The 72,089-nt window shown below is 45.8% G+C and overlaps 2 protein-coding genes across 2 annotated transcripts; one reads left to right on the top strand and one right to left on the bottom strand.

Moving 5' to 3' along the window:
• Nucleotides 1-17,899: 17,899 nt before the first annotated feature.
• SLC35F6 (solute carrier family 35 member F6) lies at nucleotides 17,900-37,113 on the top strand. Its single transcript, XM_077291800.1, has 6 exons — nucleotides 17,900-18,126; nucleotides 32,204-32,276; nucleotides 33,569-33,740; nucleotides 34,179-34,391; nucleotides 34,892-35,002; nucleotides 35,388-37,113. The coding sequence occupies exons 1-6, from the start codon at nucleotides 18,050-18,052 to the stop codon at nucleotides 35,843-35,845; spliced, it is 1,104 nt and encodes a 367-aa protein (XP_077147915.1). The 5' UTR covers nucleotides 17,900-18,049; the 3' UTR covers nucleotides 35,846-37,113.
• A 4,471-nt stretch (nucleotides 37,114-41,584) lies between these two features.
• Nucleotides 41,585-68,041, bottom strand: CLU (clusterin). Its single transcript, XM_077291799.1, has 9 exons — nucleotides 67,903-68,041; nucleotides 61,453-61,546; nucleotides 53,658-53,806; nucleotides 52,679-52,849; nucleotides 48,671-49,079; nucleotides 48,321-48,428; nucleotides 47,902-48,131; nucleotides 42,093-42,259; nucleotides 41,585-41,833 (listed from the first exon to the last, which is right to left on the bottom strand). The coding sequence occupies exons 1-9, from the start codon at nucleotides 67,960-67,962 to the stop codon at nucleotides 41,821-41,823; spliced, it is 1,401 nt and encodes a 466-aa protein (XP_077147914.1). The 5' UTR covers nucleotides 67,963-68,041; the 3' UTR covers nucleotides 41,585-41,820.
• Between the last annotated feature and the right edge of the window lie 4,048 nt (nucleotides 68,042-72,089).

Raw genomic sequence — 72,089 nt, 5'->3', positions numbered from 1 at the left:
CTCTTCTATTGTTTATATTTTGGTCTTTCCTTCCTAAAGTTACAGAACAGTGGCCGACTGCTCAGAAGCAGAAAAATTCCCCATCGCTTCACTGACCACATAACTGCAGAGTCCAAACCTCCTCAGGTATAATATCACCAGAAACATTGCCCCCCACCAGCCGTATATGTATGTCCCCTGTATATGTACAGTATATATATGTATCTGTGTGTCCTGCTTATGTATGTGTCTGTATCTGTATGTCCCCAGTGTATGTATGTGTCTGTATCTGTATGTCCCCAGTGTATGTATGTGTCTGTATCTGTATGTGCCCAGTGTATGTATGTGTCTGTATCTGTATGTGCCCAGTGTATGTATGTGTCTGTATCTGTATGTGCCCAGTGTATGTATGTGTCTGTATCTGTATGTGCGCAGTGTATGTATGTGTCTGTATCTGTATGTCCCCAGTGTATGTATGTCTCTGTATCTGTATGCCCCCAGTGTATGTATGTGTCTGTATCTGTATGCCCCCAGTGTATGTATGTGTCTGTATCTGTATGCCCCCAGTGTATGTATGTATCTGTATCTGTATGTCCCCAGTGTATGTATGTGTCTGTATCTGTATGTCCCCAGTGTATGTATGTATCTGTATCTGTATGTCCCCAGTGTATGTATGTGTCTGTATCTGTGTGTCCTGTGTATGTATGTGTCTGTATCTGTATGTCCCCAGTGTATGTATGTGTCTGTATCTGTATGTCCCCAGTGTATGTATGTGTCTGTATCTGTATGTGCGCAGTGTATGTATGTATCTGTATCTGTATGCCCCCAGTGTATGTATGTGTCTGTATCTGTATGCGCCCAGTGTATGTATGTGTCTGTATCTGTATGCCCCCAGTGTATGTATGTGTCTGTATCTGTATGTGCCCAGTGTATGTATGTGTCTGTATCTGTATGTCCCCAGTGTATGTATGTCTCTGTATCTGTATGTCCCCAGTGTATGTATGTGTCTGTATCTGTATGTGCCCAGTGTATGTATGTGTCTGTATCTGTATGTGCCCAGTGTATCTATGTGTCTGTATCTGTATGTCCCCAGTGTATGTATGTGTCTGTATCTGTATGTCCCCAGTGTATGTATGTGTCTGTATCTGTATGTCCCCAGTGTATGTATGTGTCTGTATCTGTATGTGCCCAGTGTATGTATGTGTCTGTATCTGTATGTCCCCAGTGTATGTATGTCTCTGTATCTGTATGTCCCCAGTGTATGTATGTGTCTGTATCTGTATGTGCGCAGTGTATGTATGTATCTGTATCTGTATGTTCCCAGTGTATGTATGTCTCTGTATCTGTATGTCCCCAGTGTATGTATGTCTCTGTATCTGTATGTGCCCAGTGTATGTATGTGTCTGTATCTGTATGCCCCCAGTGTATGTATGTGTCTGTATCTGTATGCGCCCAGTGTATGTATGTGTCTGTATCTGTATGCCCCCAGTGTATGTATGTGTCTGTATCTGTATGTGCCCAGTGTATGTATGTGTCTGTATCTGTATGTCCCCAGTGTATGTATGTGTCTGTATCTGTATGTTCCCAGTGTATGTATGTGCAGTACATGGTATGGTCGTTGCAGTACTGTGGCTCCGCCACTATGGGGAGCTATGGTGCGTCTGATGGCACTGAAGGAGTTCATCTGATCTGGTATCACAGACACCAATACATTTCACAGTCGGGCCTCCGGGGGGAGCTAAGGGTTCTATTCACTAGGCCTGTTCTGTCTTCATACACGTTGATACGGTGTGTGATCCAACATACAGCATAAAGCACTTCTGTCTTCCAAAATAAGCAGACTGTTCTCTGTAGTCTAACTTGTTTATTAGTAACAGGTATTGAAATGCGGTAAAACTATAAGAATACAAATGATTTGAGTAAGTATTGGGCACATAACAGCACAACTGATACTTATAACTAGCAGGGAAAACATACAGGATGATGCAACTTCTACATGCAACTACATACAGTAACTCACAGATAATAGATTTCCCGGGTACTAGTTGCTATACAGTAATCACATTCTATAGAACACTATATTACAAGAACAAGGATAGCAATCTTACCGGATAAACTAACCAGGGTGGCAAGCAAGTGAAGTAGTTCAACACAGCTGAATAACACGAGTGAACAGGAAACACAGAGAGAGAAGGCTGTGGAATTCCCCAATCCCATGATGCTTTGCTGAAACCCACAATGCAACACTCTATTATTCATGGAAAACACAGGTTATAAATTTATCCACCACTGGGTGGTGCTATAACACAGCAAAACTAAACTATGACAATAGTTAACCTTTTAATGTTTGAAACGAACCCCTGTCCTGTTAGAAGGACAGAACACTCCCCGCTTGGCATCAACCGATGCCACACACAGCTCTTTTGGCGAAAACGGTAAGACAAGTTCCGCAACTGGTCTGAGGAATTAAACGAACGAGGGCACGAACAAGTGAGTCCCAAGTTGAGAACCTGTTGAAGCGGTGGGATTTGAGGTGATTGTCTTTAGTCACCGTACGTAGAACGGATACCTGAGGACGGATTTCCTCATCTGCCTCTGGATCCACCAATTCAAAGATGTTTGACTCGTCCACATATGGCGTCGAACGGTATAAGAATGTAGGGCCGGTGAACCAGGTTGTGTCCTTAAGTTGTCTTGCTTCAACGGATCTGGTTGCGTGGTCCGCCGGATTGTGGTGCGTGGACACATAGTGCCACTGTTTAGGTTCGGTGGATCTCCTGATCCTTAGCACCCGATTGCTGACATAGACATAGAAGCGACGAGTTTCATTACAAATGTACCCCAGCACTACCTTGCTGTCAGTGTAGAACTCGACTTCTTTGGTTTCCAGGTCCATTTCTGTCGAGATAAGCTCAGCTAACTCTACTGCCAGCACAGCTGCACAGAGTTCCAGTCTGGGTACTGTGTGTTCACGGAGTGGGGCCAATTTTGTCCGGCTCATAACAAGCCTTACGTGGCATTGTTCATTGATGTCAGTTGTTTTCAAATACGCCACTGCTGCAATTGCCTTGGTTGAAGCATCGCAGAAGATACAAAGCTTTTGCACCTTGATTTCTGATGAAGGCACAGAAGCATATGGTCGTGCCACGTAGAGACTCGACAGGGCTTCTAAAGAATTTTTCCATCTTTCCCACAATTCTCTTTTATCGCTGGGAAGCGGATCATCCCAATCGGATGTCTCTTGGGTGAAGTCTCTCAACATCATTTTACCTTGGATAGTTACAGGGGTTACAAATCCCAGAGGATCGTACAAGCTGTTCACAACGGACAGGACGCCTCTACGCGTGAAGGGTTTCTCTTCTTCGCTGATCTGGAAGGTGAATGCATCCTTTTTCAAATCCCAGAGTAGACCCAGGCTCCGCTGCATGGGAAGGGAGTCCGTGCTTAAATCCAAGTCTTTTAAATCGGTTGAGTAATCTTGAGAGGGAAAGGCTGCCATTAGTTTCTGGCTGTTGGAAGCAATTTTGTGCAACCTCAAATTGGATGAAGCGAGCATTTCTTGTGTCCTTTTCAGGAGACTGACTGCCGACTCCTCTGAGGGTGTGGATTTCAGGCAGTCATCTACGTAGAAATCCTTTTCCACAAAAGATCTTACATCCGATCCATACTTCGCTTCACCTTCTCTGGCTGAATGTCTAAGGCCATAGATAGCGACAGCAGGGGAAGGGCTGTTCCCGAAGATGTGAACCTTCATACGATATTCCACGATATCCTTGTAGGGGTCATTATTGCAGTACCAGAAGAACCTCAAGTAGTTTCTGTGTTCTTCTTTAACAAGGAAGCAGTGAAACATCTGTTGTATGTCGGCCATAAATGCTACTGCGTCTTTGCGGAAACGAAGAAGTACTCCCAGAAGTATGTTGTTGAGGTCTGGACAAGACAGGAAGACGTCGTTTAAAGAAACACCTTCGTATCTGGCACTTGAGTCAAATACCACTCTTATCTGACCTGGTTTCTTCGGATGATACACGCCGAAAATAGGTAAGTACCAACATTCCTCGGAATCTTGAAGTACAGGTGCAATTTCCGCGTGGCCACTCTGGAATATTCTCTCCATGAAGGTAAAGAAGTGTTGTTTTGTTTCTGGTGCCTTCTGCATTTTGCGCGTAAGGGAGACAAATCGACTGTAGACAAGTTCTCTGTTGTTGGGTAAGCGTTGCCTCTGTGGTTTGAATGGTAAAGGTGCGACCCAACTCTTTGATTCATCTCTTACTATCTCTCGCTCCATGATGTCCAAGAACAGTCTGTCCTCTATGGACATTGCTACCTGGTTGTCTTCTCTTGTCCTGTGGAAAACTGTGCACCCTATATGATCTTGCTCACCGTCGCATGCATGGTCTTCACAGGAAGGATCAGCTAACGGACAAGGTGGAGGGGTGTGGTGTGGCAATTCTTTTATCAGGAAACTGCTCTCGCATGGCTGGAAGAGAGACGGGCGTCCATTCTCGAGGGTATTGGTGAGCATGCTATTGACTGATGTCGGCCTGTGTGCTCCACCCAAACAGGTCTCCCACAATGACCCATCCTAGGTCAAGTCTCTGAGCATATGGGGCATTTTGTGGGCCGTTGATCTGTCCTCTAGCCTTGTGGACCCGTAGTATGTCTCTTCCGAGAAGTAAGACGATAGGAGCTCCTTGGTCAAGCTCTGGTATCAGGTGAGCTATACATCTCAAGTGGGTATGATGAGCTGCTACCTCTGGTGTAGGTATCTCAGACCTGTTGTCTGGAATCTGGTTGCACTCCAGTATTGATGGCAAGGATAAGCAGGTTTGACCGTCTATAGACTCTACTTTGAATCCAGTTGCTCTCCTCCCCGCCGTCTCGACAGTACCTGCACATGTCTTCAAGGAGTACGGAGAGCCGGGACCAGCAATGATGAAGGTGTCGAAGAGAAAGGACTTAGCTAGAGACCTGTTGCTCTGATCATCCAAGATTGTATATACCTTGATCGCCTTATCCCGTTGGCTCGCTGGGAATACTCTGACAAGACAGATCTTTGAGCAGGATCTTCCTGCTACGAGTTCCTTGCAGATCTCTGTGCACTGAGAGGTGACCACTGGGGTGTCCATGTCAGTGTCCATCTGTTTTTCGGCAGACTCTTCTACTCGCGATGGTACCCCTGAAGGTGGTCCAGGATGCAAGGCCGTGTTGTGCTCCACACTACTACATTCTGTGCATTTCACACTGGTTTCACAGTTCTTGGCGAAGTGTGAGGTTGTCGCGCAGCATCTGAAGCATATCTTGTTTTCCTTTAGGAAACTCTTACGGTCTTCTAGAGACTTCTCCCTGAAGGCTCTACATTTTAGTAGAGGATGAGGTTTCTTGTGTAGGGGGCAGTATTTGCTGAGATCCTGCGGTTTGTCCCCTTCTGGAGAGGACTTGCTTGCCCTGTAAGGAAAACCTGTTGAGGTAACATTAGTTTTGTGGACTGCCACTGGTGTTTTACTGGGTTTTACACCAGAGGCAGTGGTACATGACATAGTGAAATCGAAACTAGGGTCATTTCTAACTTTAGCCTGCTGAGCGACAAAGTCTACAAACACCCCAAAGGGAGGAAATGGTACCTTATGAGCCTGTTTGTAACGGGACCCGTGACTGACCCACTTTTCTTGTAAGTTGTAAGGGAGCTTTTGGACAATCGGGTTGACACCTCTGGCAGTGTCCAGGAATGCCAACCCTGGTAGGTCACCTTCTGCCTGAGCAGCATGTACCTCCATTAACAAGTCGCTCAGTTCCCTGAGCTTTTGATAACCCTTATTTGCTATCTTGGGGAAATCATCAATTCTTTTATACAAAGCATTTTCTATAGCTTCTATTGACCCATAACATTCTTCGAGTCTCTCCCACACCATACGAAGTCCTGTGTGTGGGTACTTTATGTTAATGTTCCTGATTCTTTTGGCGTGTTCAGCTGACTCGCTCCCAAGCCACTTAACCAGTAGATCTAACTCTTCACTACTGGAAAGATGCAAGTCTCTGGTGACATTCTGGAAAGAGGCTCGCCATGCTCTGTAGCTTTCAGCTCGATCAGTGAACTTTACAAGTCCCTTGGTCACCAGCTCCCAGCGGGTAAAGAACCTTGCAAAGTTCATAGTGGCTGAGTCAGTGCCAACGTGAGCTGGTGTGCTGTTGTCATGCGGTGTGTGTGGTGCATCCTCATACCTGGTAGGAGCTTCTGGCTTAGGAAAGTCTGTATAAACCCGTTCAGTGGCGAAGGACGTACCTGTCAGTCTGGGCGGAGGCCGTACCTTCTGTTCCGTAAGACGGTAGTGGTGATCAATGTCGTTTCGCAATATACCTTCCTGCTTCCAGTACGGTGTTTGGAGGAAGGATCTCTGGGAATCTGTATAGGCTGGTTGGTGTAACGGATCGGAGTTTTCTTCTATTTTGGGATGTTGGCGGACATATTCTGAGACGCGTTGAGCAGGGTCCTGATGATCAAGGTCTGGTCCGCGTATGTCGCTGCCTCGCTCGGATTCAGGAAACTCCACGGCTTCTAAAAACTCAGCTTTGGCTATTGCGGCTGCTGCTTCTTTTTCAGCGGAAAGCCTTTCTAAGGTCGCTTGCAGGCGGGCTCTTTCTGCTTCTTGCTCTGCTCGCAGGCGGGCTCTTTCTGCTTCTTGGCGGGCTCTTTCTGCTTCTTGCTCTGCTTGCAGGCGGGCTCTTTCTGCTTCTTGCTCTGCTTGCAGGCGGGCTCTTTCTGCTTTTTGGTCTGCTTGTCTTAACTTTAACTGCATCTCTTGTGCAGCGAAGGAGGATCTTACTTTCGCCGCCTCAGCTTCTGCTCGGGCGAGGGTGGCAGACCTTTTCGAGGAAGACTTGCTAGAGCGGCTTGTTTGGGATCTCGTCTTGAGTGAAGATGTTTGACTTGCAGACATTTTATGTCCGTTTGCAGGCTGTAGGACGTCTCAGAGCGGGTAGGGGTGACTTCGGCGTGGACTGAGACGTGTGGTGCTTGGTGGGCTGCACTCTCGGTACTTGAGACTGTATGGCGGCCGCTGCGGTATCTGCAGGTAGTGCGGTGTGGTACAAGCGGCTGCGTAGGTGGTATTTGCTATCGCTGGCGTCTAGCCTCCCTTTACTGTAATCCCGGCGCCTAGCTTCCGTTTTACTGTTCTGTCTTCATACACGTTGATACGGTGTGTGATCCAACATACAGCATAAACCACTTCTGTCTTCCAAAGTAAGCAGACTGTTCTCTGTAGTCTAACTTGTTTATTGGTAACAGGTATTGAAATGCGGTAAAACTATAAGAATACAAATGATTTGAGTAAGTATTGGGCACATAACAGCACAACTGATACTATAACTAGCAGGGAAAACATGCAGGATGACGCAACTTCTACATGCAACTACATACAGTAACTGACAGATAATAGATTTCCCGGGTACTAGTTGCTATACAGTAATCACATTCTATAGAACACTATATTACAAGAACAAGGATAGCATTCTTACCGGATAAACTAACCAGGGTGGCAGGTAAATGAAGTAGTTCCAACACAGCTGAATAACACGAGTGAACAGGAAATACACAGAGGGAAGACTGGGGAATTCCCCAATCCCATGATGCTTTGCTGAAACCCACAATGCAACACTCTATTATTCATGGAAAACACAGGTTATAAATTTATCCACCACTGGGTGGTGCTATAACACAGCAAAACTAAACTATGACAATAGTTAACCTTTTAATGTTTGAAACGAACCCCTGTCCTGTTAGAAGGACAGAACAAGGCCACTCCCCACCATAGTGGGTAAACTGGGGGTCAGGCAGGAAGTTAGATCAGAAAGCTGACTGGGTTGGAACCAGGCAACACCTTGTGGCAGAGGTTGTTGTAGGGGAAGATACAGTAGGGTCTCTGTCAGGGGTGGGATCCTGACAGAGGCTTGGCAACTTGAACGAACGTAACGGGACCGTGCCTGCTCCGGGTAGCAGCGGTGCCCAAGGAAGGACTAGAAGCGAGATAGATTGTGCTGAGTGAGAAACGAGATCACGCAAAAGGAGAAATACCAGTAGGAGTCGTGCTGTAAGACCGAAGCAACATCCTACTGAGGCGCACTACCGGTGGCCGGAACGCCGAGGGAGTATCATAACATTCAGCTTCAAGCAATACTCCACACAGCGGCAGGACAGTCAGTTTAAGGCGGGCTGTCTAACTTAAATCACCTATGCAGTCTTGGGGGGCAACTTGTGGAGAGGGGCGACTCTAGGGTCCCGGAAGAGCTCCGAGCCTACCCATCAAATGGGTGCCGTCCCAACCAGAACAACAGGGAGGGACGGAGGATTAGCAGAACATCATCTAATCGAGTTGTGAGGGAACTTAAGAAACAGACACAACAGTTGTGGGGACTTTCCGTAAGCACAGCAGGGAAGGACCGCAACACATAGCGCTAGAAGGAAGGCACAGATTTCCACCTGTGAAGAGAACTCTGGAGGTGCCATTGGACCGGCCGGACTTGCGCAGCCTGGTGAACCGTGTTCTGGACTGAGGACCCAGAGATCTTCAGTAAAGAGGTAAAGAGACTGCAACCTGGTGTTCTCGTTATTTGCTGCACTGCACCACTACAGCCTCACCACCACCATCTACACCCGTCACATCATTCACTGTGCGCCCCTCGGCAGGGTCACGGATCGGGCCTAACCACCGTGACAACCCCAGAGCAGAGACTCAGAGGCCCGGTACCGGGTACCCCTCGGCCCTGCGGCAGTGGGGGCGCCGCAACTTGGCGTCACGAACAGGATCTACTTAAGCCTGAAGAATCAGGTCATGTGTGCCTTGGAACTGAGATTTATTGTGCTAGGACTGTACTTTATTACAAAGACTGTGCCGTGCCATTTACCGCCAAAATCCGCCGCCATTATAGTGCTGGGGAGAGTGCCGGAGAAGAAAAGGGGTGTGGAGTGGGCATAGGCAAGCTGGAGAGCGCGAACAACAATGGCCGCCCAGTCTAAATATTTCTGTGTCCTGAGGACGTGTCCGTCAACAGCTGAGGTCCGCCTCCTGATCCTGTTTGGAAGGTGGAGACCATGGAGACGGGGCCGCCCACGAAAGAGACCGCGGGAAGAGGACACTGGAGAAGGAGAAAAGATGGCGACACCAAGAACACCGCGTGGGACTGACCCGATCCAGCCTGAGGCTGTGCCACTCGACATAGCCCCAGACGCGCCAACGTTGCGGGGACTGACCCTCACGGAGCCACCGATGGGCCGACCCCCCTTGCCACCGTCTGAGGAGTGTGTAGCTGCGGCCGAGGCCCGCCGGATAGCACGCCGCTTGGAGGCTGATGCCCGCGTGCTCGCTCGGCTGGGCCAGCCCACGGAGGTCCACTTGTCTCCAGTGTCCCCTGTTCCTCCCAACCCGGCCGCGGCTGAAAGTGCGCTGCAGACGCAGGGCCTGAAAATCATGCCGGAGGCCGAACACCTGCGGCGCTTGGTGGCTGCATGGCGAGACCGACCACAACCGGCAACCCAGGTGGATCTGACCACCGTTACAGAGGTCCCCTCGTCCCGCTGGGGTGTAGTGGTCTCCTTCAACCCCCGACATGGACGCGGGGTTATACAGGAGATCGGAGAGCCGCTACAAGTCCACGTGGACCGGGAGGAGGTAGAGCCCTGCGGAGGAAGATTCCCTCGCGACCTGGAGCCAGGTGATGCTGTGACCTACACCAGGTGGAGGAGAGCAACAGGCGAAGCTGGCTGGATGGCGCGGGGTGTCCAGCGGTGCGTCGCGCTTCAGGCCACCGCTGCAACATCTGCAGATGGGCCTCCCGCCGAAAAGGCAACGGGACCTGACCCTGCGGAGCAGCGGGGAACCCGGACCCACCATGTACCTTGGGGGCGTGCAGGATCCTCGATGAAAAGAACATCCCGGCGAGGGATCCTGTCGTTGTTGGGGCGGGACCCGCTCCTTGAGCCAGCGGGACGACCCGTTGGTCTGGTGGGGCCCGGGGGGAGACCACCTTCTTCCCCGAAGAACGAGTAAGCATGATTGATTTAAATATGTAAATAGTTCTTTGACTGTTTGTTCGTTTCCTGTTTTGCTGCTAGACCCGTCCAGGGTTAACTCTTAAGGGGATCCTTCTGTTGACCCGGGATCCCTATTGTTTTGTTTTTGTTTGTTTTTCCAAAGTTTTTGCACAAGTTTTTAGTTGAAAAGAACTGCTGAAATCATGAACAGTGCATGATACGAACTTTTTGTACATAGTTTGCACCTTATTAAAGGTGCTCCCTACTGGTTTTACTTAAAGAAGGACTCTTTGTGAAGATACCACACTGGAACCTTTGCTGAGTATGGACTGGTAGCTTGAGAAGACGCGCTACCTCATAGAGACTTGGTCCCCTCTTAAAGGGGATGTTCATTTGCCGCACTTAAACGATGATATTGCTTTAAGACAGGTAGCAATAATGTTTTGACGAAAGAAAGTGATGATAATGTTTACATGAGTAAGTTATATGTATTCAACTAGTTAATTGTGAAGAAATGCTGATGATGTTCTCTGAAAAGAAAAAGTGAAGAATAGCAGAAGGATGCAGTGGGCCCGTAGGGGTAGACGTGGTGTCCAGCATGCATGTTAGTGAGAAGGATAATGAGAAGGTTTGATGTTATATAAAGAAAATGGTTGATAACGTTGATAGATAATTAGGATAGAAGGTAAACCCTGAGTCCTCATAGGAGTCATGTAGAGATGGCTCAGTGCTCTTAAACTGAAAGTAATGTTATGTTCTATACTGTGTATAGTAGTTGAAAAGGCAGTAGGCCCGGGCTGAACGGGGCGGTCCTGCATAGAAAGGAGAGGCAGTAGGTCTGGTGCCGTTAGGACAGGCGGTCCTGCAGATTTAAAGAAGGAGAATGGAAAAGTTAAATTACCTTATAATGTGATTATAGGAAGGTCTTTAGTGGATTCAGAGTGTATGTCCTTAAAGGCAATGTTAAATTATTGTTCAACAATTTTGCACTTAGTAGAATACCCGGTTGGGTAAGAAAAGTTATTTATAGCATGTTGCTATGATATTTAACCATGTTTGTAACGTTCAAGTGTCCTTACCTCCCATAAAGGGAAGCCTGTTCAAGTATACTTATTGTTATTGCACTCAACAAAACTGTATGTCTTTTTGCTAACTTGTATTGTTGTTTTCTTCCCAGTCCCGGAGTACTGTGTTTAACCAGGGGGGAGTGCAGCGCCCCAGAGTCCTGGTCGTTGCAGTACTGTGGCTCCGCCACTATGGGGAGCTATGGTGCGTCTGATGGCACTGAAGGAGTTCATCTGATCAGGTATCACAGACACCAATACATTTCACAGTCGGGCCTCCGGGGGGAGCTAAGGGTTCTATTCACTAGGCCACTCCCCACCATACTGGGTAAACTGGGGGTCAGGCAGGAAGTTAGATCAGAAAGCTGACTGGGTTGGAACCAGGCAACACCTTGTGGCAGAGGGTGTTGTAGGGGAAGATACAGTAGGGTCTCTGTCAGGGGTGGGATCCTGACAGAGGCTTGGCAACTTGAACGAACGTAACGGGACCGTGCCTGCTCCGGGTAGCGGCGGTGCCCAAGGAAGGACTAGAAGCGAGATAGATTGTGCTGAGTGAGAAACGAGATCACGCAAAAGGAGAAATACCAGTAGGAGTCGTGCTGTAAGACCGAAGCAACATCCTACTGAGGCGCACTACCGGTGGCCGGAACACCGAGGGAGTATCATAACATTCAGCTTCAAGCAATACTCCAAACAGCGGCAGGACAGTCAGTTTAAGGCGGGCTGTCTAACTCAAATCACCTATGAAGTCTTGGGGGGCAACTTGTGGAGAGGGGCGACTCTAGGGTCCCGGAAGAGCTCCGAGCCTACCCGTCAAACGGGTGCTGTCCCAACCAGAACAACAGGGAGGGACGGAGGATTAGCAGAACATCATCTAATCGAGTTGTGAGGGAACTTAAGAAACAGACACAACAGTTGTGGGGACTTTCCGTAAGCACAGCAGGGAAGGACCGCAACACATAGCGCTAGAAGGAAGGCACAGATTTCCACCTGTGAAGAGAACTCTGGAGGTGCCATTGGACCGGCCGGACTTGCGCAGCCTGGTGAACCGTATTCTGGACTGAGGACCCAGAGATCTTCAGTAAAGAGGTAAAGAGACTGCAACCTGGTGTCCTCGTTATTTGCTGCACTGCACCACTACAGCCTCACCACCACCATCTACACCCGTCACATCATTCACTGTGCGCCCCTCAGCAGGGTCACGGATCGGGCCTAACCACCGTGACAACCCCAGAGCAGAGACTCAGAGGCCCGGTACCGGGTACCCCTCGGCCCTGCGGCAGTGGGGGCGTCGCAACTGTGTCTGTATCTGTATGTGCGCAGTGTATGTATGTGTCTGTATCTGTATGTGCGCAGTGTATGTATGTGTCTGTATCTGTCCAGTGTATGTATGTGTCTGTATCTGTATGTGTCCAGTGTATGTATGTGTCTGTATCTGTATGTGCGCAGTGTATGTATGTGTCTGTATCTGTCCAGTGTATGTATGTGTCTGTATCTGTATGTGCCCAGTGTATGTATGTGTCTGTATCTGTATGTGCGCAGTGTATGTATGTGTCTGTATCTGTATGTGCCCAGTGTATGTATGTGTCTGTATCTGTATGTCCCCAGTATATGTACAGTGGGGCAAAAAAGTATTTAGTCAGTCAGCAATAGTGCAAGTTCCACCACTTAAAAAGATGAGAGGCGTCTGTAATTTACATCATAGGTAGACCTCAACTATGGGAGACAAACTGAGAAAAAAAAATCCAGAAAATCACATTGTCTGTTTTTTTATCATTTTATTTGCATATTATGGTGGAAAATAAGTATTTGGTCAGAAACAAACAATCCAGATTTCTGGCTCTCACAGACCTGTAACTTCTTCTTTAAGAGTCTCCTCTTTCCTCCACTCATTACCTGTAGTAATGGCACCTGTTTAAACTTGTTATCAGTATAAAAAGACACCTGTGCACACCCTCAAACAGTCTGACTCCAAACTCCACTATGGTGAAGACCAAAGAGCTGTCAAAGGACACCAGAAACAAAATTGTAGCCCTGCACCAGGCTGGGAAGACTGAATCTGCAATAGCCAACCAGCTTGGAGTGAAGAAATCAACAGTGGGAGCAATAATTAGAAAATGGAAGACATTCAAGACCACTGATAATCTCCCTCGATCTGGGGCTCCACGCAAAATCCCACCCCGTGGGGTCAGAATGATCACAAGAACGGTGAGTAAAAATCCCAGAACCACGCGGGGGGACCTAGTGAATGAACTGCAGAGAGCTGGGACCAATGTAACAAGGCCTACCATAAGTAACACACTACGCCACCATGGACTCAGATCCTGCAGTGCCAGACGTGTCCCACTGCTTAAGCCAGTACATGTCCGGGCCCGTCTGAAGTTTGCTAGAAAGCATTTGGATGATCCAGAGGAGTTTTGGGAGAATGTCCTATGGTCTGATGAAACCAAACTGGAACTGTTTGGTAAAAACACAACTTGTCGTGTTTGGAGGAAAAAGAATACTGAGTTGCATCCATCAAACACCATACCTACTGTAAAGCATGGTGGTGGAAACATCATGCTTTGGGGCTGTTTCTCTGCAAAGGGGCCAGGACGACTGATCCGGGTACATGAAAGAATAAATGGGGCCATGTATCGTGAGATTTTGAGTGCAAACCTCCTTCCATCAGCAAGGGCATTGAAGATGAAACGTGGCTGGGTCTTTCAACATGACAATGATCCAAAGCACACCGCCAGGGCAACGAAGGAGTGGCTTCGTAAGAAGCATTTCAAGGTCCTGGAGTGGCCTAGCCAGTCTCCAGATCTGAACCCTATAGAAAACCTTTGGAGGGAGTTGAAAGTCCGTGTTGCCAAGCGAAAAGCCAAAAACATCACTGCTCTAGAGGAGATCTGCATGGAGGAATGGGCCAACATACCAACAACAGTGTGTGGCAACCTTGTGAAGACTTACAGAAAACGTTTGACCTCTGTCATTGCCAACAAAGGATATATTACAAAGTATTGAGATGAAATTTTGTTTCTGACCAAATACTTATTTTCCACCATAATATGCAAATAAAATGATAAAAAAACAGACAATGTGATTTTCTGGATTTTTTTTTCTCAGTTTGTCTCCCATAGTTGAGGTCTACCTATGATGTAAATTACAGACGCCTCTCATCTTTTTAAGTGGTGGAACTTGCACTATTGCTGAATGACTAAATACTTTTTTGCCCCACTGTATGTGTCTGTATCTGTATGTCCCCAGTGTATGTATGTGTCTGTATCTGTATGTCCCCAGTGTATGTATGTGTCTGTATCTGTATGTGCGCAGTGTATGTATGTGTCTGTATCTGTATGTGTCCTGTGTATGTTTGTGTCTGTATCTGTATGTGTCCTGTGTATGTATGTGTCTGTATCTGTATGTGTCCAGTGTATGTATGTGTCTGTATCTGTAAGTGTCCAGTGTATGTATGTGTCTTTATCTGTATGTGCGCAGTGTATGTATGTGTCTGTATCTGTATGTCCTCAGTGTATGTATGTGTCTGTATCTGTATGTCCCCAGTGTATGTATGTGTCTGTATCTGTATGTCCCCAGTGTATGTATGTGTCTGTATCTGTATGTGCGCAGTGTATGTATGTGTCTGTATCTGTATGTCCCCAGTGTATGTATGTGTCTGTATCTGTATGTCCCCAGTGTATGTATGTGTCTGTATCTGTATGTGCGCAGTGTATGTATGTATCTGTATCTGTATGTCCCCAGTGTATGTATGTGTCTGTATCTGTATGTGCCCAGTGTATGTATGTGTCTGTATCTGTATGTGCGCAGTGTATGTATGTGTCTGTATCTGTATGTGCCCAGTGTATGTATGTGTCTGTATCTGTATGTCCCCAGTATATGTATGTGTCTGTATCTGTGTGTGTCCAGTGTATGTATGTGTCTGTATCTGTATGTCCCCAGTGTATGTATGTGTCTGTATCTGTATGTCCCCAGTGTATGTATGTGTCTGTATCTGTATGTGCGCAGTGTATGTATGTGTCTGTATCTGTATGTGTCCTGTGTATGTATGTGTCTGTATCTGTATGTGTCCAGTGTATGTATGTATCTTTATCTGTATGTCCCCAGTGTATGTATGTGTCTGTATCTGTATGTCCCCAGTGTGTGTATGTGTCTGTATCTGTATGTCCCCAGTGTATGTATGTGTCTGTATCTGTATGTGTCCAGTGTATGTATGTGTCTGTATCTGTATGTGTCCTGTGTATGTATGTGTCTGTATCTGTATGTGCGCAGTGTATGTATGTGTCTGTATCTGTATGTCCCCAGTGTATGTATGTGTCTGTATCTGTATGTCCCCAGTGTATGTATGTGTCTTTATCTGTATGTCCCCAGTGTATGTATGTGTCTGTATCTGTATGTCCCCAGTGTATGTATGTCTCTGTATCTGTATGTGCCCAGTGTATGTATGTGTCTGTATCTGTATGTCCCCAGTGTATGTATGTGTCTGTATCTGTATGTGTCCAGTGTATGCATGTGTCTGTATCTGTATGTCCCCAGTGTATGTATGTGTCTGTATCTGTATGTGCGCAGTGTATGTATGTGTCTGTATCTGTATGTCCCCAGTGTATGTATGTGTCTGTGTCTGTATGTGCGCAGTGTATGTATGTGTCTGTATCTGTATGTGTCCAGTGTATGTATGTGTCTGTGTCTGTATGTGCGCAGTGTATGTATGTGTCTGTATCTGTATGTGTCCAGTGTATGTATGTGTCTGTATCTGTATGTCCCCAGTGTATGTATGTGTCTGTATCTGTATGTGCGCAGTGTATGTATGTGTCTGTATCTGTATGTGTCCAGTGTATGTATGTGTCTGTATCTGTATGTCCCCAGTGTATGTGTGTATCTGTATCTGTATGTCCCCAGTGTATGTATGTGTCTGTATCTGTATGTGTCCTGTGTATGTATGTGTCTGTATCTGTATGTTCCCAGTGTATGTATGTGTCTGTATCTGTATGTCCCCAGTGTATGTATGTGTCTGTATCTGTATGTCCCCAGTGTATGTATGTGTCTGTATCTGTGTGTTCCCAGTGTATGTATGTGTCTGTATCTGTGTGTGTCCTGTGTATGTATGTGTCTGTATCTGTATGTTCCCAGTGTATGTATGTGTCTGTATCTGTATGTTCCCAGTGTATGTATGTGTCTGTATGTTCCCAGTGTATGTATGTGTCTGTATCTGTATGTGTCCAGTGTATGTATGTGTCTTTATCTGTATGTCCCCAGTGTATGTATGTGTCTGTATCTGTATGTCCCCAGTGTGTGTATGTGTCTGTATCTGTATGTCCCCAGTGTATGTATGTGTCTGTATCTGTATGTGTCCAGTGTATGTATGTGTCTGTATCTGTATGTGTCCTGTGTATGTATGTGTCTGTATCTGTATGTGCGCAGTGTATGTATGTGTCTGTATCTGTATGTCCCCAGTGTATGTATGTGTCTGTATCTGTATGTCCCCAGTGTATGTATGTGTCTTTATCTGTATGTCCCCAGTGTATGTATGTGTCTGTATCTGTATGTCCCCAGTGTATGTATGTCTCTGTATCTGTATGTGCCCAGTGTATGTATGTGTCTGTATCTGTATGTCCCCAGTGTATGTATGTGTCTGTATCTGTATGTGTCCAGTGTATGCATGTGTCTGTATCTGTATGTCCCCAGTGTATGTATGTGTCTGTATCTGTATGTGCGCAGTGTATGTATGTGTCTGTATCTGTATGTCCCCAGTGTATGTATGTGTCTGTGTCTGTATGTGCGCAGTGTATGTATGTGTCTGTATCTGTATGTGTCCAGTGTATGTATGTGTCTGTGTCTGTATGTGCGCAGTGTATGTATGTGTCTGTATCTGTATGTGTCCAGTGTATGTATGTGTCTGTATCTGTATGTCCCCAGTGTATGTATGTGTCTGTATCTGTATGTGCGCAGTGTATGTATGTGTCTGTATCTGTATGTGTCCAGTGTATGTATGTGTCTGTATCTGTATGTCCCCAGTGTATGTGTGTATCTGTATCTGTATGTCCCCAGTGTATGTATGTGTCTGTATCTGTATGTGTCCTGTGTATGTATGTGTCTGTATCTGTATGTTCCCAGTGTATGTATGTGTCTGTATCTGTATGTGCGCAGTGTATGTATGTGTCTGTATCTGTATGTGCGCAGTGTATGTACGTATCTGTATCTGTATGTCCCCAGTGTATGTATGTGTCTGTATCTGTATGTCCCCAGTGTATGTATGTGTCTGTATCTGTGTGTTCCCAGTGTATGTATGTGTCTGTATCTGTGTGTGTCCTGTGTATGTATGTGTCTGTATCTGTATGTTCCCAGTGTATGTATGTGTCTGTATCTGTATGTCCCCAGTGTATGTATGTGTTTGTATCTGTATGTCCCCAGTGTATGTATGTGTCTGTATCTGTATGTCCCCAGTGTGTGTATGTGTCTGTATCTGTATGTCCCCAGTGTATGTATGTGTCTGTATCTGTATGTCCCCAGTGTATGTATGTGTCTGTATCTGTATGTTCCCAGTGTATATATGTGTCTGTATCTGTGTGTGCCCAGTGTATGTATGTGTCTGTATGTGTCCTGTGTATGTGTCTGTATCTGTATGTTCCCTGTGTATGTATGTGTCTGTATGTGTCCTGTGTATGTATGTGTCTGTATGTGTCCTGTGTATGTGTCTGTATCTGTGTTCGCCCCTGTGCTGTATACAGTGACCTGTGTGTGTTCGCCCCTGCGTGCTCCGGTCTCGGTGGTGGCATGTGACGGCCTGATGTGTGCACTGGGCCCCGTCCCTCGGTGACGTCTCCTCACGCCCTCTATGGGCTGCCTCACAGCTGACTCTCGGGTCACATGATTTCATATTCTCTGCTTACAGGAAGCCGACACTGTATATACAGTATATACCTCATCACAGCGAGCCGGTACATGAGGGAGCGGGGCCCGGGCACAGTGCGCAGACATGGCGTGGACCTCGTACCAGCTGATCTTGGCCGGGATGATGCTTGTCACAGGCTCCATAAATACGCTGTCAGCCAAGTAAGTCTATAGCAGGTGTAGCAGAGCTGAGATTGTCACATCTGTAAATCTGCGCTGAATTGTAAAGTGCTGCGGAATATGTTGGCGATATAGAAATAATAAATGATTCTTATCCTCATGATGTAGGGGTAATAACACGCTGGCCTCTGCTACATCAGAGCGATCATTTATAGCTGAGGAGGATGTCACCGCGTGTGACGTTACTGGTTATACTGGTTATTGGGGTGATCGCCATACAGCGTGGGAATATTCGGGGATTTCCAGACTCGGGATGTAGTGCGGGCTGTAGGATACGTGACGGCACATTGTGTCGGCCTCGTCCTTGGTCACCCGCAGATAAGCGGCCATGTGCAGAGCGGCAGCCGCTTATCTCCTCGGTATAAATAGCGCAGAACTTAGGGAACAAACTTCATCACTGAAAACTTCTGCCGCTTCCTCGTCGGTTTGTGTTTCTGTTCCTCGTCAGGATCTCGGCTTCATGTCAGCAGCATTCGTACCAGTGTGTTAGCGCAGGAAATCCTCTGTGCCGGCTCCAGGCCCAGATCTGCACTGATACATTGTAACAAAAGATAAGAACAATGGGGCACAGCTGTCTCAGATCCTGCAGCAGAGGGTTTGTTACAGTTGCATCCACGCTGCAGGCTCCACACTGTCCTGATGCCGGGGTGCGGGGATGGGCGCAGCTCCTGCGCAGCTTTCGATCATGTCCCCGTTATACTGGATTCGGGTGTCATTGTTTCCCTCCTCAGTCTTTCCGCTCGGTACGGCTCTGTGCACACGTCGCCTTTTTGCTTTTTTTTTAAGTGCGGATTTGTCATGAAATCTGAAGGGTTTCCTCATAGTGAATGGGATTCCTGACGTCTCACGTTGCTTATTTCTGTCTTATAGATTTGGAGCAGATTTCATACCGTGATAGTGGGCAAAAATCTGCCCCAAAAATGCAAAAAAGAGGGGACCTAAATTACAGCAAAAACGTGGCGAAAATGCTCCAGAACATTGCAAAATGCAACAAAAATACTACAAACATGTGGGTTCTTGGTGCTAATTATGGGGTCACACCGCTGGCACTAATAATGGGGGCATATTGGTGGCATTAATAACAGGGGCACACTGGTGGCATTAATAATGAGGGTACACAGCTGGCACTAACAATGAGGGTACACAGCTGGCACCAATAATGGGGCACACTGGCGGCATTAAAAATGGGGGTACACTGGTGGCTCTAATTATGGGGGCACACTGCTGGCATTAATAATGAGGGTTCACTGGTGGCATTAATAATGGGGGCACATGGCTGGCACTAATAATGGGGGCACACAGCTGGCACTAATAATGAGGGCACACTGCTGGCACTAATAATGGGGGCACACAGCTGGCACTAATAATGGGGTCACACTAGTGGCACTAATAATGAGGGCACACAGCTGGCACTAATAATGGGGTCACACTAGTGGCACTAATAATGGGGGCACACAGCTGGCACTAATAATGGGGACACACTAGTGGTACTAATAATGAGGGCACATGGCTGGCACTATTAATGGGGGCACACTGGTGGCACTAATAATGAGGGCACACTGCTGCCACTAATAATGAGGGCACACAGCTGGCACTAATAATGAGGGCACACAGCTGGCACTAATAATGGGGGCACACAGCTGGCACTAATAATGGGGGCACACAGCTGAAATTAATAATGGGGCACACTGCTGCTACTAATAATGGGGGCACACAGCTGGCACTAATAATGAGGGCACACTGCTGGCACTAATAATGGGGGCACACAGCTGGCACTAATAATGAGGGCACACTGCTGGCACTAATAATGGGGGCACACTGCTGGCACTAATAATGAGGGCACACTGCTGGCACTAATAATGGGGGCACACAGCTGGCACTAATAATGAGGGCACACAGCTGGCACTAATAATGGGGGCACACAGCTGGCACTAATAATGGGGGCACACAGCTGATATTAATAATGCGGGCACACTGCTGGCATTAATAATGAGGGCACGCTGCTGCCACTAATAATGGGGGTACACTGCTGCCACTAATAATGGGGGCACGCTGCTGGCAATAATAATAGCAGCACACAGCTGGCACTAATAATGAGGGCACACTGCTGGCACTGTTGATGGGGTCACACTGCTGGCACTAATAATGGGGGCACACAGCTGGCACCAATAATGGGGACACACTGCTGGCACTGTTGATGGGGTCACACTGATGGCACTAATAATGGGGGCACACTGCTGGCACTAATAATGGGGGCAACCTGCTGGCACTGATAATGGGGTAACACTACTCGCACTAAACATGAGCTGGTGCTTCGTTAAAAGGGAGATTCGTTAACGCAGCTCTGGATGTGACTTGAGATAATAATAGGAAGTATTGCAAATTGGTTAAAACTAAGGAGTAAAGTAAAGAGTTTGAGAATGACTGAACAGTCCTGGAGGAGAAAGAAGCAGATTTAGGCTACTTTCACATTAGCGTCGTGCACTGCATGTTGCAATGCGACGTTGCAGCGCACCGATTCTAGCTGTGGAAGTGCCGCACAACGGGGGCAGCGGATGCTGTTTTTCAACGCATCCGCTGCCCCATTGTGAGGTGCGGGGAGGAGGGGGCGGAGTTCCGTCGGAAAAGACGCTCACGACGCACAAAAAAAGTTACATGTAACGCTTTTTTGTGCCGACGGTCCGACGCAACACGATGCAACCGTCGCACTTCGTCTCTAATTCAAGTCTATGGTGAAAAAACGCATCCTACAAGCAATTTTGCAGGATGCGTTTTTTCAACAGAACGACGCATAGCGACCTGCAGTGCACGACGCTAGAGTGAAAGTAGCCTTAGGCGTCTCTTTAAAAACCCACAAGTAATCTTCTCTTAACTAATTATGGAGAACAAAAAGATTTGAGAACTGCAGTGAATTGTGTAATCTGAGGCCGGATATTCTGCGCTTCGTTTCGCCTTTGACTTATTTGTGATCTGAGGTTCTTCCATGTTTGCACTTTTGGAATCACCATTCGTGCCAATTCGTGGTCACATGACGATCCGGGTCGGGGGTCGACGTCTCACGTGAGGAGTCAGACGTCACCGCGGCTCAGTCACAGGAAATCTGCTCCTTAGTCAGCAGTCATGTCTCCGCTGCGCACAGGACGCCGAGGACCTGTGGTCGGAGCAGTCACCATAATTATCCGCAGCTAAAGAATATCAGTAATGTCAGAAAAAGAGAAAAAACTGCAAAAATGGAGGAAACAGGTGACAAAATGGCCAGAAATCGAGTCACTGCTCATATGCACACAATACGGCTCAGTCTGAACAGTCACCTCATAGACCAATAACTAGGGCTGATATAACCGTGCGCACAATGCCAGGAGGCAGCACTAAAGCCCCATTAATATATAGTGCAGAGACAACACGTCACCAAGAGGGAAACCTCATTCTGGAAAGGTCCATCTTTCCCACTGGGAGAGACCAGTACAGATATTACAGGGGTTAATGCACCTATAATTACACCATCTCTTAATCTGCTGTCCTGTCACCTGCAGTCCTATGTAACTCGTGATCTCAGAGTCTCTGCTCTGCTATCTCTGTATGGTTTTGCTTGGCGTTATCTTCTGCTATCAGTTCTATATGATGAGGGGTAAGGTCCGTTCTCTGTTGTTAATCTTCCGCACCCGCCAGTGACACTTTCTCTTGGATTGTGGCTATAATCCTTCAGCTCCGGAGGAATCTGTAACTGATTTATGGCCCGTTCTCTAGTCACATCCAGAGCTGCATCCACAAAGCTGCTGTTTTCCTAGTTCCGTAGCAGCAGGTGATTGCTGTGGGTGCTGAGGTGACGATTTTTCTCTTTTCTGTTTTGACTTTCCTCGGTGATTGGTCAGTGTCAGTTTTTTCCCTCTGAGTTTTATTCATCGTTTCTTTTTTGCATATGAGCATGGTTCTCTCGCATTTTCTATCAAACAAACATGAAAATCAGACAAGTCTCTGTGACAGACAGAGGTCTGAATGGGGCTGTCAAGAGGTCGGTCTCTGGTATCCCACAATCAACAGAGCAAGAGATGAGTGAACAGTCCCAAGAACCTTTATTACATGCAAACCAAAAGGTCAATAAAGGAGTCCACCACACAGAGGATAAAATAGTCCAGGAACATGGATACAGTCCAGGAGCATGATACAGTACAGGAACACGGACACAGTCCAGGAGCATGATACAGTACAGGAACACGGATACAGTCCAGGAACATGATACAGTACAGGAACACGGATACAGTCCAGGAACATGATACAGTCCAGGAACACGGACACAGTCCAGGAGCATGATACAGTACAGGAACACGGACACAGTCCAGGAGCATGATACAGTACAGGAACACGGACACAGTCCAGGAGCATGATACAGTACAGGAACACGGATACAGTTCAGGAACATGATACAGTACAGGAACACGGATACAGTCCAGGAACATGATACAGTCCAGGAACACGGACACAGTCCAGGAGCATGATACAGTACAGGAACACGGACACAGTCCAGGAGCATGATACAGTACAGGAACACGGACACAGTCCAGGAGCATGATACAGTACAGGAACACGGATACAGTTCAGGTAAATGATACAGTACAGGAACACGGACACAGTCCAGGAGCATGATACAGTACAGGAACACGGACACAGTCCAGGAGCATGATACAGTACAGGAACACGGATACAGTTCAGGTAAATGATACAGTACAGGAACACGGATACAGTCCAGTAACTGGAAAAATGCCCAGGACATGAGTCACAATCCTCCGCTTAGAGATCGATATGGAGTTGCGGCTCCAGATACTTCTCTGTGTAGGCTCCTCCAGTATTTTCAGGGTAATCAGGGTTTCTCCAAGTCTCCCTGGTGTGCTAGCCTTAGCATCAACATCCAGCAAAGGATCTATCTTACTGGTCTCTCTGTCCTCCTCAGGACCCTCCTTATATCCGGGGGTTGGTAGCCAGGTTAGATGTTTTTTAGGTCCCTCAGACCTGGAAGCCGTGGAGCAAAGATCAAGGCAATACAGGAGGTGAATTGCGGATTTTGGAGAGAAGAAGGGTCATGGTCATGGATGGACAGTCAGGAAATATTAGCAAGGTTTCCTCAAGAGGCATGGGCACATTCAGTCTGCAGATGGTAACTGGCCTAATTCAATTATCGGACCTTTTGTAAGGCAAAGACGGGAATACACAGAATGATACAGAGTGACAAGGCAACCATCCTACAATCAGTACAAATATGAACATAGACAGAATGATACCTCACACACCATATCACAATATCATAGGGACCTTACACCGAGCCGCTGCTGAGCTCCTAACTGACCATGGGAGAAGCTTCAGGATATCAATGATGTTTTCAAGGGGAAACTTTCTAAAGCATCTCTGGAGGATTTATCATGGGGGGACACAGGCACCAAATTCTATGTGGGTGCAAACTTTGGAGTCACCACTTCCGAAAAAACTGTCAATGGACCCAAGAATAGAAATGCTGCAGAATCTCAGCTGCATGGAGCTTCACAGGCTTCTACGTGAAGCGGTCCACATCCAGCTGCAAACAGCTGCTTTGTTATCGCGGTCTTTGCTGTCTTTTCCTTTGCAGGTTGTTGCCTTCAAAGAGAGTGACCAAAACGACCAAGCTCTCGGTATAGTAAGGTGATTTTTGTAATCTTGATTGCTGCCTATGCAGAGCGCTGCAGGTGATATCAAGTTAGTCTTGACTACTAAGCTCTGTATAAGCAGTGAATGAGATGACAGGAGCTGAGCAGTTATTGGATGATGACAGCAGGGATCCTGTGCACTGCTCTTCTGCCGCCCCGTGCTCTCCACAGCTCTCTTCCATACCACTCCACAATGTGTTATTTTGTCAGAGGAAGTACAGAGAACTGCAGCAAGAGCTGTCCGAAATTTAAAAAGTGTCTCCTGGAAAAAAAAACGCTAACAGTAAAATACACTTTTTCTACACTTAACTAGGGTTAGGGCTAGGACTAAGTTTATGGTTTGCTCTAGATTTATGGCTAGGGCTAGGGATAGGACTAGAGTTAGGACTAGGACTAAGTTTATAGTTCGCCCTAGATTTATGGCTAGGACTAGGGATAGGACTAGGGTTAGGGCTAGGTTTAGAGGTAGCGATAAGGGTTCATTTAGGGCTAGAGTTAAATCTAGGGTTAATTATAAGGCTAGGAATAAGTCCAGGGCTAGGGTTATGGTTAGGGCTAGAGTTAAGGTTCTGGTTAGGCTTATGTCTAGGGCTGAGGTTAGGTTTAGGGCTAGGGTTATAGCTAGGATAAAGCTTTAATTAGGGTTAGTGCTATTGGAGCGCCCCCACTGCCGCAGGGCCGAGGGGTACCCGGTACCGGGCCTCTGAGTCTCTGTTCTGGGGTTGTCACGGTGGCTAGACCCGGTCCGCGACCCTGCCGAGAGGCGTACAGCGATAGAAGTAGATAGTGGTGGTGGTGCGGTGCAGTAAATAATGAGGACACAGGGGTGCAGTCTCTTTACCTCTTTACTGAAGATCTCTGGGTCCTCAGTCCGGAATCCGGTTAACCAGGCTGCGCAAGTCCGGCCGGTCCAATGGCACCTCCAGAGTTCTCTTTGCAGGTGGAAATCTGTGCCTTCCTGCTAGCGCTATGTGTTGTAGTCCTTCCCTGCAGTGCTTACGGAAAGTCCCCACAACTGTTGTGTCTGTTTCTGATGTTCCCTCACAACTCGATTAGATGATGTTCTGCTAATCTCTCGTCCCTCCCGATGTTCTGGTTGGGACGGCACCCGTATGACGGGTAGGCTCGGAGCTCTTCCGGGACCCTAGAGTCGCCCCTCTCCACAGGTTGCCCCCTATGTCTTCTTAGGTGATTTGGTGTGAGACAGCCCGCCTATGACTGACTGTCCTGCCGTTGTTTTGAAGTATTGCTTGAAGCTAGATATATAAATACTTCCTTGGCGTTCCGGCCACCGGTTGTGCGCCTCAGTAGGATGTTGCCTCGGTCTTACAGCACGACTCCTACTGGTATTCTCCTATTTGCTTCGATCTCGTTTCTCACTCAGCACAATCTATCTCGCTTCTTATAATTTCTTTGGGCACTGCCGCTATTCTGTGCAGGCACGGTCCCGTGACATTCTTCCTTGGAGCCAGGTCTCCATCAGGGTCCCAAACCTGACAGAGGCCCTACCGAATCTTTCCCTGCAACACCCTCTGCCACAAGGTGTTGCCTGGTTCCAACCCAGTCAGCTTTCTTTTTCTAACTTCCTGCCTGACCCCCAGTTTTACCAGTATGTGAGGAGTGGCCTAATGAATAGAACCCTTAGCTCCCCCTGGAGGCCTGACTGTGAAATGTATTGGTGTCTGTGATACCTGGTCAGATGAACTCCTTCAGTGCCATCAGACGTACCATGGCTCCCCTTAGTGGCGGAGCCCCAGTACTGCAACGACCAGGACTCTGGGGCGCTGCACTCCCCCCCGGTTAAATCCAGTACTCCGGGACTTGGAAGAAAACGACAATACAGGTTAGCAAAAAGACATACAATATTTGTGAGTGCAAAACAATAAGCATATTTGAACAAAGCTTCCCTTTATGGGAGGTGAGGACACTTGAACGTTACAAAACATGGTTAAATATCACAGCAACAGGCTATAAATAACTTTTCTTACCCAACCGGGTATTCTACTCAATGCAAATTCTTGAACAATAATTTAACATTGCCTTTAAGGACGTACACTCTGCATCCACAAAAGACCTTCTTATAATCACATTATAAGGCAATTAACTTTTCTCTTTCATTCCCCTTCTTTAAGTCTGCAGGACCGCCTGTCCTAACGGCACCAGACCTTCTGCCTCTCCTTGCTATGCAGGACCGCCCCGGTCAGCCCGGGCCTACTGCCCTTCCACAACTATACACAGTATAGAACATAACATTACTTTCAGTTTAAGAGCACTGAGCCATCTCTATATGGCTCTTAGGAGGACTCACTGACTAACCCCTACGGGTTCACTTTCTGTCCTCGTTCTGTAACACATTATTAAACACTTTCTTTACAATAAACTAGTTTTCTACATTTAACTTTTCTATGCCAACATTATTACTCTCTTTCAAGTAAGCATCAACATCACTTTCTCTTGCTATGACATTATTGCTTTCTATCTGTCTTAAAGCAATACCGATCTTAAGTGCAACACGTGAATGTCCCCTTTAAGAAAGGACCAAGTCTTTATGAGGTAGCACATCTTCTCAAGCTACCAGTCCGTACTCAGCAAAGGCTCCGGTGCGGTATCTTCGCAAAGAGTCTCTCTTTAAGTAAAACCCGTAGGAAGCACCTTTAAGAAGGTGCAAACTATTTACAAAGAGTTTGTATCATGCACTGTTCATGATTGCGGCAGTTCTGGAAACTTGTGCAAAACTTAGAAAAAACAAACAAAACAATAGGGATCCCGGGTCAACAAAGGGATCCCTTTAAGAGTTAACCCTAAACGGGTTTAGCAGCAAAATCAGAAAACAAACAGTTTGAAGAACTATTTACATGTAATGCAGAGCTTTGAGACCTTACTCTTGTGGTGCAGGGGATGGCTTCCTATCCCCTGCAGATGCAGTGTTAGTGCCGGCGGTTGATCCTTCAGGTACAATCAGATCACCCGGCGTCTGGATTTGAAGGCTAACCCTGCTTGCAAGTTCAGCAGCTGCTACCAGGCGGACGGTGGTGATAGTAACAAGATCTGGCAAATCTGGATCAGTCATGATCGGGGCAACAGGTGGCACTCCCTCAGGCTCGCATCGTCGGACATTCCGAGCGCACCATCCCTGCGCATTACGATGACGGGTGTAAGTCACCTGATCCCCTCTTTGCAATGGGTCCCCATTTCGGCTGCAACAGGGAGTTTTCACGTTGTAACTAGTAACAAAGACATCAGTTGGTAGTCCCGGTTCCTGTATGGAGCCCCATCCCCTCTTCGGATGGTAGGCCAGCACAGTTCCCCGCTTTACCATGTCCTTCCTGCTATATGCAGACTTCCTTCGTTGGGTATCTTGTTGTTCGGTCTCGTCCCGATTTTTCCAGTGTTGGATCGAACACTGCTTATACTGCTCCCAGGTAAGTACCGCAAGGGTGAGGCCGTCCCCCAGAGTCCCATCCGGCTCAACCCCGGGGGTGTCCCACCGGAGGATCACCCCATCTGGGCCCACATCTATTGGTTCTCCCATCTTGGTCGGCAGTGGCGGTACCAGCTTCCCCATTAAGGCGGGGGTGAGGACTACCCGCTCAACCGTGAAGAAGCGGTTACTATTGGGGTGAGAATCGGTCGCGGGAGCGGGATCGGGTGAGGGAGCAGGGGCGCCTTCCATACCTGCGCCTGATGTGATTCCACCGATGTTGATCCGGTCCGTTGACGAGAACGCTGGAGTCAGCTGCAGCCCGAACCACGGCTCTCCCTCTGTGGCCTCCGGATCCGGCTCCGAGGTCGGGATAGGTAGGCTCAGCTCCTCCGCTGGCGGTTCCAAGGAGTTCAGATTCTCCCGCTGCAGCGGACGCGGGTCCGCCTCCGGTTGGGGAGGGCAAGCCGGGATCACCTCGTCGTCCCTCGGGCACTTGCTGGTCATCATTGCTGTCCGACATCCGACGGCAATGCATGCACCGGGCTCCACCATTTCTCCAGGGTCGAGCTCCTCCTTCACCTCGTTCCCGTGGTTGCAAATCAGGGGGCAGTTCTCCTCCACTGCTGGGCAGGTCGTCATCTCGCAGCAGGAGTCGGAGGGGGCGGGCGCTGCTTTTGGCGCCACTTTGGTAGTCTCCTCCCATGGCACGCCCTCCTTCTTCCTCTGCGCTCCTCTTAGCGCTGTAATGGCGGCGGTTTTGGTGGGAACTTCTGGCGGCAAGTAGCAATACACAGTCCTTGTAATAAAGCACAGTCCAAGCACGATAAATCACAGTTCCAAGGCACACATGACCTGATTCTTCAGGCTTAAGTAGATCCTGTTCGTGACGCCAAATTGGAGCGCCCCCACTGCCGCAGGGCCGAGGGGTACCCGGTACCGGGCCTCTTTGAGTCTCTGTTCTGGGGTTGTCACGGTGGCTAGACCTGGTCCGCGACCCTGCCGAGGGGCGTACAGCGATAGAAGTAGATAGTGGTGGTGGTGCGGTGCAGTAAATAATGAGGACACAGGGGTGCAGTCTCTTTACCTCTTTACTGAAGATCTCTGGGTCCTCAGTCTGGAATCCGGATAACCAGGCTGCGCAAGTCCGGCCGGTCCAATGGCACCTCCAGAGTTCTCTTTGCAGGTGGAAATCTGTGCCTTCCTGCTAGCGCTATGTGTTGTGGTCCTTCCCTGCTGTGCTTACGGAAAGTACCCCACAACTGTTGTGTCTGTTTCTGATGTTCCCTCACAACTCGATTAGATGATGTTCTGCTAATCTCTCGTCCCTCCCGATGTTCTGGTTGGGACGGCACCTGTATGACGGGTAGGCTTGGAGCTCTTCCGGGACCCTAGAGTCACCCCTCTCCACAGGTTGCCCCCTATGTCTTCTTAGGTGATTTGGTGTGAGACAGCCCGCCTATGACTGACTGTCCTGCCGTTGGTTTGAAGTATTGCTTGAAGCTAGATATATAAATACTTCCTCGGCGTTCCGGCCACCGGTTGTGCGCCTCAGTAGGATGTTGCCTCGGTCTTACAGCACGACTCCTACTGGTATTCTCCTATTTGCTTCGATCTCGTTTCTCACTCAGCACAATCTATCTCGCTTCTTATCCTTTCTTTGGGCACCGCCGCTATTCTGTGCAGGCACAGTCCCGTGACGTTCTTCCTTGGAGCCAGGTCTCCATCAGGGTCCCAAACCTGACAGAGACCCTACCGAATCCTCCCCTGCAACACCCTCTGCCACAAGGTGTTGCCTGGTTCCAACCCAGTCAGCTTTATTTTTCTAACTTCCTGCCTGATCCCCAGTTTTACCAGTATGTGAGGAGTGGCCTAATGAATAGAACCCTTAGCTCCCCCTGGAGGCCCGACTGTGAAATGTATTGGTGTCTGTGATACCTGGTCAGATGAACTCCTTCAGTGCCATCAGACGTACCATGGCTCCCCTTAGTGGCGGAGCCACAGTACTGCAACGACCAGGACTCTGGGGCGCTGCACTATGATTAGTGGAAGGGTTAGGGATATGGATAAATCCAGGGCTAGAGTTAAGGTTATGGATAGGCTTATGTCTAGGGCTGAGGTTAGGTTTAGGGCTAGGGTTATAGCTAGGATAAAGCTTTAATTAGAGTTAGTGCTAGGATTAGAGGCAGGGTTAGGAATATGGATAAATCAAGGGCTAGTGTTATGGTTAGGGCTAGAGTTAAGGTTATGGATAGGCTTATGTCTAGGGCTAATGGATCACCCCCACGTCAGGGTAATGGGGTACTCGGCACCGGGTCCTTCTCAGTTCTGGGGTTGTCACGGTGGCCCGACCCGGTCCGTGGCCCTTTGAGGGGCGTCCAATTAAAGGGGAAGTTATTTGTTGTATGGTGTTCGTGACGCCACCTGTGGTATTCGGTCAGGGTGACCGACGCTGCTTAGGGGTCCGCTGGGGTGATGTTATAGCAGCTAGATGGTATACCTTCCCACAGGTGAAGTGTATCCCCAGGGCTTCCCAGTAAGGTAGATGATGATGGTGTAGGGCGCGGTAAATAACGAGGACACAAGGTTACAGTCTCTTTACCTTTTACTGAAGACTTCAGTGTCCACAGTCCAGAGCACTGCTAACAGGGCAGGTGGAATCCGGCCGGTCCGAAGGCAAATCCAGAGTTCCCTTATCCATGTGGAAATCAGTAGCCTTCCTACTAGCGCCTGGGTGTTGTAGTACCTCCCTGCTGAGCACCACGGGATAGTCCTCACAACTGTCGTGGATGTTCCTGATGTTATTTCTTCCTCTCTGTCCCCCAGATGGTATGGATAGGACAACCTGTATGACGGGGTAGACCTGGAGCTTATTTATAGGGACCCTAGAGACGCCCCTCTCCCACAATTTGCCACTGTGTCTTCTTAGGTGTTAAGGTCGGGCAACCAACTTGGAATTGACTGTCCTGCCGGTCTCTGAAGTAATGCGTAGAGCCAATTACTCCCTCGGTGTTCCGGCCACCGGCTACGCGCCTCAGAAGGATGTTGCCGATCTTGGGGCAGAACTCTTCCCGGTGTTATCTCCTTGTGCTGTGACTTCGTTTCTCACTCTCCACAATACAATTCCTTTCCTGTCCTTTCTTAGGATGCTGCCGCACGTGGGGCAGGCGCAGCTCCGTAACTTTCTATCTCGTGCTAGGCCTCTGCCAGGATCCCACCCCTGACAGGGACCCTCTGTCTGCAGCTCAGATGTTCCTCCTTTCCCCCTGTCTGCCTGACAGGTCCTCTCTGGGTCAAACCCAGGCAGCTTCTCACTAACTTCCTATCCAACCCACCAGTTTTACCCGTGTGTGAGGAGTGCCCTAGTAGATAGAAGCTTTGCTCCCCCTGGTGGACTGGAGTGTGAAGTGTAGTGTGTGACTTGTGATACCTGGAAAGATGAACTCCTCTAGTGCCATCAGACGTAATATCACTCCCCCTGGTGGAAGAGTGACATTACTGCAACGACCAGGACTCTGGTCTGCACTAAGGTTAGAACTAGAGTTAGAGCTAGTAATAAGGCTTTAGCTAGGCTTAGGGTTAGTGCTAGGATTAGAGGTACAGTTAGGGTTTGTGTTAAGGCCAAGGTTAGGGTTAAGGCTAGGGTTAAGGTAAGCGCTAGATTTAGGGTTAGGTATAGGGCAACGGCTATTATTACGGTCAGTGCTAGAGTTAAGGTTAGCGATAGGGATAGGATTAGCCTTAGGGTAAGGGTTAGATTTAGGGTCGAATAATAAAATAGTTACAAAAAAAGGAAAACAATTTAGTTCAATATTCAGCAAAAACTTAAAAAAATAGAGGGTCAAAGGGCAAACTATGAGTGCATCAGTATTTATTTAATACTTGTGCTTGTGCGATAAGGGGTGTAATATTGGACTGGTGGAGGGGGCTCAGGGAGAGATAGCAGTCCATGAGTTAGGGGGGCCTGCGTGCTGGCCGCATTGCTGTCTGTACGCCCCGAAGTCCTGGGTGGCTTTCCGGCTGTCGCCCTGTTCACCTGGATCATCTGTGGGATCAGCAGGTTCTCACCTGTCACTGGCTCCTTGTCCTGACACGTTCCCCGGCCTCAGCGGACACCCGCATTCCTGAGACGCGGGGACAAAACCAGTGTAACCAGTGCAGGGGGGCAGCGTCATATGTACAGAACTGGGGGGCAAAACAGACAATTGCACGATCCAGAAAAAATGTATACTTTAGGATCCAGTTTAAACCATCCGGTACATATTAGTGCTGTATGGCGGTATTATAGAAGAAACAAATTCAGTGTGCATTATGGAAAGATCATGTTAGATTTATATGGGGTTTTTTAAAATCTAGGACCTTTATTGCAGTTTTATACATGATCTATAGGACAGTATTATGTGGGATTTAGAGTATATGGCAGTAATATATTTATTGTATGAGGCGGTATGAAGCTGACCCTATATGGGAAGCATATAGCGGTATTACCTGGAAACACTAGAGCAATATTATGTGGGCGCTCTATGGCAATATCAGGTCCATAGGCAGTATGATCCCTGCGCTCCCCGATCCCTGCGCTCCCCCATCCCCCCCATGGCTTTATTACACCATCGTTGCCATCCGGTGGTGGGTCGGCAGACCTTCTCTTCTGCGTTTTTACTATTTGACATATGACATTGTCATATTTAGATATAACTCTACAACATTACTTTATTCACCCTATCAGAAAACCGGTGGATTTGCATCTTTTTTTTTTTTTTAAACAAAATCCTGAAAAAACATCATATGAATCGAAAACCCACAGAAGTGTAAGGTATTCCTCAAGAAGCTCGTTGTCAAGAGAAAAGAGGCTCGAAGCAGCTGTGTCATTTTATCAGACTATATAATGTTATGTGACATTATCAGTCCTCACAATCGGGGGCTGTGAGCCCCTCGCTCATTATCTCCATCTGCTTGCTTGTAGGTGGGCTGACAATTTTGAAGCTAAAGGATGTAAAGGATCCCCGTCTCATCAGTTTCAGCATCCGTTCCTGCAGGTGAGAGACATCCGTGTAATGTTCAGTCCTATGGAGGACGCAAATTTTAGGTTTTCCTGCACTCGGGTCAAAAATTCATTTTGGCGCCTATACACAGTTTAAATGGTCAGTCAAAGTGTCAGGACATGCCCACAGCCTTTGCTGACTGTGTACTGAGCCGCTGCCACACTGACCGCCCCTATTAATTATGACCACCACACTGTTGACCCTTATTAGGTATAACTGCCACATTGTCTGCCTTTATTATCTAATACAGTCACACTGTCCTCCTTATTTGCTATATCCAACACATTGTCCCTATCTGCATTGTCCTCTCCCCCCATGCTGACCCCTTTGCATACTGGACCCCTCTTCACACTGTCCCCTCATACTGTATGTCCCATACTGTCCAGTCTCTACATTGCGCACCCTCATAATTTTCCCTCCATTCTACCCCCTCTTATTCGCTCCTCGCCCATAAAACTCCACTGTTTCTTCAGCTCTATTGGAGTGCTTAACTTCCCACCATCTTATCTCCTCATAGGAGTGATGTGGCCTCATCATGTTGTCATATGTCACCTTCAACCTGAAAGTGCCCGCAGTTGGACATTCAGTTGTTTGTAGGACAAGATCAAGCCCAACTTTAGGGCAAGCCTTAGTCCCGCTGTAGGTCAAACCTGAGTCCCGCTGTGGGCCAAGCCTGAGTCCAGCTGTAGAGCGAACCTGAGTCCAGCTGTAGGGTGAACCTGAGTCCTGCTGTAGGGCGAAAATGAGTCCCTCTGTGGGCCGAGCATGAGTTCCCCTGTAGGGCGAACTTGAGTCCCGCTGTGGGCCAAGCCTGAGTCCAATGCCTGGCAAGCCTGAGTCCTCCTGTAGGGGTTTGCTATATGAGAGTTCCCCTGTAGGGCGAGCCTGTGTCCCGTTGTGAGGCAACAAATTCTGATGAGTTGTGATACGTATCAACATAAGGTTATTGCATTATAGTTTGTTCAAATTGTGTGAGCCCATCAGTCAACGACAAGGTGGTCTCATTGGGTGGGAAAATGTAGTAAACAGACTTACTTTCCTGGTGGCCTGGGGAACAAAAATGAGCTCAGGGCAGGTGGGATCACAGCTAACCCTGGATAAAGAGAATAATACCAAGATATGTAGTAAGTGATCTCTGAAATCAACAGAAATTCTAAAAACAAGGCGCACCCCACCCCAATATGTGACCAAGGGGGTCTCCTGTAACTGGTGTTACTGAGGAGGTTCGGCTGTGGCCAGATGTCGGAGTTTTGTGCCAGGCTGCCGAGCTTGTGTCCCTCTTCCAGGCGGTGGGCATGTTCCTGGGAGAACTCTCCTGTCTGGCAGTCTTCTACATCCTGGTGTTCAAGGACCGCCGATCCGCAGAGCCGACCCTGGCAACTTCTCAGCCCTTCAACTCCCTTCTCTTTCTTCCGCCTGCGATCTGTGACATGACTGGTACCAGTATCATGTATGTGGGTGAGTACAGAACAGAGCCGCGTCTGTCACATGTCGTAACCAATCCTACAATTAGGGGGCTTCTGGGGGTCTATAGAAATCAAGCTTATTCTTTTGAATTAATCATCATTTCCAAAATCTTTGCTTGAATGATAACCTGTAGTTCCCATGCTGTGGCAGTGATCCTGCACATATCCTGGCCTGCTCTCAGTAGTGGATCTTGTTGTGCGGACAATGCTCTGTGTCTACATTGTAGAAAATTACCAGAGAGATCAGTGTAACATCTAGTGATGAGGATGTGTTTAGCTCACAGAGCATTGTCTGCACTGGATACTCAGCTGAGATCAGGATTGGATATTTACAGAGTTCCTGTCCCCGAGCAGTCGGTGCACCGGCGCACGCCTTCCTGACTTTCTTGCAGTATATTCTTCCTTATTTGCTGTATTTTTCACGTTCCAGCTCTGAACATGACCAGCGCTTCCAGCTTCCAGATGTTACGAGGAGCCGTCATCATATTCACTGGTCTTCTCTCCGTTGCCTTCTTGGGCAGGAAGCTGGAGTGCAGCCAGTGGGTGGGAATCCTGGTGACCATTGCCGGCCTGATCATCGTGGGATTGGCCGACTTAATCAGCGGTCAGAGCAGTGGGAAGAACCTGAGCGAAGTCATTACAGGTCAGGTATTGTGTTTAACATCACTCACATGGTTCTGCGAAAACTGAATCAGAGCTTCTAGGGAAGGGGGCAGCCAGAACAAGTCTATGGTGTCACCTGCACACGTTCACACCTCTGGGTCCAATCCTTTGTGTCTTGCCAGTTTCAGTGCATGGCTCGATCAAGGTTGATGGAGGTTCCTGGGCAAAACACTGATCCTTAAGGTGCCTAAGCAGTAGAGAAAAAATAATAGTTCCATACAGTGCCCAAATATCAATGTCCAAATAGCAGTGCCAAACCGTGCGCAAATCATCTGCTACACTACTTGTACCAGCTGTCATTCCCGATCCGCCACAGAAAATGCAAGTCAGGTCATATGGACTTACAGGCGAAAGCCGCTGTGTTAGGACTTGTAAGAATCCCAATGGCGCACACATTATCCTATGGCCCCTAAGCCCACATGGTACCAAACATGCTGGATATTAGGTACCACTCATCTTCTCATCTCCTCCACTCTACAGGGGACCTGCTCATCATCATGGCCCAAATTATTGTAGCCATCCAAATGGTGTTGGAAGAGAAATTCGTCTACAAGCATAATGTGCATCCGCTCCGAGCTGTGGGCACAGAGGGTGAGTGCAAACTACGCGTCATGACTTACGCAATCAGCAAACCAAAGGTGTCCATAACATTTCACCAGTAAAGATGGTCAAAGTCTGCAATCACATGTTATTCACGGTTTTTCTGTTAACTCTCAGGGAGGGAACAATTTGCATTTTGGATTCTGATGGTTTTCTGGTAGCTCTCAGGTTGAGCAACTTTTAACACTTTGACTAATTCCAATATTGCAGAGTGATAAAAGTAAAACTTTAAAACTTCACCCATTGTTGGATTTCAATGGATCAGTCCTGGCATAATCTTGAGAACATTGTCGAAAGTGGTCATCCCCTTGAAGAAAGTCTTGGGTGGGAGCCATGATGCGAAAAGATTTAACAGTGACTTGTTTGTCTCCCACAGGTCTGTTTGGATTTTGCATCCTCACTTTACTTCTGATCCCGTTCTACTACATTCCTGCCGGCGATTTCAGCAGCAGTGAACGCGGCGTTCTGGAAGACTCCTTAGACGCTTTTTGCCAAATGGGCAACCAACCTCTCATTATCTTGGCTCTACTGGGCAACATCAGCAGCATCGCCTTCTTCAACTTCGCTGGTATCAGCGTCACAAAGGAAATCAGTGCCACCACTCGCATGGTGCTGGACAGTCTCCGGACCGTGGTCATCTGGGTGGTTAGCCTCGCGGTGGGTTGGGAGAAGTTCCATGCTCTGCAGATCCTGGGCTTCATCATTCTCCTGCTAGGAACCGGACTGTACAATGGGCTGCACAAACCTCTGATGTGTGGACGTTGCAGACAGGAGAGTGAGGAGACGCGAAGTCTTCTTCAAGATGAACGGACGTCCGTTAATTCCGATTCCTAATGACCATTAATGGAAGTTTGTGGACTTCAGATCTAGAATTCAATTCGAACTAACGTTTCCATTGGGACAGAGTATACATAGAGCACAAGTACCGCCATCTGATGGACATGCGACCTGCCAACTTTACGTTGCTGGATTATTCCCCCGCTCACAAAAAAATTTAAGAAAGTTACAAAGTAGCTGGAATTCATAAATTTGGCAAACTTTGGAAAAATTTAGAAAAATTTGGAGAATTTGCTGCAGTTTGTGAAAAGCGTGCCTTTTTAAGCGAAATAGTTTCAAAACAGAAAAAAGATGAAAAATATAGACCATTTTTGACTTTGCACAAAATTCATGAAGAATTTGGAGCAAAAATTTGACAACAAATATCTCAAGGAAAGTTAATAAAAAAAACACAAATCGTGACTCTTTTAGTTAGTCCTCCAATAGTATTTTTGGTAAAACTAGAATGAAAGGGAAATGGGGAAATTTCCTCAAATTTTTTTTCTACATGTATCCTGCTCCTGACCTTTGCGGAGTTCCTATCAATCTTGGGGTTAATACAGGGTGTTGAGTGGTGCCTTCAGCTTCTTGTGCACTTTCTTCTACGCTTCTGTCCTTTTTCCTCTTTTCTTGATGTAAACCTTCCAGCAGATTAATACTGCTTGAGCCATAGGACGAGACCTGGATTGGGGTGGGGAGAAGCCTCCGGGGAACACATTTAACACATACAGTAGACCCACAGTCAGTGTCTGATGGTGTGGGTAGCATGAATCTGCTGACAGGTTCCCTTTAAAGTATGTGTTGATCCTAAATGTATCTATACTACATTGTGAAAAATTTGAAAATCTCCTCAGGGGCAGGACTTCAACTGGGATTGGACTATACATTCCCTTTGCACACCTATGAGGGGAATAAACATATATGAACATTCTAAATGACATCCATGAAGGTTATTTACTAGGTCCTGGGTTTGGTGGAGGCCCGCACTGCACAATGGAATTACTCTTCGCAATTCTAACACAAACTTTTTGCTTATTTTATGAGACTTTACTATATATTATTATAACAAGCGTTATATTACCGTTCTCCTGCTGCCTTAGCCGCTCTTCCACAAATATAGGTCTCCTAAGAATTGATTGAGGGGCTACTAATCCTTTGTATCACCTACCAAGGTGGCTGATGTTTGGGACTTTTGAGATGGAAGGGGGAGAGGACATGTACTGAATAAATTTTCATTTTAAATGCACAAAATTAATGCAAATACAATAAAAAAAATTATTTTATGAGTTGACTTTTGTTATTTAAGTGATTGTCCAGTTTGAGCTGATTGTCGGTGGTGCCGATAGGAGATTGAAACATTACATGCCCTCCACTTAGGGTTGTAAATCAAAACTCCCTGTCAAATTCAAGAGATTCTTCCGGTTTTCAGCAGATTCGATCATACACAATACTCCTCTAAAATTTGGACATTTTACAAGGAGGATTTAGAAAACAACCCATGCTTGAGAAGAAAAACTTCACCCAGTTTGGCCCTCGAGGGCATTTACCCAACATGGAAATTTCTATAAAGGGGAAATGCACCATGAAAGGGCCCTCTGCCATGTAACGGATATATAAGTCTCTGGTAATTCTTCTCACAGAATATATCTTCCTCTCAGTTTACTCTGGGCTGATGGACATTACCAATAAGTAGTTAAAAGATCTCTGTCACTCATTAACGCCAGAGGTGCCCAGGAGGCCATCATTTGAGTACCAGCCGAGGACCCTGGTGCAGATGTACAGATGTGGATGTCAGACCAGGGTCCCGTAAAGGTGGGTATTGTTACAAGATCACTTCTTGGTGGATTCCCGTTAGAAGTGATCCCGATATCCTCTAACTCTTATTTGTAACATTTCAACAGTTCCAATATACTGATGGATCCTTTTCAGTTATCTAACTGACAGGGAAAAAACATGGATCCTTAGACTCTATCAGTGGTCTCCAACTTATGGATTCCCAGCAGTGGCCCTGAATGATCACTTCTCTTGGATTATGTGATAATATGTCACAGGGTTAAAGGAATCTAACGTAAAAAAGAACGTAACGTCACTATTAATCTTCATTCTATAAATGAATTGAATATACAGCTCCTTGACAGAGCTATGTGACTCCATGAGTACAGGTAAGGGTTATAGACACGTGTGGTTAGATCCTGCAGTGGATATAGTGGAGGTGGCCGTACATCTATCTACATAAGGACATAAGGTCCACACACACATTAGAGAGCTGTCAAATGATGGATGGTTCTCCTGGCAGCTGTCTCTCCCGACTCTGCCTAACACAGGAACTCTCAGCAGAGTGATCCTGTGATGTCTATGAGATCATCTGTCTCCTCCAGACTATTCTGTCCCCCAGATTTCTCTTTCTCCTCCAGACTCCTCTGTCCTCAAGACCAATGTGTCCTCCAGACTCCTTTTTCTCCTCAAAACTCCTCTGTCCTCCAGACTCCTTTGTCCTACTGATGACTCTGTCCTCCAGACTCCTCTGTTCTCTATGCCCCTCTCTCCTCCTCCAGACTCTTCTGTCTTCTAGACTCTTCTGTACTCCAGACTCCTTTGTCCTCCAAACTCTCCTGTCCTTTAAACGTCTTTGTCCTCCCGTGGACTCATCTGTCCTCTAGACTTTTCTGTCCTTCAGACTCTTCTGTACTTCAGACTCCTCTGTTTTCCAGACTCCTCTGCCATCACCAGACTCCTTTGTCCTCCCGACTCCTCTGTCATCAAGACTATTCTGTCCTCCAGACTGCTCTGTCTTCTCCAGACTCCTTTGTCTTCCTGAATCCTCTGTCCTTAAGACTACTTTGTCTTCCAGACTCTTCTGTTCTCCAGACTGCTTTGTCTTCCTGACTCCTCTGTCTTTAAGACTACTTTGTCTTCCAGACTCTTCTGTTCTCCAGACTGCCTTGTCTTCTAGACTCTTCTACACTCCAGACTTCTCTGTTTTCCAGACTCTGTCCTCCAGATTCTTTTGGCCTATAGGCACCTCTGCAAACAGCTTATGTCCCAAAAAATAGAAAGATCAGCCTTCGGCAATGGCGTAGCATTGAGCCCCAATGCAAAATTTACAACATGGCTTCCAACTATTATAGTTTTTTGTTCTTCTGATATGGGCCAAAAATACCACGGTTCCCATACCAATTTTCATCTGTAACCCTTGCACCCTTTATAGTCAGAAGTCTAACGGGGGGAGAGTCTGGAGACCGTCAAAAGTATTAGACTGTTGGACAATTTTAGAGAAGGACTCAGGAGGCTCCATAGCAAAATTATGCTGGATGGAGACTAAATAATTGTAATGCAGCTCTCTGTCGTATGAGGTCTAGGACTCTGAGGCTCAGCTTCTGGGACGGTGACCGCTGCATACAGGGAATACCGGGAGGGAAAAATAAGTCTCATGTGCAGTGATATACCGACTGTACAGAAGACATAAGGGTCCTGAACTTCTCTCTGGAGCATCCCCCATATTGGATCATGGAGGACGGAGTAACAAATACTACGGCCATGATTACAGCCCCGGCGGCCACTAAGTCCCATATTATCATTGTTTGGGGGATTATTTTGAAATGTACATTAGTCTTATTTGCAGCTACAGTATAGGGCAGCACTATATAAGATCATATGGCGGCATTATGTAGGTTCTTACAGGCAGTGTCATTAGCATACGGCACATTATTTGGGCGTTCCTTAGTGGTATGATTTAGGATGCGTATGGCAATATTCTCTTGGAGCTTTATGTCAGAATTGTACAGGCTCTAGTAGGCGATATTACTTTCATTGTGAATTTTTGGGGGGATGTATATGGTAAGATTTTCTTGGCACTATGTGACGATATAATGCGGAACTATAGGACAGTATTATCTAGGCACATGTAGGAAGTATTATTTGCCTTCTCAATAATATTTGGATCTATATGGCATATTTTGTTGGCTCTATATGGTGGTATTATGTGGAGCTATATGGCAGTATTACGTTGCTCTTGAAGGCAGTATTATCTGTTTTGTCAATGGTGGAATTATTTAGGATGTATATCTCAGTTATTTATTGGCACTATTTGGTGGCATTGTCTGGAAGCTTATCATGGTATTATGTTGGGTCTTGTAGGCAATATTCACATACTGTATAACATTTGGGCACCATATGGTGCTATTATTTGAGATGTATATGGCAGTCGTTTCTTGGACAATATGGTGGTACTTTGTGGATCTCTATGACGATTTAATGTAGGTTCTGTAGGCAGCATCATTTGTATACTATATATTATTAGGGCAGTATGTGATGGTGTTACTTGGGATATATATGGCAGTATTTTCTTGGGACTATATGGTGTTATTGTATGCACTGTATGGCAGTATTACATAGGCAGCATTACTTGCATATTACTTAGTATCTACATGGTTGTATTATTTTGGCTGTACAGCATATGGCAGTAATTTATTGGCTTTATATGGCGGTATTATGTGCAGAATTTTTGAAAACTGTATAAAATTGCAGGCAGGGCTCCAGCTTTCGCTCATGTTTCTTTTTTCAGATTCTTCTGTATTTCGCAGACATCTTTGATACTTGTGTCTTCGTCCTTATTCATCTTACAAAGACTTGAAAAGCTGATGGCCTTTTCATAAATTCTGCAACAAAACCTCTGCTTTGCCAAACCCGTCCTCAGGTTCCCTGCGCTCCAGCGTAGTGTGAAATCAGGAAGGAGCCGCGGGGAGTTCAGTTACCTCCTCACGGACTCTCTGGCCGGAACGTGGAAATAGGATCTTAGAAATTTCTAAGTGGCCTTTGTCACAATAAAGAGATTTTCTTGCACCTTGAATCTCTGCAGCCGCAGCCTCTGTCTCCAGTTTCCTCCAGACCTGATTTTATCTTCACGCCCCAATTCCAAATATTTTTTCATCTCTTAACTCCAAAAACAACTGGAAAATACAAGTCTGACTCCTCCGGAATATTCTCTCCGGCCATTTCTCAGTCTGTTGCACAGACTGCTGACACCCAGTGGGACGCCTGCACCCATGGATGTATTATTTAGGCACTATATAGCAGCATTATTTATTCACTAATTTAATAGCTAAAATATGACAGCATTACGTTTTCACTGTATGATAGTATTACGTAGTGGATACATAGTAAAGTAAGTGAGAGAATTGTACGGTTGTATTGCTTAAGCACTATATGGCAGCACTACGTATTCACTACGGTACAATTTAATAGTTAAAATATGGCAGTATTATATTTTCACGGTATGGTGAACTGCTATATGGTGCACAAAATGTGTGAATTATATGGTTGTATTATTTAGGCACGTTGTGGCAGCATTATAGGTTCACGTCTGTACAATTTGATAGGTACTATATGGCAGTATTATATATTCACAGTATTATGTAGCTGTTATATAGTACAAAAAGTGTGGGAATTGTACGGTTTTATTATTTCGGCACTATAGGGCAGCATTATGTATTCACATACAGCACATTTTAGCAGCTGGTGTATGGCATAAACATGTGGGCACTATATGTTAGTATTATAGCCATTGTCATTGGGGATTAGCGGTATAGCACTTTTCATTTTCACAGGAACACAAGGCCCATCTGATTTATGTGTTTTTCTTAAATGGACCTTAGCATTTTATGATGCTGAAAAAGTTACGTGGGGCCAATAAAATAATACTTATATACACTGTGTGCACAGTATTAATGACGACGATGGATGATACAGGACACCCCCAATGTTAAAGGTCTTTTATTTTATTTTATTTTTCTTTTACATTTTTGGTCACTACAAAAAAAAGCAGCAAACGACAGAACCAGTAGTAGTATAACAGTAGTAATACGGTAATATTGCTGTACGGGGAGAGTGTGAGATGAGCGTCCAGGATCTGGAGCAGAAGTGGTAAAGGCTGAGATCTATCGGAACGTGGGGGGTGGAGGCTTCAGGAGCCGCTATGGTCCCACTGCGTCCGATCAGGCGGCCTCGCTGCGGGAGAAACAAAGGAACAATCAGATGTCAGCACATTATAAAAAGGTCAAATCTACTCCCATATTAATCCCAACAAAAGAGTCTGTCACTCAAATACCAATAGAAAGCTGAATGACGACCGATCTGGGATGATTTAAAAAATAAAAATAGTCACTGGATTATAAGACACCCTCATTATAATACAAAGTGGACGATATTCTATAAACTAGGAAGATTATGACATATTACATATCCGACATCATGGAATAAACCTTACATGATTTCTTTCTTAAATCTCTTTAAAGCCTCTTCAGCAACAAGCTCTGCAAAATTTGAATCCTCTATACGGATAAGGCCGGGAACAGTGAAGGTAAAAGGCTCCGAATCAAAAAGATTCACCGTTACTGTGGTCTCAGATGGCTCCCCCGCACTGCTGGAGTGTGCCTGAAAGCGGGAGAAAACACAAAATTATATAGATGTGACCCTAAATATAGGAATATAACTACTATAATACTGTCCCTATGTACAGGTATATAACTACTATAATACTGCCCCTATGTACAAGAATATATCTACTATAATACTGCTCCCTATGTACAAGAATATAACTACTATAATACTGCCCCTATGTACAGGTATATAACTACTATAATACTGCTCCTATGTACAAGAATATAACTACTATAATACTGCCCCTATGTACAAGAATATAACTACTATAATACTGCCCCTATGTACAAGAATATAACTACTATAATACTGACCCTATGTACAAGAATATAACTACTATAATACTGCCCCCTATGTACAAGAATATAACTACTATAATACTGCCCCTATGTACAGGTATATAACTACTATAATACTGCCGCTATGTACAAGAATATAACTACTATAATACTGCCCCTATGTACAAGAATATAACTACTATAATACTGCCCCTATGTGCAAGAATATAACTACTATAATACTGCTCCTATGTACAAGAATATATCTACTATAATACTGCTCCCTATGTGCAAGAATATAACTACTATAATACTGCTCCTATGTACAAGAATATAACTACTATAATACTGCCCCTATGTACAAGAATATAACTACTATAATACTGCCCCTATGTACAAGAATATAACTACTATAATACTGCCACTATGTGCAAGAATATAACTATTATAATACTGCCCCTATGTACAAGAATATAACTACTATAATACTGCTCCTATGTACATGAATATAACTACTATAATACTGCCCCTATGTACAAGAATATAACTACTATAATACTGCTCCTATGTACAAGAATATAACTACTATAATACTGCCCCTATGTACAAGAATATAACTACTATAATACTGCTCCTATGTACAAAAATATAACTACTATAATACTGCTCCCTATGTACAAGAATATAACTACTATAATACTGCCCTCTATATACAAGAATATAACTACTATAATACTGCCGCTATGTACAAGAATATAACTACTATAATACTGTTCTTATGTACAAGAATATAACTACTATAATACTGCCCCCTATGTACAAGAATATAACTACTATAATACTGCTCCTATGTACAAGAATATAACTACTATAATACTGCTCCTATGTATAAGAATATGACTACTATAATACTGCTCCCTATGTACAAGAATATAACTACTATAATACTGCCCTCTATATACAAGAATATAACTACTATAATACTGCCCCTATGTACAAGAATATAACTACTATAATACTGTTCTTATGTACAAGAATATAACTACTATAATACTGCCCCCTATGTACAAGAATATAACTACTATAATACTGCTCCTATGTACAAGAATATAACTACTATAATACTGCCCCTATGTACAAGAATATAACTACTATAATACTGCTCCCGATGTACAAGAATATAACTACTATAATACTGCTCCTATGTACAAGAATATAACTACTATAATACTGCCCCCTATGTACAAGAATATAACTACTATAATACTGCCCCTATGTACAAGAATGTATCTACTATAATACTGCCCCTATGTACAAGAATATAACTACTATAATACTGCCCCTATGTACAAGAATATAATTACTATAATACTGCCCCCTATGTACAAGAATATAAATACTATAACACTGGTCCTATATACAAGAATATAACTACTATAATACTGCCCCCTATGTACAAGAATATAACTACTATAATACTGCCCCTATGTACAAGAATATAACTACTATAATACTGTTCTTATGTACAAGAATATAACTACTATAATACTGCCCCTATGTACAAGAATATAACTACTATAATACTGCTCCTATGTACAAGAATATAACTACTATAATACTGCTCCTATGTATAAGAATATAACTACTATAATACTGCTCCCTATGTACAAGAATATAACTACTATAATACTGCTCCCTATGTACAAGAATATAACTACTATAATACTGCCCCTATGTACAAGAATATAACTACTATAATACTGTTCTTATGTACAAGAATATAACTACTATAATACTGCCCCCTATGTACAAGAATATAACTACTATAATTCTGCTCCTATGTACAAGAATATAACTACTATAATTCTGCTCCTATGTACAAGAATATAACTACTATAATACTGCCCCTATGTACAAGAATATAACTACTATAATACTGCTCCTATGTACAAGAATATAACTACTATAATACTGCTCCCTATGTACAAGAATATAACTACTATAATACTGCTCCCTATGTACAAGAATATAACTACTATAATACTGCCCTCTATATACAAGAATATAACTACTATAATACTGCCCCTATGTACAAGAATATAGCTACTATAATACTGTTCTTATGTACAAGAATATAACTACTATAATACTGCCCCCTATGTACAAGAATATAACTACTATAATACTGCTCCTATGTACAAGAATATAACTACTATAATACTGCCCCTATGTACAAGAATATAACTACTATAATACTGCTCCTATGTACAAGAATATAACTACTATAATACTGCCCCCTATGTACAAGAATATAACTACTATAATACTGCCCCTATGTACAAGAATATATCTACTATAATACTGCCCCTATGTACAAGAATATAATTACTATAATACTGCCCCCTATGTACAAGAATATAAATACTATAACACTGCCCCTATATACAAGAATATAACTACTATAATACTGCCCACTATGTACAAGAATATATCTACTATAATACTGCCCCTATGTACAAGAATATAACTACTATAATACTGCCCCTATGTACAAGAATATAACTACTATAATACTGCCCCCTATATACAAGAATATAACTACTATAATACTGCCCCTATGTAGAAGAATATAACTACTATAATACTGCCCCTATGTACAAGAATATAACTACTATAATACTGCTCCTATGTACAAGAATATAACTACTATAATACTGCTCCTATGTATAAGAATATAACTACTATAATACTGCTCCCTATGTACAAGAATATAACTACTATAATACAGCTCCCTATGTACAAGAATATAACTACTATAATACTGCCCTCTATATACAAGAATATAACTACTATAATACTGCCCCTATGTACAAGAATATAACTACTATAATACTGTTCTTATGTACAAGAATATAACTACTATAATACTGCCCCCTATGTACAAGAATATAACTACTATAATTCTGCTCCTATGTACAAGAATATAACTACTATAATACTGCTCCCTATGTACAAGAATATAACTACTATAATACTGCTCCTATGTACAAGAATATAACTACTATAATACTGCCCCTATGTACAAGAATATAACTACTATAATACTGCCCCCTATGTACAAGAATATAACTACTATAATACTGCCCCTATGTACAAGAATATATCTACTATAATACTGCCCCTATGTACAAGAATATAATTACTATAATACTGCCCCCTATGTACAAGAATATAAATACTATAACACTGCCCCTATATACAAGAATATAACTACTATAATACTGCCCACTATGTACAAGAATATATCTACTATAATACTGCCCCTATGTACAAGAATATAACTACTATAATACTGCCCCTATGTACAAGAATATAACTACTATAATACTGCTCCTATGTACAAGAATATAACTACTATAATACTGCCCCTATATACAAGAATATAACTACTATAATACTGCTCCTATGTACAAGAATATAACTACTATAATACTGCCCCTATGTACAAGAATATAACTACTATAATACTGCCCCTATATACAAGAATATAACTACTATAATACTGCTCCTATGTACAAGAATATAACTACTATAATACTGCCCCTATATACAAGAATATAACTACTATAATACTGCCCCTATGTACAAGAATATAACTACTATAATACTGCTCCTATGTACAAGAATATAACTACTATAATACTGCCCCTATGTACAAGAATATAACTACTATAATACTGCCCCTATATACAAGAATATAACTACTATAATACTGCTCCTATGTACAAGAATATAACTACTATAATACTGCCCCTATATACAAGAATATAACTACTATAATACTGCCCCTATGTACAAGAATATAACTACTATAATACTGCCCCTATATACAAGAATATAACTACTATAATACTGCTCCTATATACAAGAATATAACTACTATAATACTGCTCCTATGTACAAGAATGTAACTACTATAATACTGCTCCTATGTACAAGAATATAACTACTATAATACTGCCCCCTATGTACAAAAATATAACTACTATAATACTGCCCCTATGTACAAGAATATAACTACTATAATACTGCCCCCTATGTACAAGAATATAACTACTATTATTATTATTATTTATTATTATAGCGCCATTTATTCCATGGCGCTTTACATGTGAGGAGGGTGTACATTATAAAAACCAAGTACAATAATATTAATCAATACAAGTCATAACTGGTACAGGAGGAGAGAGGACCCTGCCCACGAAGGCTCACAATCTACAAGGGATGGGTGAGGATACAGTAGGTGAGGATAGAGCTGGTCATGCAGCAGTTTGGTCGATCGGTGGTTACTGCAGGTTGTAGGCTTGTCGGAAGAGGTGGGTCTTCAGGCTCTTTTTGAAGGTTTCAATGGTAGGCGAGAGTCTGATGTGTTGTGGTAGAGGGTTCCAGAGTAGGGGTGATACGCGAGAGTCTTGGATGCGATTGTGGGAAGAGGAGATAAGAGGGGAGTAGAGAAGGAGATCTTGTGAGGATCGGAGGTTGTGTGCAGGAAAGAACCGGGAGACGAGGTCACAGATGTATGGAGGAGACAGGTTGTGGATGGCTTTGTATGTCATGGTTAGGGTTTTGAACTGGAGTCTTTGGGTAATGGGGAGCCAGTGCATGGAATGACAGAGGGGAGAAGCCGGGGAATAGCGGGGGGATAGGTGGATTAGTCGGGCAGCAGAGTTTAGAATAGATTGGAGGGGTGCGAGAGTGTTCGAGGGGAGGCCACAGAGCAGGTGAGAGATGATGAGGGCATGGACTAGGGTTTTTGCAGATTCTAGGTTGACAAATGTTCGCATCCGGAAGATGTTTTTGAGTTGAAGTCAGCAGGAAGTGGAAAGGGCTTGGATATGTGGTGTGATGGAGAGATCAGCGTCAAGGATTACCCCGAGGCAGCGAGCTTGTGGGACTGGGGACAGTGGGCAGCCGTTTACTGTAATGGATAGGTCCGTTGAGGGGTCGCGTGAGATGGGGGAAAGATGATGAATTCTGTATTGTCCATATTAAGTTTTAGAAATCTAGCGGAGAAGAAGGATGAAATAGTGGACAGACATTGAGGGATTCTGGTTAGTAGGGAGGTGATATCTGGTCCAGAGATGTAGATCTGTGTGTCATCAGCATAGAGGTGATACTGAAAGCCATGAGATTCTATGAGCTGTCCCAGGCCAAAGGTGTAAATGGAGAAGAGCAGGGGTCCTAGAACTGAACCTTGTGGGACATCGACAGATAGGGGGCGAGATGAGGAGGTGGTGTTTCTTCCTCTATATATATGTACTCGCTCTCCATTTTGATTATATCAGGCTTTGTACTCACTGTGGATACTTGGAATACCCCATTCATGTCTCTGTCGGTGAGATTGGCGAGCTTGGACACCCATCCGAACTGCCCACTTAGGTCTTCTAAAACATTTGTGGCGTTGAGCATCTTCTCGTGCACCTTCTGCAGTAACTCCTCGTACTGGTTGGTGAACCTCTCAGCCTGACGAATGGATTCCTCAAACTTTTCATTTAGTTTTCCATACATTTCATCTTTCCTGGTACAGTCTGCATGAGGGAGAAGACATTCCACCATCATTATCTACATCATCTGCATCTATGTCAACATTACTTCCAATTTACTTTGTATATCATCATCATTTACACATATTTTACTTTATCATCATCATCATCATCATCATCATTTACCCGCCTAGCCATGAACACATTCTTGATGGTTACCCCCTGGGTCATTACCTATGGCCAGGATCTCCTTGCACTTTTCACACTTGTCCATCATCTTCAGGCAGCCGGCAGAGTTCCTCCTCAGCTCCCGGCAGACCATTTTATCATCTGTGGAATTTCCTGATCATAAATAGATTAGAAACCTTTCACAAATCAGATCAGTGGAAATAATTGTTCTCAGCTAGTGGATACATTGTATCCAGTGTGGACAATGCTTTGTGGACTGATAAATTGTAAGAAATCTCAAGTGAGATTTCTGCAGCTGCTGCTGGTCTCTGCCCATTACCAGCAGAGGCAGAGCACACAGCACTAACACAAATGGTTAGTTAGGGTGTAAAGGACTCTATGGCGTGACATCTTACCTCTTCCCTCACTGAGTTGACGGGCGAGCTGGTTGTGTCTCTCCATTATCTTCTTTGCAGCCTCAAAAAGAGACTCAAAGTTGCCTGGAAAAAATGGTTCGAAGCGCGTGGACCTCTCCCTGCGGCTCTGTTTATTGAAGGGAAACTGCAGTCTCTCGAAAGGAAAGGGATTCCAGCCTGGAGAACTAAACGAGCCCTGGAAGGGATTGGAGATGAAGGGCTTCATGTGGGTGAAGGCTTTAATACTGTCCTGGAAGAGTTCGTCCATGCTGTCCTCCACAATGCTGTACCCATCCTCCAGGTCCTCCAGCGTCATGTGCTGCTGCTCGTCCTGCCGGGTCAATGCGTCCACCTTATCTCCATTATGGAAAATGGAAAATGGAGACGATCTGTTCAGGAAGTCTTCAAACTGTGGAGAGAAGAAAACACTGGACACATGGACTATGTCTGAGGCCGATGAACACCCAAAGATGCTCTGCTCTCCAGCTTCATATATGAAGGAAAGATGTGTCTAACCAACATGATGTGTCTCTCCGAGGAAAGAAGTGCACATCCGGATGTTGGCCGTGAAGATGATGGGAAATGTCAGGACTCTGACACGGTACCAACAGCAGCCTTGTACTGAAGCTGCAGAAGTCTGGACTAGGGGACACTGTATGCAGATGGGTAAAAAACTGGTTAAGGGGACAAAGACAATAGTGGAGACTACAAGGATTAGTGCTGGGAGCTGTGGAGACCACAAGGATCTGTACCGGAAGCAGTGGAGACCACAAGGATCTGTAACGGAAGCAGTGGAGACCACAAGGATCTGTAACGGAAGCAGTGGAGACCACAAGACTAATACCAGGAACAGTGGAGACAACAAGGATCTGTACTATGAGCAGTGGGGACCACAAGGATCAGTACTGGGAGCAGTGGGGACCACAAGAATCAGTTCTGGGAGCAGTGGGGACCACAAGGATCAGTACTGGGAGCAGTGGGGACCACAAGGATCAGTACTATGAGCAGTGGGGAGCACAAGGATCAGTACTGGGAGCAGTGGGGACCACAAGGATCTATAATGGGAGCAATCAAGACCACAAGGATCAGTACTGGGAGCAGTGTGGACCACAAGGAGCATTACTATGAGCAGTGGGGACCACAAGAATCTGTACTGGGAGCAATGGAGACCACAAGGATCTATAATTGGAGCAGTGGGGACCACAACGATCAGGACTGTGAACAGCAGGGACCTCAAGGATCTGTACTGGGAGCAGTGGGGACCACAAGGATCATTTCTGGCAGCTAAATAGGAAAGGGTTCTTTACAGTTAGAGCAGTCAGACTGTGGAATGCGGCCACAGGAGGTAGTAATGACCGACACTATAACAGCTTTTATAACAGGGCCGGATGCTCATCTCTCTAATTCTATTGTGGGTTATAATTAAACTAGCGGTGGAGAATCTGGTGGAGAAAGGTTGATCTTGATGAACTGTGTCTTTTTTAATCTGTTTAGCTATACAACTATGACTTTGTTCTGGAAATGTATATAGGCGCAGTACATTTTATGACCACTAGCTGGCACTACAGAGAATTGCATTGTGTTTTAGGTGCTAGATCCTTCCAATAGCGCACCTTGTGGTCTGGTGTGGTATTGCACTGCTGTATCACCAGCATCCAAAGGGGGCGCTGTGCAATATTACATGTAATGTAACACTGTTTTCCAGCTTTATCTTTTTCAGTGTAGTTATCTACAGTGGCTTGCAAAAGTATTCACACCCATTTTTCAAGTTGTGCTACCTTACAACTTAGAATTTCAATTTTTTTTTGAGGGTTGGCATCAGGTCATGTAAAGAACATGCCGACAACGGTGAACATTTGGTTTTCTTTTTATTGTGAAGCAAACAACAAGTAGGACAAAATAACTGAGAACTTCAGTGTCCATAACCATTCACCCCCCTAAAGTCAGTACTTTGTAGAGCCTCCTTTGCAGCAATTACAGCTGCAGTCGCTTTGGATAAGTCTCTGAGATTTCCACTTCTGGCCACTGGGATTTTTGCCGATTCCGCAAGGCAAAAATGCTCCGGCTCCTTCACTTTAGATGTTTCCTCTGGTGAACAGCGATCTTCACGTCTGACCACAGATTCTCCATTGGACTAAGGTCTAGGCTGTGACTCGGCCGCTCCAAAATATTTACATGTTTCCCCTTACACCATTCGAGTGTTCCTTTAGCAGTATTCTTTGGGTCATTGTCTTGATGGAAGGTGAACCTCCATCACAATCTCAAATCACTGATAGACTGAAACAGGTTTTGCTCAATAATATCCCTATATTTTGCACCATCCATCTTCCCCTTGATTCGGACCATGTTACCTGACCCTGCTACTGAAAAACATCCCACAGCATGATGCTGCCACCATCATGTTTCACTGTGCGGATGGTGTTCTTGGGGTGATGAGCTGTGTTGGTTTGGTGCCATACATAGCGTTTGCCTTGGTGGTCAAAAATTTCAATTTTGGTCTAATCTGACCACAGCACCTTTATCCATACATTCGGGGAGTCTTTTGGCAAACTCAAAACAAGCCTTACAATTTTTGTGTGTAAGTAAAGGCTTTTTTCTGCCCACTCTTCCATAAAGACCACCTCTGTGGTGTGTATGGTTTATTGTGGTTGTATGGACAGATACTCCACTCTGCCTGGGAACTCTGCAGCTCCTTCAGGGTTACCTTTTGGTCTCTGTTCTGCTTCTGTGATTAATGCCCTCTTTGCCTGAGCTAAGAGTTTTGGTGGGCGGCCCTCTCTTGGCAGGGTTATTGTGGTACCATGTTCTTTCCATTTGATGATAATGGATTTGATGGTGGACTGGGGATCATCAGAGATTTTATTATTTTTTATAACCCAACCCTGACTTGTACTTCTGTACAACTTAGTCCTTGACTTGTTTGGAGATCTCCTAGATCTTCATGGTGTTGTTTGGAGATCTCCTTGGTTTTCATGGTGTTGTTTGGAGATCTCCTTGGTCTTCATGGTGTTGTTTGGAGATCTCCTAGGTCTTCATGGTGTTGTTTAGAGATCTCCTATGTCTTCATGGTGTTGTTTGGAGCTTTCCTTTGTCTTCATGGTGTTGTTTGGACATCTCCTTAGTCTTCATGGTGTTGTTTGGACATCTCCTTGGTCTTCGTGGTGTTCTTTGGAGATCTCCTTGGTCTTCATGGTGCTGTAGGGAGATCACCTTGGTCTGCATGGTGTTGTTTGGACATCTCCTTGGTCTTCATGGCGTTGTGTGGACATCTCCTCAGTGTTCATGGTGTTTGGAGATGTCCTTGGTCTTCATGGTGTTGTTTGGAGATCCTCTTGGTCTTCATGGTGGTGTTTTGTTAATGGCGTCTCTTGTTAATGGTGTTGCAGCCTCTGTGGCCTTTCAGATAAGGTAAAGTGTATATACTAATGGACATGTGACACCTAGATTGCACACAGGGGGATGCCCTGTCACTAAGCATGGGACTTATGAAGGGAATTGCTTGCACCAGAACTTTTTAGGGGTTTATAACAAAAGGGGTGAATACATATGCACATGCCAATTTTTAGTTATTTGATCCTATGAATTTAATTTATGCCGATATTTCTCTCACTTTACCAACTTAGACTATTTAGTGCTGATGTATCACACACACATATTGGATTACAAAAATATTTACACTCAGGTTGTAATGTAACAAAATAGGTAAAAAGCCAATGGGGGTGAATACTTTCACAAGTCACTGCATTTCAAGTCACATTCACTATTCATTGCCATTTAAAAGATTGGGGGATCTGGTTGACGACTTCTACATAACTGCCAAAATCTATCTCCAGGATCGCAACTTATCACATATCACATCCCCCACCTCAGTATTTGGCCCCTTCAAAAATGAAAAGTAAAATTTTATACTAAAACAGATGTAGCAGAGCTGAGTCAGTGTTATAGGAGCAGTGTGACGTCAGCAGCTCTGCTGCGTCTGTACGTCATGGTTTCATGTTATATTCCAACCTGGCGTCCGACCAGTCCGGAGCCGCTGTGGCAGGTCTTGGAGTAGAAGCGGACGCACGAGTGCTTTAAGCAGGGCTTACACTCCTCCCACAGCGCCAGCACTGTCTCATTGCAGAGCTCCTGATTGTTCGAAAGTTGCTGCTCAGATTCAAGGGCGTCTTTGAGGGCGTCCTACAAACAAAGCGATAGGAGCACTGACATCAGATAGGTGGGGTCACAGTTACCTCCTGAAATACTCTGTGCAGCTGGAGACCCTCACCTCTCCAGTATGTAACGGTCAGACAATGACCTCCCACATGATCAGCACACTCCCCTCCTGAAATACTCTATGCAGCTGCAGACCCTCACCTCTCCAGTATGTAACTCTGACTGTGACCTCCCCACATGATCAGTGCACTCCCCTCCTGAAATACTCTGTGCAGCTGCAGACCCTCACCTTTCCAGTATGTACCTCTCAGACTGTGCCCCTCCCACATGATCAGCACATTCCCCTCCTGAAATGCTCTGCGCTGCTGGAGACCCTCACCTTTCCAGTATGTATCTCTCAGACTGACCTCCCTACATGATCAGCACATTCCCCTCCTGAAATACTCTGCGCTGCTGGAGACCCTCACCTTTCCAGTATGTACCTCTCAGACTGACCCTCCCACATGATCAGCACATTCCCCTCCTGAAATGCTCTGTGCAGCTGGAGACCCTCACCTTTCCAGTATGTACCTCTCAGACTGACCCTCCTACATGATCAGCACATTCCCCTCCTGAAATTCTCTGCTCTGCTGGAGACCCTCACATTGCCAGTATGTAACTCTCAGACAGTGACCTCCCACATGATCAGTGTACTCCCTTCCTGTAAAACTCTGTTGCTCTGAGCCCTTTTCTTTCCACTATGTCACTCTCAGAATGTGACCGCGAACTGGTCTCCTGAAACACTCTTGCTGCTTGATCATCATGAACCTGGTTCCCATGGGTCGGCACTGACCTCCTTATTCCTCTTGGTTTCCTCCAGGGAGCGCAGCATCTCCTGGTGCTCCTGTCCAGACTGGTCCATGAGCAGCTTCATCTGTCTCACTCCGTTCATGGCACTCTCAAACTGGGTGGTGATGTACTTACTGCCCTCCTCTGAGATGTCTGCATTGGAGAGATGTAGCAGAGCTTAGCGTGTCACCAGCACTTGCATCACCTACTATTTTGGGGCTATGTGGAATAATTCAGTAGGTGGCAGCTACATTGTTACTTCTTAATCGAGTTAAGATAATAATTGTATTTTTATGGCGTTTTCTGTTAGGACTTTTTATATTCTGACAATGTTGGGGGAAATGTAAAAAATGATTTTCTTTCTTTTATTTTTATCTTAAAAGCTGAAAGAGTCACTGAAATATACATTATACTGCAATATTGCCACTGAATTCATTATTGTCATTTTCATATAGTAAATATACACATTTGGATCCTCGGGGGCGGTGCTACAGGTAGAGTTTGGACACAAGCAGATAATCCTTGCTTTGCTTTCATTATGTTTTTGATTAGTTTTTCCTTTTGCCTTTGATGTGCTGTACCTCTAGTTTACTGAACCTGTGGTGTATTGTGCCTGCAGCAGGCTGTGCCTCTGGTGTTGTGTACCTGTGATGTGCTGCACCTGTGGTCTACTGTATCTGTCATGTGCTGAGCCTGCGATTTACTGTACTTGTTTACTGTACCTGTGGTGGGCTGTATCTATGGTGCACTGTACCTGTGGTGTGCTGTGCCTGTGGCGTGTTGTGCCTGCTATTTACTGTACCTGTGGTGCACTGTGCCTGTGGTGTGCTGTGCCTGTGGTGTGCTGTGCCTGTGGTGTGCTGTGCCTGTGGTGTGCTGTGCCTGCTGTTTACTGTACCTGTGGTGTGCTGTGCCTGTGGTGTGCTGTGCCTGCTGTTTACTGTACCTGTGGTGTGCTGTGCCTGTGGTGTGCTGTGCCTGCTGTTTACTGTACCTGTGGTGTACTGTACCTGTGGTGTGCTGTGCCTGCTGTTTACTGTACCTGTGGTGTACTGTACCTGTGGTGTGCTGTGCCTGTGGTGTGCTGTGCCTGCTGTTTACTGTACCTGTGGTGTACTGTACCTGTGGTGTGCTGTGCCTGCTGTTTACTGTACCTGTGGTGTGCTGTACCTGTGGTGTGTTGTGTCTGCTATTTACTGTACCTGTGGTGCACTGTGCCTGTGGTGTACTGTACCTGTGATGTGCTGTACCTGTGGTGTACTGTACCTGTGGTGTGCTGTGCCTGCTGTTTACTGTACCTGTGGTGTGTTGTGCCTGCTGTTTACTGTACCTGTGGTGTACTGTACCTGTGGTGTGCTGTGCCTGTGGTGTGCTGTACCTGTGGTGCACTGTGCCTGTGGTGTACTGTACCTGTGGTGTGCTGTGCCTGCTGTTTACTGTACCTGTGGTGTACTGTGCCTGTGGTGTGCTGTGCCTGTGGTGTGCTGTGCCTGCTGTTTACTGTACCTGTGGTGTACTGTACCTGTGGTGTGCTGTGCCTGTGGTGTGCTGTGCCTGCTGTTTACTGTACCTGTGGTGTGTTGTGCCTGCTGTTTACTGTACCTGTGGTGCACTGTACCTGTGGTGTGCTGTGCCTGTGGTGTGCTGTGCCTGCTGTTTACTGTATCTGTGGTGTACTGTACCTGTGGTGTGCTGTGCCTGCTGTTTACTGTACCTGTGGTGTGCTGTACCTGTGGTGTGTTGTGCCTGCTATTTACTGTACCTGTGGTGCACTGTGCCTGTGGTGTACTGTACCTGTGATGTGCTGTACCAGTGGTGTGCTGTGCCTGTGGTGTGTTGTACCTGCTGTTTACTGTACCTGTGGTGTACTGTACCTGTGGTGTGCTGTGCCTGTGGTGTGCTGTGCCTGCTGTTTACTGTACCTGTGGTGTGTTGTGCCTGCTGTTTACTGTACCCGTGGCATACTGTATCTGTGGTGTACTGTATCTGTAGTGTGCTGTTCATGTGGTGTACTGTACCTGTGTTGGGCTACGCCTGTGGTGTTCTGTACCTGTGGTGTACTGTACCTGTGGTGTGCTGTACGTGTGGTGTTCTGTACCTGTGGTGTTCTGTACCTGTGGTGTACTGTACCTGTGGTGTACTGTACCTGTGGTGTTCTGTACCTGTGGTGTTCTGTATCTGTGGTGTGCTGTACCTGTGGTGTTCTGTACCTGTGGTGTTCTGTATCTGTGGTGTGCTGTACCTGTGGTGTGCTGTGCCTGCTGTTTACTGTACCTGTTGTTTACTGTACTTGTGGTGTAATGTACCTGTGTTGGGCTTTGCCTGTGGTGTACTGTACTTGTGGTATGCTATGCCTGTGGTGTACTGTACTGTATCTGTGTATTGTACCTGTGGTGTACTATACCTGTGTTGGACTGTGCCTGTGGATTTACAGTGCCTGTGGTGTGCTGTACCTGTGGTGTGCTGTATCTGTGGTGTACTGTACACGTGGCGTACTGTATATGTGGTGTACTTTACCTATGGTGTGCTGTACCTGTGGTGTACTGTACCTGTAGTGTGCTGTTCATGTGGTGTACTGTACCTGTGGTGTTCTGTACCTGTGGTGCACTGTGACTGTAGTGTACTGTACCTGTGATGTGCTGTGACTGTGGTGTACTGTACCTGTGGTATGCTGTACCTGTGGTGTGTTGTGCCTGTTGCTTACTGTACCTGTGGTGTACTGTGCCTGTGTTGGCTTGTGTCTGTGGTGCTTTGCCTGTGTACCTCTCACGTCTGCTCCAGACGTCCTTCCACTTCAGTGTCTCCCTACAACTAACCTAGCTCCTCCTCCAAACCAGGAAAACATAAAGCCTAGGGAAGCTCCCCTGAATCTGGGTCTTGAGCTCCCCCTCCTGGCCTGGATTCAAAATGTGTTGCATGTAAATGCTCTACCTTGTGAAGAGAATTCCTTTGCCTCTGAGCATGACATCACCTTCCCCGAAGAAAAGGTAACATCACTGCAGCAACAGGTGACACCCCCCCCCATTAACACCAGTACTCCCGGACTGGGAAAAGAAAAACAGCATTACAGGTTAAAGACAATTTTTGGATATGCATATCAACAGGTTAACTTTAGCATCCCTTTATGGGAGGTACGGTTCTTGAACGTTGCATAACATAACAATATAATAACTCTTTATTACAGGTGCACACAGGTTAAAGTGCAAACTTAAAAGGAACTAGGCACATTGACCAGTCCTGGTCCTCTTCTGCGCCAGGTAGTTTTGCTCCAGTCCTGAAAAGCAAAACAGGCACACATATATACAATTCTGGTTTGAGTCTGTAAAGAAACCATATAAACAAGGCAAACAAGGTCCCACCCACGCCGGCAAATGGGCAGAACCAGGGTGCACCTTAACAGGTGCCAACTATTTATAAAATCAGTTTCCAGGAAAACACCTTGTCCATAAGAACTGCAAAAGAAAAGGCTTCAAAACAACATATTTACATTGGTTATTTCACGCAGATGAATGTTCTTTACATTTGCTTTTTCCAGGGCAGGTGCTGGCGTGTACAGCTTCCTGACTGGGGAAGTCCATGAACACAGGGGTCAGCAGGTGACTCCTTAGAACAGTGTTTCTCAACTCCAGTCCTCAAGACCCCACAACAGGTCATGTTTTCAGGATTTCCTTAGTATTGCATAGGCGATGGAATTAATGCTTGAGCAGGTGATTAAATTATCACCTGTGCAATACTACGGAAATCCTGAAAACATGACCTGTTCTGGGGTCTTGAGGACTGGAGTTGAGAAACAGTGCCTTAGAAGAATGTTCAAGTTCCAAAGTTTGTGAGCCTGAGTCTGTGTTGCAGTTCCACTTTCAGTGGCTACACGGGGGTGATCATAAGGGTCATGGCACCGTTTCACATGAAGGGCGTAGTATCCCCTTTCTCCGTGGTGCTGGGTATAAGTGACTTTGTCACCAGGGTACAAATCATGGTCAAGGTGTCCTCTTAACAGGTGTGACTCCACATTCCTGTGATTCACAAACAGTTCTCCTTGACCAAAGTGCTCTCTGATAAATCCCCAACCTCTGTCCAAATTAAAGGATACTACAGTTCCAGTTCTAATGGGCCCTCTACTGGCAGGTTTAATTAAACGGGATTGAGCTTTAGCTGTTAAGTTCTGTTGCTCCATGGCCTCCCATTTAGTTTGTTGCTGTCTTTCCTCATTAGCCAGTTTTAGGATCTGCTGTCTGCAGAATTCATCTTTGTCCACTAATTGTACACCTTTAGCTGCTGATAGGGCCTCCATAGGGAATCCCATAAGATCTGTGTTGGGATGTTTCCAGTGTAGTGACTCTTTAGGTCTACATGCCTTCAGGGGCGATGCTACTGGGATCATGGGCTCAGTCAATGTGTCACATGCATCAGTTATGCAGTCCCAAGTCATGGCAGTTGTCACTTGCTTGAGCACTAAGGTTGGCGGGGGTGCTAGTGGTCCCACTAAAGTGTCTTCAGCTACCGGGGCAGTGACCATACCTGTCTCACCGGTGCCAGTGTCTTGTTTGGCCTCCTCCGTTGGGGTCAGGAATTCTGGTTGATGCGCGGGCTGCAGGGCATGGTACGGCGGTGTCGTCACCTTAGTTGTCAGCGTCTCGCTTGGCGGCGTCTCGCTTTCTGGCTGGGCCTCACTTTCCGACTCTGTCGGGGAGGCAGTCACGAGGTCCAGGTTTTCTGTCGGCGGTGTTGTCTCACGTTCTGGCAGGGTGTTGCTTTCTGGCTCTGTTGGGGCTGTAGGAGCGGGCTCCGGATCTCCTGTCCGCGGCATCTGCATCAGCATGTCGCTCTCCGACTCCACCAGGGCTGGGAACACGGCTGGTAAGTATTGGCGTGGCGACTGGGCGGTCTTCATTCTCCGGACCAGGGAATCTTTCCAGGCGGCCACCGCTGTCATCTGGGTCTTCATCAGTTGCTGGGCCAGCTCCTCCATCTCTGCGGTGGGAAGCTCTGGGTCCAGGATAGGTTGCAGGTCCGAGGTTTCTTGCCACTGCAGACCGGGGACATCTTCTAGGGTTTCTCTCAGTTCTGGCAGCGCTTCTTCGTTGTTTACCAGGGACTTGAAAATGTTACACGCAGCCATCCTGCTGGCGTGCTGTTCCAGGTGCTTCCTCTTTTTTTGTGCCTCACGTACTTTCCCGCCAGCTCTCTCTGGGGGCAGACCCGTCCTGGTGACGGACATATTTGTTTCACATTACAGTCTCTGTAGGGGGTGGACCCAGCTTTCGTGCCGGTTCTTGAACTCCACCCATGGCAACACATCTCTTCCTGTTCTCTGTTCTCCTCGTGGTACAGCAATGGCGGCCATATTTCAATATCACACAGTATAACACAGTCCAATGTAATCAATGGCGCAGAGTACCCGGCGATGCCAGGGCACGAAATCCCGTTCATGACGCCAAAAGTTGATGCGCCCACAGGGCAGTGGGGTACTCTGTACCAGGTCTGGTCGCAAAAAGGGGATGTCACGGTGGCTGCGACCCGGTCCGTAGCCCTGGGCATCAACGTTAAAGGGGTTAATGTTCAATGTTTGTCGTGACGCTACCTGTGGAGTTCGGTCAATAGGGGGATCGACGCTCCATTAAAGGGGTCCCCCGGGGGATGTTGCAGCAGCCCAGATGTTACACTTCCCACAGGTGAAGCGGGGTCCCCAAGGGTCCTATGGTGTGTGGCGTAGATGGTGTAGCCGGTGAATAAATGGAGGGGACAAGTGATAAGTCTTTACCTGGTTTACTTGTGGGTGACAGGCCACAGTCCAGGGTACCAGGCACTGATTGATGGTGGTCCGGCCGACTCAGAGGCAAGTGGGAGTCCTCCTGAACCAGTAGAGGTCCGTGAGCCTTTCCAAGTAGTGCTTGTGTGTGAGGTCCATGCGGCCTTAAGCTTGCTGGCAAGATATGCTCTGCGCTCACTGTCTCTGAGGGTGCCCAGCCACAGTTCACCTCTGAGCTCTGTCTCTTTCTAATGCTCCTTCCCTTCCGGCAATTCCACATACAACCCTTCAGGTTGTTGCTCCTTTCCAGAGGCTTCAGGTCCACGTCGCTGCCAGACCTCTCACGTCTGCTCCAGACGTCCTTCCACTTCAGTGTCTCACTACAACTAACCTAGCTCCTCCTCCAAACCAGGAAAACATAAAGCCTAGGGAAGCTCCCCTGAATCCGAGTCATGAGCTCCCCCTCCTGGCCTGGATCCAGAATGTGTTGCATGTAAATGCTTTACCTGGTGAAGAGAACTCCTTTGCCTCTGAGCATGACATCACCTTCCCCGAAGAAAAAGTAACATCACTGCAGCAACCGGTGACCTGGGGTGCTGCACTTTCAGTATAACAGTTGTCCAGGAATGGTCCAATAACCCAGGTGATGATTTGTCTCCAAAGCCCCCAGATATTGATCAATCATCTGTGGGAAATGCTGGAAAAGCAGATCCTCTCCAGTTCCGTCAGGTTGGATGGTAAACATTGGTGGACAGCCATTTTCAGGTCTTTCCAGAGAATTGGGTTTAGGTCAGGACTCTGGCTGGGCCGGTCAAGAATGGTCACAGAGGTGTTCTGAAGCCACTCCTTTGTTATTTTAGCTGTATGCTTAGGGTCATTGTCTTGTTGGAAGGTGAACCTTCAGGCAAGTCTGAGGTCCAGAGCCTCTGGAAGAGGTTTTCATCCAGGATATCTCTGTACTTGGCCACATTCATGTTTCCTTCAATGACAACCAGTCATCCTGTCCCTGCAGCTGAAAAGCACCCCCATAGCATGATGCTGCCACCACCATGTTTCACTGTTGGGATTGTATTGAGCAGGTGATGAGCACTGCCTGGTTTTCTCCACACATACTGCTTAGAATTATCACCAAAAATGTCTATCTTCATCTCATCAGACCAGAGAATTTTATTTCTCATATTCTGGGAGTCCTTCATGTGTTTTTAGCAAACTCTATGCAGACTTTCATATGTCTTGCACTGAGAAGAGGCTTCCGTCGGTCCACTCTGCCATAAAGGCCTGACTGGTGAAGATCTGCAGTGATAGTTGACTTTGTGGAACTTTCTCCCATCTCCCTACTGCATCTCTGGAGCTCAGCCACAGTGATCTTGGGGTTCTTCTTTACGTCTCTCACCAAGGCTCTACTCCCATGATTGCTCAGTTTGGCTGGATGGCCAGGTCTAGGAAGACTTCTGGTGGTCTGAAACTTCTTCCATTTAAGCATTATGGAGGCCACTGTGCTCTTAGGAACCTTGAGTACTGCAGCAATTCTGTTGTAACCTTGGCCAGATCTGTGCCTTGCCACAATTCTGTCTCTGAGCTCCTTGGCCAGTTCCTTTGACCTCATGATTCTCATTTGGTCTGACATGCACTGTGAGCTGTGAGGTCTTATATAGACAGGTGTGCGCCTTTCCAAATCAAGTCTGATCAGTCTAATTACACACAGCTGGACTCCAATGAAGGAGTAGAACCATCTCAAGGAGGATCACAAGGAAATGGACAGCATGGGACTTAAATATGAGTGTCTGACCAAAGGGTCTGAAGACTTATGACCATGTGATATTTCAGTTTTTGATTTTTAATAAATTTTCAAAAAAAATCTACATTTCTGTTTTTTTTCAGTCAAGATGGGGTGCAGAGTGTACATTAATGAGAAAAAATGAACTTTTTTGAATTTACCAAATGGCTGCAATGAAACAGAGTGAAAAATTTAAAGGGGTCTGAATACTTTCTGTACCCACTGTATACATAGTATTATTTGGCATTGTATGGCTGGAGATGGTATACTTACGTTTCAGGCTTTCTGAGCGGACCAGGGCCTCAGTGGCTCCAGACAGAAGGACGACCAGGAGAAGGAAGATGGAAAACGACTTCATCTCTGGACTCTAGAAGCAATGTAGAAGAAATAATGAGCGGCGGAGGGTAGGAGTCTATCTGGCGATATTCATACAGTGCAGGATCGTTGATGAAGCAAAAAGCCTGAGGGAGCTCAAAAATAAATAACGAGGTCACAAACCACACACTTAAGGGGATAGCGATGAGCTGAGTAAGGAGTAAAGAATGATCACCATGGAGATAACAATCCAACAATTGTATTATGTAACAAGATAAACACAAAGATAAAAACAAATTAAAAAAGGGTAAAATGCAACAACAGAAAGCCCATGTAAGGACTGACCGTCCTCCTCCACTGTGCTCGCTGGGAATAAAATGAGTAAGGCAACCTGCGCTGGGATAGCAAGCAAATAAGAAAATTCCACAAAGGCTAAATGAGTACGGTACCTACAGATCTCAAGAAAGTTACACAAATATGACAAAGTACAAGATATGAACCTATGAACCTATGTACTGTATATATATATATATATATATATATATATATAGGCAAGTGCCCATACAGACAGGAAAACCCGTAAGGAAATCCAATGCGGGATCGTGTCACATGCTGGACCATAAGCACCTTCTTCCCGTGTCCTCCCCACAGTGATAGCTGACCAGGGCGCCTACTTCTATGACTGCACAGAATTTTTGCCCATTCCTTGTGCCACAAGTGTTAGGGCTAGGTTTAGAACTAAGATTAAGGTTAGGATTAGGATGAGAATTAGAGCTAATGTTAGAACTAAAATTAGAGCTAGGGTCAGGACTATGGTTAGGACTTAGGTTAAGAATAAGGTTAAAGTTAGGGTTAGTATTAAGACTAAGGTTAGGGCTAGGGTTACAGTGAGGATTAGGACTTGGGTTATGGCTAAGGTTAGAATTAAAATAATGGCTATAGTTAGAGCTAGAGTTAGGGTTAGGGCTAGGGTTAGGACTAAGTTTGAAACTATGGTTAGGGTTAGGACAAGGGTTAGGGTTAGGGATAGGTTTAGGACTAGGGTTAGGGATAGGGCTAGGGTTAGGACTAGGGTTAGGGTTATGGATAGGTTTGGTACTAGGGTTAGGGTTAGGGCTAGGGTTAGGACTAGGGTTAGGGATAGGTTTGGTACTAGGGTTAGGGCTAGAATCGGGGGTTAAGGTTAGGATTAGGGTTAGATATAGGGTTAGGACTAGGGTTAGGACTAGGGTTAAGGATATGTTTAGGACTAGGGTTAGGGCTAAGGTTAAGGCTTGGGTTACATTGAGGATTAGGACTTGGATTAGCGCTAAGGTTAGAATTAAAATAAGGGCTATAGTTAGGACTAGGGTTAGGGCTAGGGTTAGAGCAAGGGTTAGGACTAGGCTTACGTTTAGTATTTAGGTCAGGACTAGGGATCAGAGTTATTGGTTGTGATAGGATTAGAGTAATAAAACAGTTACATTAAAAAAGGGGCAAAAACATAAGTCAAAAAGTATGTAAGAATATAGAACAGGGGATAAATGCTGGACTCAGCAACTGCGGACAGTCCGCAGGTTAGGGGGCGCACTATCATTGCCTTTTCCCAGGGTCTGTTCCACATCCTAGCACTCTCCACTATCTAGTAAGCTCCCCACCATCACTCATCCAGAGCCTCCTGGTTCATGAATGCAATCCTAGAACAGCAGTGACTGACGTCCAGGAGGAGAAGTAGGAGGCGAGGACGCACTGTAATCTGTGTTCAGACGTTGTCGCCCCCGGTGCCCATACTTGTGCTTGTTATTAAGAGTCCAGCAGGGGTCACAACTGCGGGGGATGACACACGCCGATTATGTAACCTGTTACCAGAAAATTATGTAACTCATTTACTGGTAGGATGTGTGGAAAAATCCGCTTACTGGCACCTGAGGGGGCACCGCCGACGCCATGGGCTCCAGACAGGATTCATAACTCCACAGTAGGGAGGGATAAAATACCCTATTATTCTCTGTTATCAGCCACTTTATTCAGGTGATGGGACATGGGAATCCAGTCTATTACTCCCTGTTATCTGCCACCTGCAGGGATTGGGATCTCCAGTAATCACATGTTGCAGCCACCGCTGGTGACCAGAGGAGGACAGAGGGGTGTCTGATATTTTCACACTGTTTGCTTTCCTCCTATTCCCGGCTGCCGGCGGGATGGTGGGGGTTGTCATCCCCAGATGTTCTCCCTGAGGCGGCTGCACGTGACCATGTCTGGTGACAAAGAACTTTGTGCCTCCATTAGTGAGGCCTCCTGAGACCACTCATGTCCGGGCTTCTCATCCATGGAGGGGTCTCTCAATATTACACCTAAAAAGGCCATGAATAAAGAATGGGATCTAATCTTCCTACAAGAACAACTTCTCCCATCATCCAGGACAATGTGATGTTGATGACTTTTCCCTTATGAAGGAGACCAGGTCACCAGGAAAAAGTGAGAACTAAGCAAAATATTGGGTCCAGGGAAAAAATCAGATCTCAACGAGAAACTTGGATCAAACCACAAAAAGTGACAAAACCCAGAAATTGAGACAACTCCGAGCTCTGACGGGCGGCCATCAATCAGGATCTGACCAGAAGCTGCAATCCAACTGCCGAGGAAAGGGCCGGAGTGTGGAGAGTAAGGGGCAGAAATGTGGAGAATAAGGGGCAGGAGTCTGGAGAATAAGGGGCAGGAGTCTGGGGAATAAGGGGCAGAAGTCTGGAGAATAAGGGGCAGGAGTCTGGAGAATAAGGGGCAGGAGTCTGGGGAATAAGGGGCAGAAGTCTGGAGAATAAGGGGCAGAAGTGTGGAGAATAAGGGGCAGGAGTCTGGAGAATAAGGGGCAGAAGTCTGGAGAATAAGGGGCAGAAGTGTGGAGAGTAAGGGGCAGGAGTCTGGGGAATAAGGGGCAGGAGTCTGGAGAATAAGGGGCAGAAGTGTGGAGAATAAGGGGCAGAAGTGTGGAGAATAAGGGGCAGAAGTCTGGGGAATAAGGGGCAGGAGTCTGGAGAATAAGGGGCAGGAGTGTGGAGAATAAGGGGCAGGAGTCTGGGGAATAAGGGGCAGGAGTCTGGAGAATAAGGGGCAGAAGTGTGGAGAATAAGGGGCAGGAGTGTGGAGAATAAGGGGCAGGAGTCTGGAGAATAAGGGGCAGAAGTGTGGAGAATAAGGGGCAGGAGTGTGGAGAATAAGGGGCAGGAGTCTGGAGAATAAGGGGCAGGAGTCTGGAGAATAAGGGGCAGAAGTGTGGAGAATAAGGGGCAGGAGTCTGGAGAATAAGAGGCAGGAGTCTGGAGAATAAGGGGCAGGAGTCTGGAGAATAAGGGGCTGGAGTGTGGAGAATAAGGGGCAGAAGTGTGGAGAATAAGGGGCAGGAGTCTGGGGAATAAGAGGCAGGAGTCTGGAGAATAAGAGGCAGGAGTCTGGAGAATAAGGGGCAGGAGTCTGGAGAATAAGGGGCTGGAGTGTGGGGAATAAGGGGCAGGAGTCTGGAGAATAAGGGGCAGAAGTGTGCAGAATAAGGGAGAGGAGTGTGGAGAGTAAGGGGCAGGAGTGTGGAGAATAAGGGGCAGGAGTGTGGGGAATAAGGGGCAGGAGTGTGGGGAATAAGGGGCAGGAGTGTGGAGAATAAGGGGCAGGAGTGTGCAGAATAAGGGGCAGGAGTGTGGAGAGTAAGGGGCAGGAGTGTGGAGAGTAAGGGGCAGGAGTGTGGAGAATAAGGGGCAGGAGTGTGGGGAATAAGGGGCAGGAGTGTGAAGAATAAGGGGCAGAAGTGTGGAGAATAAGGGGCAGGAGTGTGGAGAATAAGGGCAGGAGTGTGAAGAATAAGGGGCAGGAGTGTGGAGAATAAGGGGCAGGAGTGTGGAGAATAAGGGCAGGAGTGTGAAGAATAAGGGGCAGGAGTCTGGAGAATAAGGGGCAGGAGTGTGGAGAATAAGGGGCAGGAGTGTGGAGAGTAAGGGGCAGGAGTGTGGAGAGTAAGGGGCAGGAGTCTGGAGAATAAGGGGCAGGAGTCTGGAGAATAAGGGGCAGGAGAGTGGAGAATAAGGGGCAGGAGTGTGGAGAATAAGGGGCAGAAGTGTGGAGAATAAGGGGCAGAAGTGTGGAGAATAAGGGGGAGGAGTGTGGGGAATAAGGGGCAGAAGTGTGGAGAATAAGGGGCAGAAGTGTGGAGAATAAGGGGGAGGAGTGTGGAGAGTAAGGGGCAGAAGTGTGGAGAATAAGGGGCAGGAGAGTGGAGAATAAGGGGCAGGAGTGTGGAGAATAAGGGGCAGAAGTGTGGAGAATAAGGGGCAGAAGTGTGGAGAATAAGGGGGAGGAGTGTGGGGAATAAGGGGCAGAAGTGTGGAGAATAAGGGGCAGAAGTGTGGAGAATAAGGGGGAGGAGTGTGGAGAATAAGGGCAGGAGTGTGAAGAATAAGGGGCAGGAGTCTGGAGAATAAGGGGCAGGAGTCTGGAGAATAAGGGGCAGGAGTCTGGAGAATAAGGGGCAGGAGAGTGGAGAATAAGGGGCAGGAGTCTGGAGAATAAGGGGCAGGAGACTGGAGAATAAGGGGCAGGAGTTTGGAGAATAAGGGGCAGGAGTCTGGAGAATAAGGGGCAGGAGTCTGGAGAATAAGGGGCAGAAGTGTGGAGAATAAGGGGCAGGAGAGTGGAGAATAAGGGGCAGGAGTGTGGAGAATAAGGGGCAGAAGTGTGGAGAATAAGGGGCAGAAGTGTGGAGAATAAGGGGGAGGAGTGTGGGGAATAAGGGGCAGAAGTGTGGAGAATAAGGGGCAGAAGTGTGGAGAATAAGGGGGAGGAGTGTGGAGAGTAAGGGGCAGAAGTGTGGAGAATAAGGGGCAGGAGAGTGGAGAATAAGGGGCAGGAGTGTGGAGAATAAGGGGCAGAAGTGTGGAGAATAAGGGGCAGAAGTGTGGAGAATAAGGGGGAGGAGTGTGGGGAATAAGGGGCAGAAGTGTGGAGAATAAGGGGCAGAAGTGTGGAGAATAAGGGGGAGGAGTGTGGAGAGTAAGGGGCAGAAGTGTGGAGAATAAGGGGCAGAAGTGTGGAGAATAAGGGGCAGAAGTGTGGAGAATAAGGGGCAGGAGTGTGGAGAATAAGGGCAGGAGTGTGAAGAATAAGGGGCAGGAGTCTGGAGAATAAGGGGCAGGAGAGTGGAGAATAAGGGGCAGGAGTGTGGAGAATAAGGGCAGGAGTGTGAAGAATAAGGGGCAGGAGTCTGGAGAATAAGGGGCAGGAGTGTGGAGAATAAGGGGCAGGAGTCTGGAGAATAAGGGGGAGGAGTGTGGAGAATAAGGGGCAGGAGAGTGGAGAATAAGGGGCAGGAGAGTGGAGAATAAGGGGCAGAAGTGTGGAGAATAAGGGGCAGAAGTGTGGGGAATAAGGGGCAGGAGCGTGGAGAATAAGGGGCAGGAGTGTGGAGAATAAGGGCAGGAGTGTGAAGAATAAGGGGCAGGAGTCTGGAGAATAAGGGGCAGGAGTGTGGAGAATAAGGGGCAGGAGAGTGGAGAATAAGGGGCAGGAGAGTGGAGAATAAGGGGCAGAAGTGTGGAGAATAAGGGGCAGGAGTCTGATAATAAGGGGCAGAGAGTGATCACTGTGTTATCTGTGGTGTTACGTAGGACTGCAGGTGACATCTACTACATTATCTGTACTCAGAGATATCACTGTTATCTGTGGTGTTACATAGGACTGCAGGTGACATCTACTACATTATCTGTACTCAGAGAGTTATCACTGTGTTATATGTGGTGTTACATAGGACTGCAGGTGACATCTTCTACATTATCTGTACTCAGAGAGTTATCACTGTGTTATCTGTGGTGTTACATAGGACTGCAGGTGACATCTACTACATTATCTGTACTCAGAGATATCACTGTTATCTGTGGTGTTACATAGGACTGCAGGTGACATCTGCTACATTATCTGCACTCAGAGAGTTATCACTGTGTTATCTGTGGTGTTACATAGGACTGCAGGTGACATCTACTACATTATCTGTACTCAGAGAGTTATCACCGTGTTATCTGTGGTGTTACATAGGACTGCAGGTGACATCTACTACATTATCTGTACTCAGAGAGTTATCACTGTGTTATCTGTGGTGTTACATAGGACTGCAGGTAATTGATGTAAATCCATCATGTAATAAATAGACTAGTTACAATGTATCACTTCTAGGATGCAGCGCTGCAGACAGATTATGTACATTGTTCCGGCTTATGTCAGCGCTACAGAAAGGATAATAAATCCTAACAATCTGCGGATCCTGTAAGAACATTATGATGTGCAGGAATAACCTCTGGTAACTCTGCCTGTAGCTCCTGCAGACAATGAGGCACAGGCTATTATTATTATTATTATTATTATTATTATTATTATTTGTTCCTTCCTTACCTGGAGATGTCTGGCTGGTGCTATTAGTGCAGGGTCTGCAGCGAGCTCGGAGATCCTCATATATTTATAGGGAGCCTCCTGTCCTCAGTGTGGAGGATCCTGAGTCATCAGCCAGGAATGAGCCACCAGCAGCAAGAGAGTGCAGCAGAGTGTGAGCTCAGAGCTGCAGTACCGGCAGGCAGCCACCAGAGGGCGGGCTAGAGATGGCAATACAGAAAACATTGGGCCCTATCTTCTGACTGCAATACCTCCAGCTGGCCACTAGATGGAAGACACCATATTAGAATTTCCATGCATCAGTTCTCAGAAATTGTAGAAAGTTTGTATTTGTGTCCTGGTCACATGACTGTTGTCTACAGGAACAGAAGTTTAGTGCAAGTGTTCAAAAAACATGAGTACTAAGTAAATGTCACAGCTGACGAGGCTGCTTTCTAAAATTTCCAAATCCTTTTATACGGATTGAGCAATGGATGACTTGTTCCTTAACAAAAAACATGAGACTTGTGCTAATATAATTCTGCTTCCTTCTACAGGAAACGGTTCCTAAAACAGAGTGTCACCTATAGTGCCTCTATATAATCAGGCGACCGTTTAATGATCGCACTTGGCCCGGACCCTTAGATTCACATCCATTTCTTTAATCAATAGATTTAGCCATGTTTTATCTATCAGACATGGTCAGTAGTTCTATTATCTTTCTGAACTTCACTTACTCCTTTTTTCTCTCTGTCAGGAAATAGGAAGAAGTTCTGATTTCTTCAATTACACTTACTTCCCCCTCCCTCAAGAATGTTTTATGGTTTTGAGCTGCAAAAGCAGGTCTCCTTAAACCACTCATCCCCCCTTCCACCTGATACCGGCTAAAACTGGTACCGAAAGTATGGGATTCTATTGTTCTTTTAAGGTTATGTATATTGGCACCGATCCGGGCTAGAGATATAAGGAATATATATTCTGGATGTCCATCGAGAGATCTATAGCTCACAGAAATCGCTAGGAGCTAAACCCGAGTGCAAGGAGTGGGTTTCTCCATAAGCGGGTCATGTAACTACGCCGTGCTTACACTTAAAAGAATTCCCCCAATGTGGTGCACCTCCTGATCATTGTGTCTTTCGTATACGAGGTTCATACAGCGAGCCAGGTATAAAAATAGTTGCCATAACTCTAAGGGGAAGATTCAGCCTCTGAGTGAGGTCACCACAGGGGGAGTGCCTTGGTTTTAGGCCAGGGAATAAGTGAGTAAAGCAGCAGTCTTGCAGTGTCTTTTGTCCGGGGTCTAGCTGCTATATAGATGTGTGATGCATCTAGATGTGTCGCCAATCCCCCACAGCACACAGTCAGCCATGAGATGACATGACATAACGAAATGTAAGTGTTCTTTTCAACTTTAATCCCATTTTATTTGTAATTGTACTGTACATACGATACTTGTCTTCTTTATAATATCTTTTTATACTTCTGTAAACACTGCCTACCTTTTTTGGAGTAAAATATTAAATTACTAGCTTTGTCTCTCCTTGCTCTATAACGTACTGTCACGTCCTCTGTAGTGAATTACGCTACTAATCTGGGTTGGCTTTGGATCCGTTAATATTTAAGAAATTGGAGCTGGTGGCAGCGGATTTGTCCTGTGCGCTTGGTAGCCTTCGTAGCGACGGCGGCATTGATAATTATTGTTTCTGCCTGAGTGGGAGTAGTCATATCGCCCTCGCTGCAGTGTGCCCATTAGCCAGTACAAAGTAAGGCAGCCTTTCTGGTGACTAATTATCCTAGGTGCAGTACCGTGACTGACCAGATGGTAAGGGGGGCACCAGAGAAATGCAAGTTCCAAACCAGAACTGACAAGTGGGATATAGATAAATCCCCTTCAGAAAGAACAAGGGGCAACCAAACAACCCCAGTTCATGACAAATTAGTGTGAGTGGTGGGGATGATAAGGGTATCCTCCCCATGAACTGTGACACTCTCTGTCCCCCTTTTTTACCTTTAGTTTCAACCTCATCATCTTTATGAAATAAAATATCCAGGGGTGGGGAGGGACCCCATTGCGTTCCCCTTCACTCTCCCTTCTTTATACAACACCTTTTTTTTTCTCATTTACTTTTAAGTGTTGCTGTCACTTTCTTGTTTTTATCCTTATGCACAATATCATCGCTTATGTTGCGTAAAACCAGGGGGTTTGGAGGATTCCTTATTTTGGTTTTGATCTTCCTACTCTCTCATTTCTCTAATTTCCTTTCTCTCCCTTTTAGCTCTCATAATGGTTTTATTACCATCTTCTAATTCATTATCTATACCATATAAAACAAGATATTTTCTTTCATTTTTTTCTCATTATTTTAGTATGAAATGACCTACACCAAGTTAAACAACCAGGGGTGTTGGAAGACCCCATAGCTTTCCTTTTCCTTCTTTCTAGATCTCATTTTCTATCAGTTTATATTCTCTTTTTCAGGCTCCGTTTGCTCTCTCAGCCTCTAGCTCTTGACCAACAGATATATTAAATTGGTTGTCTTCTCTTCTATCCCCAGGAAAGCACAGCATCCGTTTCTCAGCTTTCTTCTTGTTCGGTGATGTGCTCCTGATTATTGGCAGCTCGGATGAGTGGCACGCCGGGGCTGAAGGCCTGAACTGTGCACTCTGAGATGCTGCTGGCAGAGACACTTGACTCCGCAGCAACGAAGCAATGCGGAAACCCTAAGGGTATGTGCACTTGTTAATTGATTGCTGTGTTTTTCTTGTGGGTTTTTTCACTCAGTTTTGACACAAAAACTGAAGGGTTTCCTAGTTCCAGGAAAATGGATGAGATCTTTGAAGTCTCATGCACACGTAGCTTATTTTTTCCTAGCAGTTTTGAAGCAGTTACATATTTTCTTCATGTCAATTATTTCTGCAATTTTGCAAATCTATTCTAATGAATGGGAAAAAAATGCATTAAAAACTCTTGCAAAAAATGGCCTAAAAGCTTAAAAAATGAGTTTTTCCTGCCTGATTGTGAGAACATTTTGTGTGCACATACCCTACAGCTGGGCAGATTCAGTGATCTAGCCTGATTGAGAGCCGTGGTGGCAAACTCTGATCTTGGGAAAAGAGGACTTTTTAATGACAGGTAAATTGCAAAGTTGTTTGTGTTTATAAACAATTCGCAAATGTATCCATTTAGAATAATTGCTTAATTACATTAGGGAAAATATAAAAGTGTGGTGCAAGATCCCACAGTGCACTTTCTCTCTCCCTCATTCCTTCTTTCTTCCTTCCTTCTTTTCTTCTTTCTTCCTTCCTTCTTTTCTGCTATATTCCTCCCTTTCTTCTTTTCTCATTCCTTCCTTCCTTTCTTTCTTTCTTTTCTTTCCTATCCCCCTTGTATCATCTCTTTCTGGTTACCCCCTTCTTTTTTTCATTAACCCCTGCTTTTTCTCAAGCTTTAACTCATGACCTGCATGTATATCAAGCAAAATAGTCAGGGGTGTTTTTGGACCCCACAGCGTTCCCTTTTTCTTTATTATATCTTTTTATATTATTATGTGTTTATCACGCATTCCTTGTTGTCTCTCACCCTCAGCCTGGTGCTCATAATCGACTGCACATGTATATCAAGAAAAAAATCAGGGGTGGTAAAAAACCCCATAGCAGTCCCTTTTGCCCATAGCTGTGCACAAGACATCCACATATACCAGGTTACACCTCACATTGTTTATTGCATTGTATATTCATGCAGTGTTGTGTTTTTGTGTATTATAAGCATAGCTAATTTCCAGCACACAATGCTAGGGCCAATAAAGGCAGATCAGGCAGCAGTTCAAATTATAGTTTTTCCACTGTCAGCTCTATACTTGCACCATCACCTCTTATCCTGCTGGCCACTGCCGCAGTGTGCCAGGCAGATCAACTGGCAGAGATTCCAGGTGGCACACAGAATTAAATGCCCTTGCCTCAGTGCTAGCTATGAGGTGTTATATGATGAGCCTTGGTGCAACAAACTACTATTCTGAACTACCCTCTACTGTACCGCCTTCTTGGCACTGCCATATCACTGGTACTGAACTATTTTTAACATGATAAAGAGCTTGAAGAGAAAAGGCACTGACATTGTAGAGCGGCTGCTTTTCATCACTTCCAAAACTCATCCGACATCTGCATAATGATCTTGCATCTTGGCCATCCGCCAGACCAAAAATAAATGGAGT

The sequence above is a fragment of the Ranitomeya variabilis genome, chromosome 2 (assembly GCF_051348905.1).
Source record: "Ranitomeya variabilis isolate aRanVar5 chromosome 2, aRanVar5.hap1, whole genome shotgun sequence".
Taxonomy (NCBI): domain Eukaryota; kingdom Metazoa; phylum Chordata; class Amphibia; order Anura; family Dendrobatidae; genus Ranitomeya; species Ranitomeya variabilis.
The sequence above is the reverse complement of the archived record's forward strand: the minus strand, read 5'-3'. Positions and strand labels throughout refer to the sequence as shown.

Coding starts and splice junctions, on each gene's coding strand:
- CLU (XM_077291799.1), bottom strand. CDS start 67,962: ATGAGGATCTCCGAGCTCGCTGCAGACCCTGCACTAATAGCACCAGCC. Junction 49,080..52,678: donor CCGGACTGGTCGGACGCCAG/GTTGGAATATAA, acceptor TTCTCTCCACAG/TTTGAAGACTTCCTGAACAG. Junction 48,429..48,670: donor TCAACTCAGTGAGGGAAGAG/GTAAGATGTCAC, acceptor ATTTATGATCAG/GAAATTCCACAGATGATAAA.
- SLC35F6 (XM_077291800.1), top strand. CDS start 18,050: ATGGCGTGGACCTCGTACCAGCTGATCTTGGCCGGGATGATGCTTGTC. Junction 32,277..33,568: donor TTCAGCATCCGTTCCTGCAG/GTGAGAGACATC, acceptor TCCCTCTTCCAG/GCGGTGGGCATGTTCCTGGG. Junction 34,392..34,891: donor CCTGAGCGAAGTCATTACAG/GTCAGGTATTGT, acceptor TCCACTCTACAG/GGGACCTGCTCATCATCATG.